The sequence below is a fragment of the Pseudochaenichthys georgianus genome, chromosome 6 (genome assembly GCF_902827115.2).
Source record: "Pseudochaenichthys georgianus chromosome 6, fPseGeo1.2, whole genome shotgun sequence".
NCBI classification, from domain to species: domain Eukaryota; kingdom Metazoa; phylum Chordata; class Actinopteri; order Perciformes; family Channichthyidae; genus Pseudochaenichthys; species Pseudochaenichthys georgianus.
Window position 1 is genome coordinate 10969563 of NC_047508.1, and position 72089 is coordinate 11041651.

At 42.0% G+C, this 72089-nt stretch overlaps 1 protein-coding gene across 1 annotated transcript; it reads left to right on the top strand.

Annotated features, from left to right (window-relative positions):
- Positions 1 to 15132: 15132 nt before the first annotated feature.
- syt19 (synaptotagmin XIX) lies at positions 15133 to 51395 on the top strand. Its single transcript, XM_034085901.1, is given in 11 exon segments — positions 15133 to 15194; positions 16335 to 16501; positions 16504 to 16533; positions 16629 to 16676; positions 16679 to 16701; positions 45706 to 45828; positions 47646 to 47831; positions 48601 to 48750; positions 48919 to 49038; positions 49482 to 49593; positions 49685 to 51395. Coding segments are annotated over 10 exon segments (1263 nt in total). The 5' UTR covers positions 15133 to 15194; positions 16335 to 16338; the 3' UTR covers positions 49993 to 51395.
- Positions 51396 to 72089: the final 20694 nt, after the last annotated feature.

The following is a 72089-nucleotide window of genomic DNA, read 5'->3' on the forward strand; positions in this document are numbered from 1 at the left end:
ATTTTCTTTTGGGGGTTTATTTTAATTTTATTTGGGGTGCACCCAAGTGTGAATCGCTTTAAAAACAATTGGAATTATTTAGAAGAATGTTGTTTATTCCTGTGCCAATATATATATTTTTTCCTTTATAAAATCTCAGTATTCACTTCATTCACTCTGGTGTTCGACTTCATTTATGCAGTTGAAAGGTTCATCCTTTAAGAACCTTGAATACTGGTCCAGTTTTCACACACCTGACAGACTGGTTACATTGAATAATTCTGTTGTGCGTTGTTCTCTTAATGTTGCACATTCTCATTTGACAGATGCTTCAAGTTAAACTGATTCATCAAGGTATATATGTTGTTTTACGTGTACTTGTATGTGTAGATTATGTACTTGAAGATAGCAGACAACAACCGGGCTGACAGCCACTTGTGTTTCTTCAATGAAGCTGTGAACGAGCACTTATTATTGATGGGACTCAGTCATTGCAAATATTGTCGTGCTTTAGTTCAAAGAGGCAATCTGAACATATACTTGGACCAATAAGTTAAAACAGGCCACAAAAGTGCTGTCGGATACAGCCATATAAATTGTTAATTCTATGTGAGCCCCTCACATATGACAATATATAAGCTACATGTCAGATTTTCCCATCCCTCAGCTGAGATTCATGTACTGTACAGAAATAGGAAAATATAATCTATTCACAAGCTGATGTGAACCATCCCTCATTCAAGTGTGGAAGATAACTCGAGTTTTAATAAAGTCAAAGAGAACTCTTAAGGGTTACAGTTAAGGTCTTGTCCAGATATCTCAAATACTTATGTCCAGAGAGAGCCATTTGTGATCACATTATGGATGTAGATTATAATGGAATTGTACTCGTTTTTTGGACCTTCAAATACATAGATTTTAACTATGCATAATTATTTGATTTAATTTCCAGAGTGAGAGGAGACCATGGTGGAAAAAATGTGGGATTAGCACAATTAATGTTCTCAGTTCGTGTTCCTGACAGTAACAGCTTCATTACAGGGAAAAGCGTACACAATCAACCTAATTTTAAGCTTATGAGCATATTTCTTCTTCTTAATATTCCCTTTAACAAACCTTCATAAGCACATGTTGAGACCATTCCTTCACAAAGAAGAAAATGACAATTTTCACAGAAATGTACCAGCCAAGCAAACATTTGAAAACTTTGAAAACTCACTTAATGTTATGTTTTTACTCTCCTGTCAAGTCAGTTGATTTTTTTTAAATAAATACAATCTTCAGTTAGAGACATTGCCATTGATTCAATGAAACTTTAAATTGTTCATAGTGAACAGTTTGGATTTTCTTTTAAATAAAACAAAAATGGTGTTTTCTTCTAACACAGAATTGAACGCCTCTGGTGTGATGTGTTCATGAGTGTTACGGGTGTCATTTACAACACCCTGCACTCTCTTGAGGAACAACACCTGCTTGACATCAGTAACGTCTGTGAGGATATATTTGTATGTATTCATGTTAGTAAACTATGAAGAAGCTTAAAAAGGGAAAATGATTTGTGTAGAAAACTGAGCTGGTTTTGGGCCTGCTAACATGTGGTTTTTGAGGACAAAGGAAGAGGGGGAAGGAGAGGAGTTAACATACAGTCATCTCAGATCCCTGTGATAATGAAGCTAAGCCACTGGGATTGTGGAATTTAAGATGTGAGGTGTTGATGATAATTTGGGCAGCCAATCACGGAGGTCTGGAAGGGAGGATCAGATAACTCCTCCCTTTGTTAGCAAGGTATTAAATACAGGAACCACGCTGTTTTTCGCTCTCTTTCTCTGGCTGGCTGGCTCACGTGAGTATCAGGTAAATGTGGGATCCCACAGATCTGTATTTATTTTGTACTGTATCTGATTGTATTGCATTGTATATTACCATTAAAGTGGATTATTGTTTAACGGTTAATTGTATGCTCTGGATTTCCTTCATGTAAGATATCAGCTTGTTTAGGGACGCGAGGAGATTTGAGAAAGCGGACGAGTTGTCCACTATATCTCCTAACACGTCCTGCACATCTTCTGCTGCCACTACGTTTGACAACAAAATCTGTGAGACTAGACATTCTATTAAATGTATTATATTAACATTGTTATATCATTTCCAAATCCTTGGCTTGCGTTGATGGTTTTATTAACATAGTTTGAACAAATTGCATGAATAAAAACCAAAATCATAGTTAATGTTCTGTCGATACAAAAGCTATCTTGACCCTTAGCTTTATCTTCCCAAAATATTTGTTTTGAAAACATTAATATATTGTGTTTGGGATGCTTCAATACCAGGGTCTGCTAAAGGTTTTAAAAGCAGTAATGGGGATATAGAGGATACAGACTATGGAAAAAGTAATGCGAGGGGTGAGATAAAATATCAGATATTTACACATCTACGGGATTAAGCCACAGTTTGATCTTGAACTGCCAAATGTAAAAAAAAGTCTATTAAATCACCTTCTCATCGCCATGCCTCACCCTAACATCATTGTGGGATTGGACGCTGTCTACCGCCCTGACTGCTACGCTGACCGGTGCACTCTCTGCTATTCTCACTTCTGGTGGAGTTGGAGTCGCAGACAGCTCCCTGGCTATTAATTGAACTAAAGCCCGTGCTGCTACCTCGACACGACGCGGTACACCCTGTCAAACAGTCAATTAATTTCTCTCACATTAACTTCACCGCAACATTTACTTGGTAGCAGAAGAACCTAATAAGAGTGGGGGATCGTTAGACCAACCAACTCGTTAGATTGTTAGACAGACAACGCTAGCTCATGTTAGCTTATGAAGCTACAACACAGTTAAGCTAACCAAAACAGTTCTATATAATTCTCGAATTAAACAACTAACAGACAACTAAGCAAAACCAATCCTTCATAATTTAGGAGTATTTCATAATTTAAACATAACATACACTTGGAGCGGGAGGCACGCGACCACCAGACGCCATTTTACAGATGACCTCTGACCTGTCAGCTCCGGACAGCGCAAAATGCGTAAATGAAGCGCTACGTCACAAACACAATAAATCATACCCTCGTGGGGGTGCGCTCATGTGATTGGCTTAGACTGGAGGAGACATCTGATTGGCTATAGATAAAATAAATTACAAGTACGAATCGGGTGACCGTCAGGGGAGTCTCAAAAAACCCACACACGAATGCACAGCGATCCATGCACAGAAAGCGGTTTGTGTTTGCAGGTTCAGAGGTTTTAAACGGAAAACAAATATGTGTGGATCAAAAATACATATGTAGAACTTTTTTCTGTGTTGGATTGTATTTACATGAATATGAAACGGAACACATTGGTGTGTGCATGGAAAAACACAAGTGTGGATCCTGAAATACAAGTGTGAATCCTTTTGCAGATCATGAAATACAAGTGTGAATCCTTCTGTGTGCATGTGTGTATTATGAGACTGTTCTGGGACCATATCTGTATGATCATCTACTGCTAATTTGAGAAACGTTAAACATTTGAACCAAGCAAAATACAACATTTGATTTTTCTAGCTTCTCACATTCAAATATTTGCAGCATTTTCATCATTGTAAATATAACAGTACCGCAATTCGTTTGGGTGGTTTGTTGGACCATAGAAGCAATTTGAAGACGGGAAATGTTACAGGTCATGTTAAAAAATGTGGTGTTAACTTTTTAAATGGCTGATGAATTAATCAAGAAAAAAATCGGCAGACTAATCTATCATGACAATAATCCTTAGTAGTACCCCAAATCCCAACCCAAAAAAACTGTTGATATCCAAATCTTAGTAAACACCATATTTGGTAATAATACATTTATTTTGGGGGGCACCTTTCATAACACCCAAGAACACCTTACAGGGCATAGGGGCAATATAGGGAACAATTAAAACAGTGGATTTAGTGAAGTATCAGCTGGGGTAAGACAAGACAAACAACAGGAAATGGACTATAGAAGGACACAAAAGGACACAGGGTACAGTTTATAAAGAAAATGCCAGTTTGAACAGGTGGGTTTTGAGTTGGGTTTTGAATGTTGTTATGGAATCAGACTGTCGGATGTGTAGTGGCAGGGAGTTCCAGAGTCTTGGAGCCGAGCAGCTGAAAGCTCGAGCACCCATGGTTTTGAGGCGAGAGCTTGGGACGGTGAGAAGTCCTACGGACGAAGAGCGGAGGGTGCGGGAGGGGGTGTACTCCTGAAGGAGGTCGGTGATGTAGATGGGGGCAAGGTTATGGAGAGCTTTATAAGTGAGTAGAAGGTTTTTGTAGTCAATACGGTAGCGTACAGGAAGCCAGTGTAGCTGAGTGAGAATGGGGGTGATGTGGTCGGATGAGTTGGTGTGGGTGATGATCCGGGAAGCAGAGTTCTGGATTATTTGCAGTCTATTGAGGAGTTTTATGGGAAGGCCAGTCAGAAGTACATTGCAGTATTCAATCCGGGATGTGACGAATGAGTGGACCAGGATTTCAATGCTGGGTTGGGACAGAGATGAGCGGAGTCTGGAGATGTTCCGAAGATGAAAGAAGGCGGTACGGGTGATGTTTTTTATGTGTGGTGCAAATGAGAGGGAGCCGTCCAGAATGACACTGAGGCTTTTCACTTGGGCAGCGAATGGTATGGGGAAGCCGTCGATGGTGATGTTTGGTGCTGGGGTGTTGGTGAGGGTGGATTTGGAGCCGATGAGCAGGGCCTCAGTTTTGCTACTGTTAAGCTTCAGGAGGTTCCTGCTCATCCAGCTCCTGATGGCAGGTGGTGAGGAAGGTTGGGGGCAGGGCAGTGGTGGGTTTGGAGGAAATGTAGACCTGTGTTGTCGGCGTAGCAGTGAAAATTAACCTCATGGTGACGGAGGATTTTGCCCAGGGTGAAGAGATATATGATGAATAGGAGTGGACACAGTTCTTACCCCTGGGGGACACCCAGTGAAATAGCACTTTCTTGTGACTTGTGATTACCGAGTTGTACAAACTGTTGTCTGTCAGTGAGGTATGATGAGAACCAGGAGAGTGCAACACCAGTGATCCCAATGCCGGCCAGGCGGTCCAGGAGTAGTGGGTGAGAGATGGTATCGAATGCAGCGCTGAGGTCAAGGAGGATGAGGATGGTGAGAAGTCCAGAGTCAGCTGCACGGAGGAGGTCGTTGGTGATTTTAACCAGGGCTGTTTCAGTACTGTGTTTTTGGCGGAAACCAGATTGGAAGGGATCATGGAGGTTGTTTGTGTCAAGATGGGACTGAAGCTGTGCGGCAACCACCCTCTCAAGGGTCTTGGAAATGAAGGGTAGGTTGGAGATGGGCCTGTAGTGGTTTAGATCGGCTGGGTCAGTACCGGGTTTTTTGAGGATGGGAGTGATTGCAGCCAGTTTGACGGATGTGGGTACAATTCCAGAGGTGAGGGAGGAGTTAATTATGTCAGTAATCATGGGTGATATGGTTGGTAGGCAAGCCTTGACCAGGGTGGTGGGAAGAGGATCAAGCTGACAGGTGGTGGTTTTAGCTTTAAGGATGAGCTCTGAGATGGTGTATTCCGATGCTGGGGTGAAGATGGAGAGGGAGCTGATGAGTGATGGACCAGTGGTAGCCATCCAGGGTGGATCAGTTGAGAAGGTGCATGTTGAGGCCAGCTCTAGGTGAATGGTGTTAATTTTGGAGTGAAACAATTGCAGAAAGTCAGTACATTGGTCAATGGAGATATCTGGAGGGAGGGTTTGAGGAGGCTGAAGTAGGTGACTGACTGTGGAGAAAATAACTCTGTTGTTACCAGTGCTGATGAGGTTGGAGTAATATGGCATTGGCATTGGAAAGAGCGTTCTGGTGATCCGAGTACATTTGCGTGTGAACTGAGAGTCCGGTGCTTTTGCACAGCCGCTCCAGTCGGCGGCCAGTTGTTTTGAGCTGACGTAGCTCAGAGGTGAATCAGGGGGCGGAGTGGGTAAATGAAACTTTGCGAGTTTTCAGGGGAGCCAGGGCAGTGAGGGAAGAGGAGAGACAGTTATTATAGTGATTCACCAGGTCAGCAGGGTGGGTGGATGTTGGAGGATTGGGGTAGGAATTAATCAGAGTGGTGAGATCTGTGGGGTTAATGTGTTTAATGTTTCTGAAGGTGATGGACCGTTGTTCTTTGGCTTTGGAAAGGGGGGCATGGATATCAAAAAAGACAGCTTTATGGTCAGAAATGGGGAATTCAATGACAGCAAGGTACAATAGCCTATGTGCATTTTTGTAGTCCAGCTCCAGTACTTCCTGGAGGAAGCTCACACTTTGGTTTACTGTTGGATGGCGTGAGTAGTCACGTCAGCCAACAGTATTTGACAGGAAACCATTGTATGAGCTTCCTCCAGGAAGGAGCTTGGGACTACAGTTATGCACATCTATCATTGTAGATTGACAGTAAATTACTGGCAACTCTTTTGCATTACTTTCACAGTACACATTGTACATTCACAGTAAATTACTGGCAACTCCTACATTGCTTTCACAATAGAAATGTAAAAGTACAGGCCCTTGTTGTAATGCATGTACAAGAAAATTATGTAATCTCCCAGTAACATACTGTAATATCACAGTAATTCCTTAGTCATTGAAGCTGTGAAGTTACAGTACAGTTTTACCTTTACAACAATGCATTGTAATATCATGGATGTGAAATTACAATACATTGCTGTGAAGACATTCACAGTAAATTGCTGTGAATCTTACTGTGAAAGTCATGCAAAAAGTTGCCACGTAATTATTGTGAATTCACGGTGAATATTTTTACAGTGTACCCCTACAGGACGTCCATGGTACTGATACGGTTGAAAAAAACATTTGCTTTATTCTACTGAATTAAAATGATGACTTTTAAGGCATGTAAGGTTTACCTCTGCTTTGGCATGACTAAAGAAAGTGATACCAGGCTGGCAAATGCATTTCTAAACTTGTAAACAAAAGAAAGCCATAAGCACTCTTGTGATTAAAGATTTTGCAATAATGGATTCATATTAGATTATTTAAAATGTACTTTATTGATTTTTAAAGTCCAACAAGGCATTGAGTTTAATACAAAATAAAAATATAATAAAATAAAGAATAAACTATAGAGTATCTCACAACAGCATAAGATAACATAAGTTATATGCTATAATAAACCAATATTTTACCTAACGAAAAATATATATAAACATAGGATACTATATACATTAGAAACGTGTGCAAAGTAAATCTAAAATTCTAATTTGAATGCAGTGAGTTCAAGTATAATATATGCTTAGGGTTATTGAAATGGGAAAAACAAAGTAAGGTAGATTTTAGGATTATTGTGAAACATACTTGTGGAAAAGTTATAGTATACATCAAAATGAAAAATGGTTTGATAAAAAAAATGAAGTGAATTATTACCAACATTTTCCCAACGTGTTTGTTGATCAAATTAAACCTAGTGTAACATATTAAAGTGCATTTGAACTAGTTTCTGGTTGTCTTCTCAGTGTGCTCTTAACATGGTGAGTCGCTGTATGGCTGCGGACCTGGAGCCTGAGGGGATCCTCTGCATGGCTCTACACCCTGGCTGGGTGCGCACTGACATGGGGGGGTCTCGGGTAAGAGTCAGTCTCTTTGAGATGTTCTTAAATTTATTTTTGTAATACTTTCAAGTTTGTTTTATTTCCATTAGTGAGATACAAAGTTTTAGAGAATGCATTTGACATTACATTACATTACATTGCATTTAGCTGACGCTTTTATCTAAAGCGACTTACAATAAGTGTGTTCGACCAACAAAATACAAACTTGAAGAAACCAGAATCATATAAGTACATCAGGTTTCATAGAGCAAAAACATTTCAAGTGCTACTCAACTGGCTTTAGGTAAGCCAGTCCTTTATTAGTATATAAGTGCTTTGTTAATAGTTCTATTGCTCGAAGTGGAGTCGAAAGAGATGAGTTTTCAGTCTGCGCCGGAAGGTGTGTAAGCTATCTGCTGTCCTGATGTCAATGGGGAGCTCATTCCACCATTTTGGAGCCAGGATAGCAAACCCACGTGTTTTTGCTGATGGGAACTTGGCTCCCCTTCGCAGCGAGGGTGCAGCGAGCCTTTTGGTTGATGCAGAGCGGAGTGCACGTGCTGGGGTGTACGGTTTAACCATGTCCTGGATGTAGAAAGGGCCAGATCCATTCGCAGCATGGTACGCAAGTACCATTGTCTTGAAGTGGATTCTAGCAGTTACCGGAAGCCAGTGGAGGGAGCGGAGGAGCGGAGTGGTGTGGGAGAATTTAGGAAGGTTGAAGACCAGACGAGTCGCTGCATTCTGGATGAGCTGCAGAGGTCGGATGGCACATGCAGGTAGACCAGCCAGGAGGGAGTTGCAGTAGTCTAGGCGTGAGATGACGAGAGCCTGGACCAGAACCTGCGTCGCTTTCTGGGTCAGCTGGGGACGTATCCTCCCGATGTTGTAAAGCGTGTATCTGCAGCAGCGGGTTGTAGCAGCTACATTTTGATGTATTAGCTGTTTTGTGGTCAAAATGGGCTTTTACCTTCAAAACTTGAGTCCACATTGTGCCTTTTTTGACAGAAGGGTGCTGGCAGGGTGCTTCGGAGAGTGTCCTCCCAGCGTTATATAAAAAATATATTTTAATTGAATCTATGACAACTATATCTCAACAACTAGCTTCACCCCCTTGGATTTTTTTGTTTTGCTTGTGCTACTGTATAGTTGTTTGACATTGTGTCTTCATCATTACAACCAAACGGAAGATGCTAGCTTTCAAAGTTTTTATGAATTAACTTTACCGCTCAGCCTGACAGCCGTAGAGTGAGGAGGACGATCCACTGACGTTGACAAAATCACAACACCCACAGATCTGCTCAAACAAATTGTTTTTTAATCTTTGTTATGATAGTTTTATCTGAAATAAATGGTCAAAAACAGCTTTTCCTCCCATTTCTACAGCGGCGTCACCTGTCCTTCTTTTAAAAAGTTGAAATATTTTCAACTCGAATCCTTCGAAGCGGATGCACAGAAACGAAATGTCTCCTTATTGGAAAAATTAAAAGAAAGATGCTGGTACTCAGAAAAAGGCGATAAATTGACACGCCCTTATGATTACGGTGTATTTACATAGGGATCATTGTATTGATATCTCTGGGAAGTTTGTCTTCATTACCTTTTTTTTTATCCATGTCCATCCAGGCTCCACTGAGTCCAGATGAGAGCATTTATTCTGTCTTGTCTGTGATCGGCGGACTGATTGAAAAGGATCATGGGTCATTTCTGAACTTTACTAGAGAGATGTTGCCTTGGTAACCCCTCCGATTATAAGCACTGATAACGGACCCTGATTGCTAATGATTTTGTTAAGGATCAACTATGCAAAGATGAAGGCAAGGCAAGGCAAGGCAAGTTTATTTATATAGCACCTTTCAGCACCAGGCAATTCAAGGTGCTTTACAAAAATGAAAGACATTCAGACAAAGGCATTTAAAAACAGTAAAAGATAATAAAAGAAACATTAAAAGAAAAACAAAAAATGAAAGACATTAGGAAAATGGCATTTAAAATCAGTCATTAAAAAGAAAAGCTAATAAAATAAACATTAAAAGATAAAAGTTACAGTGCAGTCTAAGATATGAATAGTTCAATTATTTCGGTTCTTGATTTTTTATTTATTCACAGAACCTCCCTTTGGAAATCCGAACATTTTCGTCCCGATTGTTAATTTAGACTGATTGTTTTCACCATGTTATGCTCACATGACATCCACAATCGGACCCTCAGGAGGGTGTACTAGCCCCCTACTCTGCTTTGCGTTCCATAACAAAGTCTTTAAGTGTTACCTGAACACCCCGTGTTACCAAAACACTATTTTTCACCCGTCGGTGATGTGATACTTGTTCCTCAGTACAAATCACCCAAAAACTGATCGTAAACCCTGGCTACGATGGATATCCCAAATATCCTACTTTCGAGCAGTCCCTCTCATAAATGTCATGGAGTTTCAGACGGTTTTCACCATGTTTTGCTCGCATGACATCCACAATTGGACCCTCAGGAGGGTGTACTAGCCCCTTACTCTCCTTTGCGTTCCATAACAAAGTCCCTCTCATAAATGTCATGGAGAAATTAATTACGTTTACATTTAAAACATTAAAAGAAAAAATACATGGATAAAAGTTACAGTGCAGTCTAAGATATGAATAGTTCAATTAAAAGCAGCGACAAAAGAAAAGTCTTCAGCCTGGATTTAAAAGTAGTCAGAGTTGCAGCGGACCTGCAGGTTTCTGGGAGTTTGTTCCAGATATTTGGAGCATAATAACTGAACGCTGCTTTACCATGTTTAGTTCTGACTCTGGGGACAGAAAGCTGACCAGTCCCTGAAGACCTGAGAGATCTGGATGGTTCATAATTTAGCAGGAGGTCAGAAATGTAATTTGGGCCTAAGCCATTAAGTGCTTTATAAACCAGCAGCAGTATTTTGAAATATATTCTTTGACATACAGGAAGCCAGTGTAAAGACTTCAGAACAGGAGTGATGTGATCCACTTTCTTAGTGTTAGTGAGGACTCGAGCAGCAGCGTTCTGAATCAGCTGCAGCTTCCTAATAGATTTTTTAGTGAGACCTGTGAAGACACCATTGCAGTAGTCGAGTCTACTGAAGATAAAAGCATGGACACGTTTTTCCAAATCCTGCTGTGACATTAGTCTTTTAATCCTAGATATATTCTTTAGGTGATAGTAGGCTGATTTAGTAACTGTTTTAATGTGACTGTTGAAACTCAGGTCAGAGTCCATGACTACACCTAGATTTCTGGCTTTATCTGTTGGTTTGAACATTGCAGACAGAAGCTCAGCGCTCACTTTTATATGTTCTGACTTTGCTCCAAAAACCATTACCCTCAGTTTTATCTTTGTTTATTGGAGACATTTCTGACACATCCAGTCATTGATTTGTTCAATGCACTTACTCAGTGTTTGAATTGGAGCATAGTCTCTTGGTGAAATTGTTACGTAGATTTGTGTGTCATCTGCATAGCTATGGTAACTTATTTAGTTGTTTTTCATTATCTGAGCCAGTGGTAGCATGTAGATGTTAAAGAGAAGAGGCCCCAAGATGGAGCCTTGAGGAACCCCACATGTCATATTTGTCAACTCAGATGTGTATGTACCTATAGAAATAAAGTTGTTTCTGTCCTTTAGGTAGGATTCAAACCAATTTAGAACTGTTTTCGAAAGTCCCACCCAGTTTTCCAGTCGGTCTAGTAATATGCTGTGGTCAACAGTGTCAAACGCAGCACTGAGATCTAATAATACTAACACTGAAGTTCTGCCACTGTCTGTGTTTAAGTGGATGTCATTAAAGACCTTTACAAGAGCAGTCTCAGTGCTGTCGTTTGGACGAAAGCCTGACTGGAACACATCGAAACAGTTATTTAAATGCAAGACATTTCTCAACTGTTGAAAACAACTTTTTCAATGATCTTACCTAGAAATGGGAGGTTTGATATGGGCCTGTAATTGTTCATTACTGAAGCATCTAGATTATTATTTTTTAAGAGCGGTTTAATGACTGCGGTTTTCAGGGCCTGTGTAAAAATACCTGAGTGAAGAGATTTGTTTACTATATGAAGTAGATCTGAGGCCATGCAAGGCAAAACATCTTTGAAAAATCCTGTTGGAATAATATCAAGGCAGCAGGAGGAGGATTTCAGAAGTTGTATAATGTCCTCTAGGTTTTTATCATTAATCTGATGGAATTGTGTCATGGTGCTTGAATTGTTATTAGGTGGACACAGAGACAACACATTTGCTGTTCCTGATGCAGAGGCACTGACTGCTTGTCTGATTTTCTGAATTTTGTCAGTGAAAAAGGAGGCAAAATCATTGCACGCCCTGGTGGATAGAAATTCAGAGGCTACTGACACTGGGGGGTTAGTTAGTCTGTCGACGGTAGCAAACAAGGCACGTGCGTTGTTTTTGTTTTTGGTAATGATGTCAGAGAAGAACGATTGTCGTGCGTTTTTCAATTCCAAATTATAAAGGCCAAGTCTCTCTTTATAGATTTCAAAGTGAACCTGGAGATTTGTTTTTCGTCACCTGCGTTCAGCTTTTCGACATTCTCTTTTTTCTGTTTTCACGGTCATGGCCTTTCTCCATGGAGATATTTTCTTGCCAGACACTTCCTTTACCTTAGTTGGAGCAATGGCATCTATAACATTTTGAATTTTTGAATTAAAATGATCTACTAGCTCATTTACTGAGATGTTAGCAGGGGCAAGTGTGGAAGAAAAATTCTGAGTAAACATTTCCCTAGTATTTTCAGTTAAATATCGCTTTGTGGTTATCTCTTTTTGAACATTTTTGTGAACAGAAATAGAGCTCTCAAAGAAAACACAGGAATGGTCAGAGAGTGGCAACATCAGTCACCACAACCTTAGAGATATTCAGACCCTTTGAGGACAATTAAGTCCAGAGTGTGCCCCTTATTGTGCGTGGGCTCCATCACATGCTGAGTCAGTCCATAGCTATCAAGAACACAAAACAGTTATTTGCCCCTCTGTCCTGGGGGTTGTCAACATGGATGTTAAAATCACCAACAATGACTAGACGGTCAAAGTCAATACACACTATACACAGCAGTTCAGTAAGTCATCAAAAAAAGCTTGCACAGTATGTGGGGTGGTCTATAGATATTTAGGAACAGAGCTCGAGAGGAGCATTTCAGCTGAAGGGCCACATATTCAAAAGAATCAAAGTTTCCATACGATGTCTTCCTGCATTGAAGGGAATCATTGAACAGAATAGCAACTCCACCCCCTTTCTTATGCATTCTTTCCTGACTCATAAAACTAAAGTTGGGAGGGGTTGATTCGATAAGAACAGCTGCACTGTTATTTTGTTCGATCCACGTTTCTGTTAAAAACATAAAATCGAGATTGTGCTCAGTGATAAAATCATTGATTAAAAATGTTTTTCCTGCCAAAGACCTGACATTTAATAAAGCTAGTTTAAGTTTGTTAAACACACTATCAGTCATGTTTTTTGTAACAAGCTGTGGCTGACATGGAATCAATACTAAATTAGATAAACTCACACAAACGTTTGAGCGCTTCCTGTTTCTAAAATGATTCACCGCTCTTAATCTATTACCTATCAACACAGATATCGACAAAGCTATAGGCAGGCAGGGCCCCGGCATGTCCTGGAAAGAGTTGAGAGTGCCATACGCCCTTGAGCCTGGACCCATCACATATCAGTAAGAGTTTGTTGCGTTTTGTACACACACATCCTTATCAGGAGACTACCAAATTGTAGGAGCAGACACAGTTGTGGTGGCTTAAAGCCCAGCTCTGCTCCGCGCCGTCCGTTAGATGAGCCTGGTCAGATTAATAAGAAAAGGAGTTCAAAACACCGGCATAAAAGTTATAACAATAATCTGATTTTAATGGTAAAGAAACACCAATACAATTTTACAGAGTACTCTGGACTCCCAGTTCTATTGCTGTGCGATACAGGTATCGGGACCAGCCAGTCAGAAACAGGGGGCCCCGTGCATGAATAAACAACAGTATATATGGACTTTTGTGGCGGAGAGTCACTGCTTATCTTCCACCGGACTTCACTCCTTTAATTTCCCAGGGAAGGTTTCACCACAAACTATTCTTTCCTAAACAATCAAACATTGTACACAGATATATTGGTGCTATATTGGCCTCAAAAAGAACCTTGAAAAGGACATGTGTGTTTGTTTGGTAAGAGGAAGTGTGTGTGTGTGTGTGTGTGTGTGTGTGTGTGTGTGTGTGTGTGTGTGTGTGTGTGTGTGTGTGTGTGTGTGTGTGTGTGTGTGGGTGTGTGTGTGTGTGTGTGTGTGTGTGTGTGTGTGTGTGTGTGTGTGTGTGTGTGTGTGTTGATATCTTGGTCAGGGAGTGTATGTGTGTCAGGGTATCCTGGGAGAAGGTGTGTGGTGATGTGTGTGTGGTGTGTGTGTGTGTGTGTGTGTGTGTGTGTGTGTGTGTGGTGTGTGTGTGTGGTGTGTGTGTGTGTGTGTGTGTGTGTGTGTGTGTGTGTGTTGATATCTTGGTCAGGGAGTGTGTGTGTGTCAGGGTGTCTGGGAAGTGTGTGTGTGTGTGTGTGTGTGTGTGTGTGTGTGTGTGTGTGTGTGTGTGTGGTGTGTGTGTGTGTGTGTGGTGTGTGGTGTGTGTGTTGTGGTGTGTGTGTGTGTGTGTGTGTGTGGTGTGTGTGGTGATATATTGTTAAGGGAGTGTATTGTGTGTGTGTGTGTGTGTGTGTGTGTGTGTGTGTGTGTGTGTGTGTGTGTGTGTGTGTGTGTGTGATGTGGTGTGTGATGTGGGTGTTGTGTGGTGTGTGTGTGTGTGTGTGTGTGTGTGTGTGTGTGTGTGTGGTGTGTGTGTGTGTGTGTTGTGTGTGTGTGTGTGTTGTGTGTGTGTGTGTGTGTGTGTCAGGGTGTCTGGGAAAGTGTATGTAAGAAGGTTTATATATATAGGATTACTTAAAAACAGTCAAATAATACATGTTCACTTCAATACAGTTCAAGATAATACCTGTTTACTTTAATACAGTTTAGAACAATATCTGTTTGCTTTAATATGTAAACATAACATTTCAGAAAACTGTAATGCAACAAATAAAACATCTCAACATAAGTAACTAAAAGGTTTCGTGGGGATATCTTTTGTGTACTTAAATGTTTTCCCTAATCACCTGACATAACTTGATTCAGTAGCACTTACATCCAGCAAACTTTTCCGTTTCATTAATACCTTTTTTGTAAAGGATATTCCTAAAACATGAGAAAAACGTACTGTTCTAATGAACATAAATGTTTTGATTTATGAAGTGATGTTAGGACTAAATCAACTAGTTCTTTTTTATCCAGTTAGAAACTTTGTAAGCAGGCCTGCCGAGGGATCTTAAAGAGGAAGACACCTTAAGGTCAGGCCTTGTTAAGCTCCCTGAAATGTTATTTAAATCTTATGAAAACCAGTTTGCCCAGAATGGTGTGCAGGAAGTCATGTGCTCGGTGTGGGTGGATAGTAAGAGTAGTGTGACACAAAAAGGAGGAACAGTTATACGATAAGGTGCTGCTTTGAATTCCTCTTGCTGACTTTGTTCTGTGAAACTAGAAGAGTGGAAAGCACAGTGAAATACCTTCATCGCGGAAGAGAAACATTGAGCTGATTATTCCTTCTAACCATAGGTAAATGCTTTGTGTCTTTTTTTATTTAATTGTATGTTGGTCTCAGGTGTCAGCAGCAACAGAAATGCTGCCTTTAGTCTTCTCCATTTATCTTTTTATTCATTTTTAAAACTCTGGTGGCAGCATTTTGCCAAACCTGAATTGTTTAAATGTGTTACGTCAACTTTCTTTGTTTAAATATAATTACTACTTCTAACTCTGTAGGTTTCCCCTGCAATGTCCGTCTTGTTTTGCATGCAGTTTGAGTTTGACAAATGCGATTTGACTAAACCACTTCTGATAGGAGATCATTTAATCTTTCTGACTACACCACAGGTGTACCGGCTTTCTTTACCTCAAGCGATAATCCAGCTGTTACAAATGCAGTAGTCAGCAGGCATTTTGAACCTGATAATCTACTTGTTTTGGATATAAAGGTGTATATATCCCTTATAAGGGATACCAACTGAGTCTCATTGCTATTGTAAAGAAACATTTATTTAACAGTTTAGGAAAGCATATCTTTTTGTGTTTTATAAAAGTGAATCTACTCACTGGCTTTCCTTAAAATTAAGGTTGAATAGTCTCATTGACAAAGGTGCCTCTGTATTCAATTGTTGTCACAACAGTCCAAACCCCCGAAGGTATTTAGCTTTTAAAACATGACAATCAGCAAGTAATCATAATTCGGAGAAACTTCAAAGATTTGGCCTTTTTAAAATTGTAATTTACTTATAATAACCAATTGTCTTACCACTTCAGCTGCACCTCCTTGACCTCCTTATCTTCACAAGTTGCATTTCCACGCTGCCAAACAGCATTGTGTGCAGAGAGAGAAGAAGCGCCATCACTCACCGTTTCTTTCTCTCTTACGTCTCTTTGATATAAAACCCACAAGTGCCAGCTGTTTGGTAAACTTGAGTGACATTGCATACGTTTTTACTTGGCTATTTAGGGTTTTTAGTCGAACAGATTTCCCGTACAGATCCTGCATGTCTTTGAATGACTGTCCTGGATCCTATGTAAAGTGGTCACTTTAATGCCAAAATGAAAGCTAGTGTTAATACTGTAGTTGCTATTCACGTGCAGTTACAACATTCTGACAGTAATTCCTTAATAGTTGATCTATAGTCTTCTCACGTCTTTCCTCCTGTGTTGCAGAGGTATGGAGTTGGATAGTTTTCTATATTTTGATGGACTGTCAGCTGCTGGGGTCCTGACAATGCCATTCCCAGACACGGTGAAGTACTGCATCCTGGGAATTTCAGTCACTCTTTTACTGCTGGCGCTGGGTATCTTGGCATGGCAGGTCTTCAGGTGCTGCTCACAGAATACACCACATACATGCGGCAAGATACCGGTGAGTAGATAGGATTACAATACAAAGCACCATTTCTAATGCTGTATACCAAGAAAGGAATACAAATTGCAATTGTGTGTCTGATTTTACTGTAGTGAACAATGATCAGCTGTACTCGGATAAAAAGTCGGGGACGCGAGAATCGACTCAGGAGCTCCAAGCACCAGGGTAAGAGGAAATGGATTTAGGTGTGGATAGAGTAGAATATAATCACACCTTTTCTTATGACCATATTGCTTATACTTAATATCTCACAAGTCTTCCTATGGCCTTTTGACCTACTTTAATGCTAGTAAATGTAATTGGGATTAAGGAAGCAACATCACACAAATATACATGTCACTGGCATTAGACTTTTTACTACTTTTAATCATTTTTTCATACTCTTTAATACTTTAAAAACGTATTATAAGTAATTGAGATGTGAGAAACATCACAATTTAAAACAAAAATTATATGATATGCATCAATTAAATAATTATTTATTTTCTATATTGTCACTGGCATTGGACATTAGGTCAATATTTCTTTTTAAAACAGTTTAATTTATAATACCTATTAAAGTTAATTAGGATTCAAGAAATATATCACATTAATAAAAGGGATTTCTTTATTTTTTATAATGCCACTCGTTTTTGATGCCACTCTAATTTTTCAATATGTTTTAATAGTTTTCTAATACAGACTATAGATCATTGCAATGTAAAAAACACATCACACAGATTTGTTTTAAACATTTCTAACATGTCAACTGCGTATTGTGCATGTTTGTATCTGTTTAGACAAAATGAGTGGGCATGTGTGTGCATTCAAGATACATAATACATGTCAGACTTCTTTCTAAATAACTGTAGAAACAAGTTTCAATGTTCTCTGCAGAGTCTTGGGTTGAACTATGCATTTTGAGTGGTTTAAGTCAGGGGTGTCAAACTCAAATACACAGTGGGCCAACGTTTTAAAATCGGTATAGTTGAGGGCCGGACTGGTTCAATTTTTATTGCAAAATGTATTGAATTGAACTTATTGCACATATTAAACCTGGAACTAACAAAGCTTAAATGATTGCTTATAAAAACAACATTAAACATTAAATAATCAGTTGCATTCATTTCTTATGGCTCTATCTGCAGTCATTTCTTATGATTACATTTTTCCACAGGCCAACAACTGCTTCAAAAAAACTATTTCCCTCAAAGAAAAAACCAAACATGCCCTGTTGTCGTGAGAGAAAAAGTGCAGAAGGAAACATCCATTGAAACTCAGTGTGCTGCTCTGTGATGCTAGTTCAAGCCAGATACTTGGCATCTCATCTTGGGTGCAAGTTCATCAATGTTTGGGGTCAGGCTCTGAGCGGAGGAAACCCTCAGGATTGAGTGAAGGTGTGCGCAGTGGCGTTTTTACATGTACAAAAGTGGTGGGGCACAAACAACTTAGATGTCTATAAGCTTCTGCAGAGAGGTTCATGGCTGGCACTGGTACTGACTCTTCAGGTTTACAAATATTATATTTTGATCTAAATCAAAATATATTATTTTCAAAAGCTTTTTTTTCTGATGCTTCAATTAATTTTAAACAGACAGTTCAACAGAAGGATACCCAACAAAATGTAATTTTATCATTTAAAGAATTGTTCTCTCTTAGTAAGATCCCATTTCAATAAATTGCGGTCTTACCTTGACTTGAAGATGAAGGCCATTTGCCTATCCTTCTGGACAAAAATCTCTTTTACTTTTTGTAAAAGTCCTCCTTATCTAGGGTTGCCAACTTCCAGAAATGGAAAAACGGGACATATGCATGTTTGCGCGACCGAAGATTTTCATGTTTCTGGCGGATTTAGTTACTTTTTTTGTTACTTTATTTCGGTTTTAGGGTTAGAGTTAAGTTAGGGTTATGTTATTTTAATTATTTTGGGGGAGCCAGCCCCTAGGGTTCGAAAATGTTTTTGGGGGTCAAACCCCCCCAAAATGCATAGAAAACTATGCATACCTATAACACAATACAAACACAGTGGTCTTACACCTGCATTAGGCTACTACATCACATTGTACATCAGCATGTTCAAATCGGATAGGTGGGCACTAGGGACATCTGGGCACCTCGATGTACAATTGGCTATTTTGTCCAAAATGTTAAAAAAATTGTATTAAGTAATGCAAAGTATACATGATGTGAACATGCACGGTACATCATTATTAGACTTAATGTTATCCTTCAACCAACCATTTCCCCAGCATTTTCCCATCAATCAGCTGACTGACTCTCTCTCTCTCTCTCACACTCACACACACACACACACACACACACACACACACACACACACACACACACACACACACACACACACACACACACACACACACACACACACACACACACACACACACACAACACACACACACACACACACACACACACACACACACAACACACACACCACACAACACACACGAGCATTATGCCTGCCCTGTCAACTGAGCGGTCCTACACGGTACGTCCACACAGCAGCTTTTCAAAAATCTTGGAGCTGGGCGTGTCTGAAAGCTTGGGATTTTTGCGAGCAACGCGACAAACAACATGAATCTCCCGCCCCCGACATACAAAGCAAAAAAAACCCGGGGATTTTATGCGAGCAATATATATATATATATAAACTCCCCAAACAGGCGAAAACCTACCAGTTTCACCCCCTGTCTCTGCCACTTCCCTCCATGCCTGGTTCCTCCGGTTTGTATCCCGTTAATAGTTCTGGTCGTAAAGAACCGGGTGATTTGCTACCGTAATTTCTCGTTTAGAATATGAGGAAATGAACTGCGGTCTGGTTCTCCCTGCTTACACGTGGTTTGATTGGCTAGCGCTTCAACTGTCAGATTTGCATAAACGTGATTTGATTGGCTGACGCTTCCAGTTCAGCTTCAAAAGTTGAACATTGCTCAAGTTTTGAATCCTGGAAATCTTCGCTTCGCTCCCCCACAATGCAGTTCGGCGAAAAGCGAGGCAAAGTGACGTCACCCCCATTCAAAGTCAATGGGCAGAGAAGCGGTGGAAGATTCGTCTAAAGCTGCTGTGTGCACTTACGGTACGTCCACACAGCAGCTTTTCAAAAATCTTGAAAATCTTGGGAGCTGGGCGTGTCTGGCAGCTTGGGGATTTTTTTGCGAGCAATGCGACCAACAACCAATCACATAAATCTCCCACGTCATCCCCATTCAAAGTCAATGGGCAGAGAAGCGTTGGAAGCGGTGGAAGTTTCTTCTGAAGCTGCTGTGTGGACGTACCGTTACGCATACAGCACACAAACACACAGGCATGCCGCCAGACACACTGCATTGCGCGCAAACAGAAAAATATGTTTTATTTTTCCCTTTACACAGGAGTCCAGGAAAAACAAAGTCCTGTACGGGACACGCCCCTTTTCGCTCAAATACGGGGCGTTCCGGGACGGTTGGCAACCCTATCCTTATCTTCTTGTAGTTTCAAAAGTCTATCATAAATCTAATCGATTTATGATTCGAAAATTATAAAAGTAGGGTAGACATGTGGATATTATCCGGCTGAACAAAACGTGCATTTATCTAACAGGTACGTTTCCCACAGATTAATTTTGAGCTATTTTCTAAAATCCCATGGAGAAATCTCATTGCTTTTTTGTGGAGGGAAGCCATGCGCAGCTTACTTCCAGGTTTTAGGATGCGTCTCGTCTCCTCTTCACACACCACACTTTTCGTGGCACACATACTTACTAGTGATCAGAGCCCTGGGCTCTGCTATTGATGTTACGTATTGCGCCGAGGCTTCGGAAGCTTTTTGTGAAGCATGTATCGAGGCATGTCATAAGTATAAATAGATACAAGCATAAATAAATGTAGGAATAAAAACATGAACAAATAAATACAGGAATAAATATGTTGCAGTTTTTTCAGTTTTTTTCACCCTCTTTGCAATGTTTACCAGCCTCCTTAGGCTTTTCAATCACAATCATTAAACTGGAATAAATACAATATTGTTAACATGAACATATGATTTTATGTTCGTTGTTTAGAGTATTCTAAGGCTTTACTCAATGGGAACTCGGTATGAGATAGAGCACACTGTTGAGATGTCCAATCTGCCTGTTTTACACACTTTGACCAACAGGGGGGGTTTGTGTTCAAATGAAGCCCATGATGAAGCCTCATGAGATGAACCCTTTTGCGAACCAATGGGCTAGTTGCACAAGATGGCGTCTATCAACTTCCGGCGGCTGGTGTGCGGTTTGTAAACTTCCGGTCTACAGTAGAGCGGTAGAGGGAAGAGCGATAGATAGCGTATAGATAGGCACTATTTTACACTCGATGTCTCCAAGAGGTTAACATCAGTGATGTACATCGGCTGGTACAAGCGGCAGGCTCAGCCCCGAGGAGCAAAAGAGAAAAGGGCTTCAAGATGTAGCTCACTGATTCTTGAGAGTCGGGACAAAACACTTTCTGAAAAACATTTTTTGAAAATGTACACTATATTGATTAGAGTTATATATTCATGTAGATTAAGATCTGTGCTATTTAACCATGTAAAGGTGCAGGCTGGAGGTTAAAACACATTTTTAATAAATGCACATGTTTACCTTAAAAACTTGATTTGTGTCAACTACGTCAGACACACTAAAGTATATAATTATATAATTATAATAGCCCAACAAGAATCTTAAGTTCTGATGTATGTTGTAATCGTGTTTAGTTACTCTTATATGCAATAAAATATAATATATAAACTAACGGCTTAATTTCACACTGTTAGGAATACACAGATTAAAAAAAAATTGCATTTTCAAACTTTATCTTTTATTTTGCCACTAAAGAAAAAAAATCCTTAAGGGAATAAGACACAAGAGGGTGTAGATCTGATGATCCTTTATTACTTAAACAACAAAAACTGAAGAAAGAATTCGTTTTTTCACAGAAAAATTACAAAAACATAAATCTGAGGTTGCTGATGAAGATCTGACGGTGTTGACAGGAAACTGACGGAGTTGACAAAATTGTATTTGCATTTCTGATTAATGAACAAATGCTTTTTTAAACAGATGGAAGTGACAATAGATTCATAAATAACAACTCCTTGTCTTATACTGAACATATTTTTCATTTAACTGAAATAAACAAACTGTAAATACAGCGTTTCAAACTATAACAAATTTCACCGTTTCCAACTATTACAAAAAATAAGTGAAGAAATGTAATTAAGCTAACAATCAGCCATAGGTGATGGTGCAAAACATGGCATACTTCAAAACTAGGAAAAATAAGAGAGCAGGAACACACGTGTTGAGGAGGTGCTTACATTGAAAAACACACTATGCTTTAAAGCATGAATGCAGTCACACAAGGGACTTATGCCTTGAGCAGCAGGCGTCGGACATGCTCACGCTCTATGAAGTCCATCACATCAGGGGCAATACTGTGGATCTCTCTTGTTCTTGATTGGACTGGTGATGCATTTCCCATTAGTTTCACTATGATGTCTTGAACTGGGCAGAAACAGACATCCTTCTTGCCACACTTGGGCTTAACCTTTGCTGTTGGACCATGGGGATGCAGAAATTCCACTTTCACATCTTGATGCTCAGTATCCACAGCAATGGTCTTGGCAAGCCACCAGTGGTCATCATATACTACTGCTAACCAGTCTCCATTATTAAGGCTGCTAACAGTCGTTACTGTCACAGTACCCTCAGGACCTTTCAATGGCTCCTCATCCAACTCTTCCATCTCCCCTCCCATCTCATTTTCCATCTCCTCCCACAACATGTTTTCTTTCTTGCCCTACGGGTATCACTCTGCTGTTCATCTGGGCCCTGAAAATAGAAGGTAGCTGGGCAGAAGCACTGGCAATCCAACATCTTGCTGCAAAAGCAGGATAGTTGTCTGTAGTGGATCCTGTTCTCATGGGCGATTACCTGGTGTATTTGTCTTGTTGAGGGAACCGGTCTGAGAGGATCTATGAGAAGTGTATCATATCTTTCCATGTCTTCTTCTACAATGTAGTGCAGCTGAACACCCTTCAGACTGTCTGAGACCTTCTCAAAGAATGTGTGTCCATCTGTCACATCATTTCCTCTCAGTACCAGGTTGTCAGCTGTTCTTTTTACTGTTCCGCCAATTCCGTCTGGTGCGCCTTTACCGTGGGATGTGGGGAAGAAGTTCCACGTTGCTTTTTCAAACCCTAGTGTAGGTGGAATAGCAGACAAAAGAAAAAGTTCTTCTTGTTCTTATACTGTTTACTTGGTCCATCAGACCAGAAGTGCACAGTGGTGACCTGTGGATATTTAGTCTTGATATCTTTTAAGACAGGTTCCATGTGTGTCCAGATTGCCGCAGCATCTTGTCTCTTCGACTCGGACAGTGTGCAAAATGCTGCCTTTTCCCCCTTTGTGTAATACATTTGAGTATGGAGTGTTTTCTGTGGCAGATGTTGTCCAAAATGGCAGGCCTGAACTTCAGATTTATATTTGCATCTCCAGGATTCTGAGAAGTCAACATGGACGATTGCTGTACTCTCATCACAGGACTCAATTGTGTTGATGTATGCTTTTGACTGGTTTCGCACTGAACATGTGTTGTGGTTTGATTTCTGAGTTTTTGCCCATAGAGTTTTATGAGCTCTGAAAGGCTGCCACTGTGTTGGACAAGCTTAGTGTTGATGTGGATTCCATTGCCTGTGTCTTCTTGAACTCTCTCCCACTGCCTCCACTGAACATGGATTTGGTCTTGCTCTTGGGTTGTAACTGTCCCTTTGTTTAGACATCGTGAGCAGGTGCGAAAAAGGCAGGCCTCCCTTGCTGGAGAGCAACAAACTAATTGAAAACTGTCATCTAGTTTGTTTGACTTCACAACACCAGACATTCTAAGGACCTCAAGCATTAAGCATGCATTCTCATGTATTTGACACAGACAGGTCTTCCGATCAGATGCTTTTGGTGCTGTGACATAGAAGGGCTTCAGAGCACAGAATGAAGAATAGCTCAGCTTTACAGTGGGGTTCCTGATAAGAAAATCAGTATGGAGGTTGATCATGGAGTCTGTCAGGATCATTCTCTGCTGCTTGATCTTGTTCCTGGTGATTGTGTCAGTCGTATCAGTTGTCACACGTGCAGAGTTCAGGAAGAAATCCTGAACAGTCTGTGTGATACCTTGTAGGAATGTTGGCTTTTTTGTTGGCTGTTCCTTTCCTCTCATTAGCTTGTTAAGTTAGCCCAACTGCTGGATTTGGTAAAGAAGACGGTACTTTTTTAGGATCTTTGCCTGATGACACAATTAGTGCTGGTTTCTGGCGCTCGTGGCCCAGGAGGTGTGTTGTTTTTCTTCAGCTCTCTTCTGATGATGTTGTGGAAGAGAAGAGCTTTTTTGATCTTTGAATTCCTTATGTTGCTTCCTGATAGCATCTTCTTTGTTTCTGTCCCTGGAGAGTCCAGTGGTGTTTTAACTGTAGCCTTTTTTGTGCGCAATATTGTTTTTCTTAGTTTGTTTCGTTGCTTTGTTACATTCTTAAGCTTCTCTTTCAACATTTTTATTTCTCTTGAATGCCTTTTTCGTGTTTTACTTCTTTCCTTTCTTTCCCTTTCCTGTCTGCGAGACTCTCTGGCATTGTATTCTAGAATATCTTGATCTTGCGGACTATCTGGGGGGGTGTCTGCCTCCTGCACTGCACCTTCGCAGGACCTTTTCTGTCTGGACCTTTTCTGTACCTCTCTCCAATACTTTCTCAGATTCCTATGTGCCCTGTCTCCCATCTTGTCTATCTGTATTACTTTTTTGTCTTGAACTCTCCTCTTCCACCTCTGTCTGTCCTCTACTTGCATGGCATATTTCTTCTCTGGGTCACTGTTTAATTTTTCTCTTCTCTTTCGTTGGTACTCTCTATTTCTTCTCCTTCGCTCTTCAACTGACAATTTCTCTCTAGCCATGTGTTCCCTTAATACAAAATACATGAAAAATGTATTTGAATATTATTATGGAATCAGATGTCCATTTACTTAACATGACTGATTTATTGATTGATTTATTGATTGATGTAAAATCTTAAAGGTGCAGTGTGTGTTCCTACAACCAGATGTTGAAAACATACACTGGCTTGTGCAGACAAAATCAATGTCCAGTGGAAGTAGTGGGAGATAAGACACAGCCATGACAACATTCTATTCCTTTACTATGTTCGAAAATAGTATAATATTGGCACATTAAGCGGTTATTGGTGGATTTGTCAACTCCGTCAGCTTACATGTTAACTCCGTCAGACATGAAACCTGACGGAGTTGACTGACGGAGTTGACGAAATGGCATGTTTTTTCCCTCTGAAGAAAAAAACACTGCAGCTAGCTAGCTAGTTTTTTGGCTATTGCTAGCTGTCTCCATAATCTCAATAAAATACTTTCATTGAATCCAATATGGTTTATTAAAAGGTATCATAACAGAGAGATGGTGTTGTGACATGCTCCAGCTGTGACCATAGGAACATTTACATTGTTTCATACTAAAATATCAAAAAAATGTCAAACATACCAGACAATGTGTGGTATTGATGTATTCACCACAGCCAGGGGAATTAAAAGGGACTCTCAGGGATATAGCTGACCATGCTATTGCCTGATTTAATGAGTTATGACAACATCTGACGGAGTTGACGGAAACAGAGGACACAACTTTGATAGGCAGATTTCGATGGAAAATATTTTTAGATGTTCATGGCATGCATTGTTTTATACATTCATAACCCTTATGTTTGATTTGATATAAATGTTTTCACAATTGTAGCGGTTTTTAAAGATTTTGGGGGCTGGTGAATATTGTGACCTCTTGCTGAGGACAAGAGAAATAACATGGGCCGTCTAACCACTGGTCATACATTTAAACAAATATCCCTCAAAAAAGTAATTATCGATGCTAAAACAGAACATCAGTATACACAATTCCTTTAGATCTAACTTTGTGAGTATGTCAATCATTATTCATTTATTTATTTTTGATATAAATAAGACTTGTCTATGTGGGACATGTTTTGTCCCGACTCTCAAGAATCAGTGAGCTACATATCCAGCTACGTCGACAATTATGAAGGTAAGTGACAAACAAAGCTGTAGTTACTGGCTAACTTTGACAAATTGACAGTCTTGATACAGTGTTTAATGATGTACTATTACGTTTTTTTGGATAACATGAATGATATCCAATTCCCCACAGCTTCAAACAAAGATCTACCTCCAGGGAGAGTGAGCATCAGGGCTAGCTGTTACAGGTCCATGAGAAAGCATGAAAAGCCTCACCATCTCAGAGGAAAATAAAAAGTGTCAATCAGTTCAAAGCCTCAATCAGGTTCATGTTCTGGGGTTTTGATGTGGCAAAACCTGTGATTAGGATTCAAATAAGCCCAGCTAGCTGACGTGTTGCAACAGTTTACATAGTGACAATACATTTTCTCACATCAACTGGTAGCTAGCTATGTGTGTGTAGCATGAAGGGGCTACAGATTTATTTTCGTTTTGTAACCCTCTCGTCGTGTAAAATGATAAATACATTAGCTAAACCCAAACTTAGCTTTCATCAAAGATTCTTAATGAGAGGTTGAAAACCGTCTCTGCTTTCATGGAAACCCCAGAAACTGGTTGTGACGTCTGCTGTTCTTTACTGAATGGTTAGTATAATCCATGTAGGGTCCCAATTATTTGTATTGGCCAGTGTTCGGTAAGTGCTGGTTTTGTACCCTACATCTATGTTAAGCTGTTCAACGTTCTACTAACACTATTTTATGTAGTTATAATATAAGATAATACATTGAGAGAGCTGAGACAGGCTATACAAGCGTATCCGTTTGAATGTCCTTAAATTACAGTATTCCAAACAGCAGAACTTCTGTGTATGTGATGTGACTGACAACCTGACATGGTTTAGCCTTTTCCCACACCTATTACTTGCCTGATCAGCCTGCTCTCAGCTTTCTCATTTGTCTGTGTTGTATTGAAGCAGTGTCCTAAATGTAAAATGACTGACATTTTGTTTTAGGAACTGTTCACCTGTGGATATTGCAGTGGCAAAGTGTTCCTGTGTAGCTGGAACAGCACTCTGCAACCACAATGTTGCACTGCTGTTCCAGACCGCACACTACTCCACACTCAACCTGGGAGTAAGGCCTGGCTCATTTTGTGGCATCTGCAGGCAGTGGCAAGTACTTCCGGCATATGCCACAGATGCCACTACTCCATGGCATCTGTGGCAAGTACTTCCGGCATATGCCACAGATGCCACTACTCCGTAGCATCTGTGGCAAGTACTTCCAGCATATGCCACAGATGCCACAACTTGCCGAGGCATCTGCCGCTGCTCAACGGGAGTTGCCACAAGATGCCTAGAGAAGGTTTGCGGTAGCTGCCACTCGCCTTCCGTGGTAAACGCTGCTATTTAAACCCGTATTTATCGTGTAAAATGTCGCTGTTTAGGCATGACTTTATCGAACTGATCTGTACACAGGACTGATGTGCGATCTCTATTTTTCAAAAAGATTATACATTATCATTTCTATTCAATTTTACTTGGAGCATGGTTTGCTAAAATAAACAAACGTGCTATATCTATGATGAAATATTGGCGAGTGAGGGTTGCAACGCCCTTGGCAATTGTCGCTTATTGAGGGGATTTTCCACTGCTTGCTACGATAAACCAGGTGTATGATGACTAGTAAAGACAAATAATTAACAAATAAATATCTGTATTGACACAGCAACGTGTACACTGGTGTTATTAGACTTGGCTACAGACTTAGGGCAGCTGTAACTGATTGCAGTTGCCACTGCTAGTGAGATGCTAAGGCTTACTTTATAAATTAGGCAAAGGACAGTTATATTTGCCCCATGCCTTCAGCAGCAGCAGGCCATTCACTTTGATTGTATCCCGTTATGAAATGTCATCATTTCGACAATAAATAAATTCTACATAAACGTTATCTTGCACGTTTTATCGAACCATCTCCGTTTCTAACTTTCAATATATTTTAAAAGAGATCTCTCTCATCTGCGTGCGGGGGCGGGGCCTCACAGACACGCTGCATCTCTCTCGCTCAAAGACATGCTGCAGCGCTGTGCAGTGTGCACACAGTTCTGCTGGTAATGAATATTACATTTTGTGAGGAAACTTTTCCACCAATAATTCCAATAAGTATTCCAAAATGTATTCACTTCAGGTTTACGAAAGTAACTGTAATCAGATTAGTTGTTTTTCAAATGTAACGCGAGCTGGATACAGTTAGGCTACTTGATTTTTGTATTCTGATTACGTAACACCGACGTCATTACATTACATTTAGCTGACGCTTTTATCCAAAGCGACTTACAATAAGTGCGTTCGACCAACAAAATACAAACTTGAAGAAAACAGAATCATATAAGTACATCAGGTTTCATAGAGCAAAAACATTTCAAGTGCTACTCAACTGGCTTTAGGTAAGCCAGTCCTTTATTAGTATATAAGTGCTTTGTTAATAGTTCTATTGCTCGAAGTGGAGTCGAAAGAGATGAGTTTTCAGTCTGCGCCGGAAGGTGTGTAAGCTATGTGCTGTCCTGATGTCAATGGGGAGCTCATTCCACCATTTTGGAGCAAGGATAGCAAACCCACGTGTTTTTGCTGATGGGAACTTGGGTCCCCTTCGCAGCGAGGGTGCAGCGAGCCGTTTGGTTGATGCAGAGAGGAGTGCACGTGCTGGGGTGTACGGTTTAACCATGTCCTGGATGTAGGAAGGGCCAGATCCATTCCCAGCATGGTACGCAAGTACCATTGTCTTGAAGTGGATTGTAGCAGTTACTGGAAGCCAGTGGAGGAAGCCCGGATGGAAAAGCAGTTCAGTCTTGTCAAGGTTGAGCTTGAGGTGATGAGCAGACATCCACTGAGAGATGTCAGCTAGACAAGCAGAGATGCGTGTGACGACCTGGGTCTCTGAGTGGGGAAAGGACAGGATTAATTGGGTGTCGTCAGCGTAGCAGTGGTATGAAAAACCATGCGGGCTAATGACAGATCCGAGCGAGTTTGTGTACAAGGAGAAGAGGAGGGGACCAAGAACAGAGCCCTGAGGGATCCCTGTAGTTAATTGACAAGGGTCGGAATCCGACCCTCTCCAAGTAACCCTGTAGGTGCGGCCTTTGAGGTATGAGGTGATGAGGGAAAGTGCAGAGCCTGAAACTCCAAGTTCTTGGAGAGTGCGAAGGAGGATCTGATTATTCACTGTGTCGAATGCAGCAGACAAAAGGATGATGACAGAGGAGAGGGAGGCTGCTTTAGCAGTGTGCAGTTCCTCAGTGACAGCAAGGAGGGCAGTTTCTGATGAGCATTTTGTGTCCTGCGGTTCTATGTTTGATTCTGTTTCTAACTCTGCTTCTGTGAACACCCCAATCCGTGACTCTGAACAATGTGGTCTGGAAAACCCTTTTAGTTTTACTCCTTTTACTGTCAATGTTGTTCATGAAGCATTATCTAAGCTAGATCCTAAGAAACCGGCTGGCCCGGACAACGTAGAGCCTTTCTTTTTAAAGATAGCTGCAGATTTTATTGCTCTTCCTCTCACTACTCTTTTTAACCTCTCCCTCAGCTCAAACACAATTCCAAAAGTATGGAAGTCAGCTTATGTCTTGCCTTTGCTAAAAGGAGGGGAGGCAACTATTTTAAATAACTATAGGCCAATCTCTGAATTGTCAGTGCTGGCGAAGGTGCTCGAACGCCTTGTGAGTGAACAGGTAAAGGAGTTTTTATGTAAAAATGATATCCTGTCTAAGTCTTCAGACTCTGGCCTGCTCACCACCCCCCGCACCAAACTGAGAACCTTCGGGGACAGAGCCTTCAGTGTGGCAGCCCCCACCCTCTGGAACGCTCTCCCTGCGGAGATTCGCAACATCCCCACACTGGACGCCTTCAAAAGGGCCCTCAAGTCCCATCTGTTCATCAAGGCTTTCGGCCCTTAAATCTATCTGTTGTTTTGTCTGTCTGACCTTTGTTTTGTTTTGTTTTGTTTGTGCTTGCCCTATTCCTGTAAAGCGACCTTGGGTCCCTTGAAAGGCGCTATAGAAATCTCAGTTATTATTATTATTATTATTATTAAACATCAGTCAGGCTTCAGAAAGCAACATAGCACCATCACTGCGACAATGAAAGTGGTGAATGGCATTACGAGTATTTTAGATAATAAGCAGAGTTGTGCAGCTCTATTTATTGACCTTTCCAAAGAGTTTGATACCGTTGATCATCGCATCTTAAAGCAGAGGCTACTCAGTATTGGCATGTCCAGCCATGCAGTGGGGTGGTTTGTGAACTACCTCTCTGAAAGGTCCCAATGTGTTCACTTTGATGGGCTGTCTTCTGAGTGGTTAAACATTGCTAATGATGTTCCTCAAGGTTCTGTTTTAGGTCCACTTTTAGTCTCCATATATATCAACAGTTTAGGTGAAAATGTGGATGAAGCTACTTTACATTTCTATGCGGATGATACCGTGATGTACTGTGCAGGTCCCTCCATTAAGGAGGCTGGTGTTAAATTACAGGCTGTTTTTAACATTATTCAGACTCAGCTCGCTGAGCTTAAGCTCCTTTTAAATGTTGATAAAACCAAGGTAATGCTATTTTCAAAAGCTAAAAAGACACCAGAGCCTGTTTTGGATATTGTTACTATGCAAGGACAAGTACTTGAAGTGGTTACCCGTTATAAATACCTTGGTATCTGGCTTGATGATTGTCTTACTTTTAAACTTCATGTCAATAACCTGCTTAAAAAGCTGAGGGTTAGACTAGGTTTCTTTTTCAGAAACAAGTCCTGTTTCTCGCTTGAGGCCAGGAAAAGGCTAGTCAATGTGACATTTTTACCTGTGCTGGACTATGGTGATTTGTTGTATTTGAATGCACCTGCCTATTGCCTGAACAAGTTAGATGCTGCCTATCACAGCGCACTGAGATTTGTCACAAATTGTAAAGCACTTACTCATCACTGTACCCTGTATGCCAAGGCAGGTCTGCCATCACTTACTGTAAAGAGGCTCAGTCATTGGTACACGTTTCTTTATAAAGCTTTGTTGGGTAAACTCCCGTATTATATCTGCTCTCTGATAACACAGAGAGTTGCAAGCAGCTATTGTCTGAGATCACATGATGTAGTCTTGTTAGATGTGCCAAGAGCAAGGACTGTCTTAGGTAAGACAGCTTTTATGTGCGCAGCTCCACTTGCTTGGAACAATCTTCAGCAAGAATTGAAACTGAGCAATTCATTCCTCTGCATGTTTTTAAAGCTAGGCTAAATGAAATGCGTGTTGATACAATGGGCACTTGTAAATGTCTATAACTATGTATCCTGTAAATATAATGTATAATGTCCTTTATTGTTTTATGTTTTCATGCTGCAGGTCTCCCTTGAAAAAGAGATCTATGATCTCAATGGGACCAATCTGGTTAAATAAAGGTTTGAAATGAAATGAGGAGAGGGTTTACTCTTGCCTCCTTGAGACTGTTTGGAAAGTGACCAGAAGTTAGAGAAGTGTTGATGAAATGGGTGAGAAACGGTAGAATATCAGGAGCGATAGTCTGAAGGAGGTTTGAGGGATAGGGTCCAGAGGACAGGTGGTAGGGCGGGCAGAGGTAATGAGGGTAAGAACCTCACTTGGAGAGAGAGGGGAAAAGGAGGTCAGTGTGTGGGTGAAAGGAGGGTCTGGTGACCCTAGGTCAGTGAGTAAAGGTGAGTCAGAAAAAGGTGAGTCAGAAAAAGAAGAGCGAATATCAACAACCTGTTTTTCAAAGTGGTTAACAAAGTCGCTTGACAGGAGGGGGAAGGGGCTTTGGGAGGGTCCAAGAAGGTGGAGAAGATGGAAAATAGTTTTTGGGGATTGGAATAGGAAGATTGGATCTTATCTTGAAAGAAAGTGCTTTTTGCCTGAGAGATCGAAGCAGAGAAAGAGGAGAGGAGAGCCTGATAGGTTAGGAGGTCGTCATGGTGTTTGGATTTCCACCGTTTCCGCTCTGCTGCCCGAAGGACGGTTCTATTAGCACGCAGTGCGTCATTTAGCCAGGGAGCAGGAGGGGACTGACGAGCCTGCCGAGATGTGAGAGGACAGAGAGAGTCCAGAGAGGATGAGAGAGTAGAGAGGAGAGTTTCTGCAGCAGAGTTTGGAGGTAGGAGTTGGAACGAGTCAGAGGAAGGGAGGGCTGAGAGCACCGATGAGGCAAAGGTAGAGTGGGAGAGGGAACAAAGGTTACGGCGGACAGGTGCAGGATGAGAAGAGATTAGTTTGTTATGTTTGGAAAGGGGTAGAGAGAATGAAATGAAGAAGTGATCAGATGTGTGGAGCGGGTTTACAGAGAGGTTAGAAGTAGTGCAGTTCCTTGAGAATATGAGATCAAGGACATTGCCAGCTTTATGAGTTGGTGAGGATGGAGACAGTGAGAAAGCAAAGGCGGTTAACAGAGATGTTAGTTCGTCTATCTTCCCTGTCTGGAGGTTGAAGTCTCCGAGAAGTACAGCGGGAGGGCCAGTTTCAGGGATGTGTGAGAGGAGATTATCTAATTCCTCCAAGAAGTCCCCCAAGGCGCCTGGTGGACGGTAGAGAACAACAATGGTTAATAGTATAGGATGGGTTACTGTGACGGCATCGAATTCAAAGGTGGAAGGAGTGAAGTTAGGTAGCTTGAAGAGGGAAAAGCTCCATTTGGGAGAGAGCAGGAGACCAGTGCCACCTCCTCTGCCAGTGGGTCTGGGTGTATGGGAGAAGGAATATGCTGTGGAGAGAGCTGCTGGGGTGGATGTGTTGGATGGAGTAATCCACGTCTCAGTGAGAGCAAGGAAATCCAGAGACTGCAGGGAAGCGTAGCCAGAGATGAAGTCAGCTTTAGGAACAGCTGACTGGCAGTTCCACAGGCCGCCTGAAGCTAGATGTTGGATGTCAGTGGAGCACGTGGGATAGACGAGAGCAGGCCGGTTATAGCGATTAGGAGATACACGGGCCAGTGATAATTGCGAGAAGACACATAAACAGGAATGGAGAAAATACACATGATTATAGCATGAGGGGCTAAACAACCAAATAAAACACCAGCGATACTTATCTCAATCAAAGTAGGATGTGCCTCCTCTTTGCCACCCTCGTGACTCCAGCAGGACTCTATTGTCTTTGTCAGTCTTCGTCTGTCTGACGCTGACGCTCCAGGAAAGTGCTACCTAAAATGGACACCTGATTGCTGAGTTCTCACAGCTGTGGGGCCACGTCCCTTTAATTAGTTAACTCTCTGCAGCTGGTGGCCCTCAAAAGGAAATCTAGACTGGCTCCCTCCTGAGTTGTTATTGTGTCTTTTCAGTGGCCCAATGGTTCTATTTCGTCCCTACTGACCGCCAGAGGCGGTGCTTTAGCACTGGATACGTCCATCGCGCGCATGCGCAGCTCGAGTACCAATAACAACAAAGTCACCTGTGACACACGTGACACCGGCTATATCAGCCGGTATTGTCAGAGGATCTGTTCCTTTCATCTTCTCGCTGCGCGAGGATACCGTGGCTACGTTTTTGTAGCCTACAGCGTTCAGGTTTGAACGTTTGATCTGAGGGATTTCTCTGCAAACAGCTGGCCGCGGGGAGCTTCGCGACTGACAGTCGGAGCTACGGGTCGTTAGACGCGTCCTCCAGGAGCTGTGGCCGGCTGTGCAGAGCCTCGACAGACAGGTTTGTGTCAGCTTGTTGCTGGTGATGGCTGTGTTTCCACACCCTCTCCCAGCCAAGTTGTCCTGATTACCATCTTATTGTTTGTGGCTTAGACTTTCTGGTGACGACAGTGTTCCCGCTTCCTCTCCCATAAAGTTGCCCTTATGCTCTTTTGAAAGTTCTGCTTGTGGCGTTGTGCCCGAGCTATCATTAGCATTTGAGTCCCAGCTTTGGCTGCGTCCCTCATTCAATTTAGTATGGAAGCCCAGAGGGTCATACTTTAAACCCGTTTTTCGTTTAGATGCAGAAAGTAAGGTAAGTACTTTCTATTTCTTAGAAGCTATTATCTGGTCTTAACATTTGTGTTCTGACTTGGTCGCTTGATTGTTAGCAGCAGCCGCTTGGCTAACACCTTGCTGTTGAGCTTAACTATTAACTCAGGGCAGTGCTCCCGCTCCCTGTAGCATAGGGTTTGATTGCAGTTGTCACAGTTTGCTTTCTCACTCACCTATTTTCTGCATTAACTTTCCTTAGTCACCTGGTAGTCACACCCTGTCTCTCTCTCACTCTGTTGCACCCATCAGCTCCATTAGTATTTAGGCCCACTTCACTTTCACCTCAGTGCCAGATCGTACTTTGCAGCATGCCAGTCTTTCCCGCATTACCCTTCAGATTGCTCTCCCGGTTTCGACCCTGCCTGTCCCTGACCAGCCTGCCTCGCCTGCTCCCTGACCCGTGCTGTACCTGCGATTCCCGTCCTGCTTTCTCCTGGAACCCTCGCCTGTCCCCGACCAGCCGTTTACCTACTATCTGCCGTTTTGTCTCATACCAGCCTATTGCCATCAATAAAGCTGATTACCGACTATCCCTGGTTTCCCGTGTTCTGCACTTTGGTCCTCAGCTCGTTTGTGACAGCAGTAGCGCTAGATCGTTGTATTACTGCTCCTAGTACTAGACTCCTAGCACTAGGATGATATGTAGAGAACATCTTCACGGCGGGTGCTGTGTGCTCGGCATGTGCGGTTACTACTGTAACCAGGCACGGTTCTATGCGGGCTGTTCTCTTTCTTAGAATCTAATTATCTGGTCTTAACATTGTGTTCTGACTTGGTTGCTTGATTGTTAGCAGCAGCCGCTTGGCTAACACCTTGCATGTACGGTTAAGCTTCATTATTTAACTCAGCCGGTGAGGGCAGTGCTCTCGCTGCTGCTCCCGGTAAACGCATGGTATGGTTGCAGTAGCGCTATATCGTTGTATTTACTGCTCCTATTACTAGACTCCTAGCACTAGGACGATATGCAGAGAACAATCTTCACTGTGTGTGCCGTGTGCTCTGCATGTATGGCCATTAAGGAGGATTTCATCCTCCCAATATTATATTGTCTAGTGGGCAGCCGTTGGCTGACACTTTTAGGCACCGGCCACAGTTACTATTGTAACTAAGGTTCTAGCCGTAAGTACTGGCCATAATTACTACTGTAACTACGGTTCCAAGCTGTGTAAGTACTGGCCATAGTTAATACTGTAACTACGGGGTTAAGCCGTAAGTACTGGCCATAGTTACTACTGTAACTACGGTTCCAAGCCGTGCACGTACTGGCCATAGGCAATACCGTAACTACGGCTCTATGCTGTGTAAGTACTGGCCATAGTTACTACTGTAACTACGGTTCTAAAACATGTAAGTACTGGCCATAGTTACTACTGTAACTACGGTTCCAAGCCGTGCAAGTACCGGCCAGAGTTACTACTGTAACTACGGCTCTATGCTGTGTAATTACTGGCCATAGTTACTACTGTAACTACGGTTCCAAGCCGTGCAAGTACTGGCCAGAGTTACGACTGTAACTACGGTTCTAAGCCGTGTAAGTACTGGCCATAGTTACTACTGTAACTACGGTTAGATGCCGTGTGAGCCCTGGCCATGGTTACTGCTGTAACTACGGCTCTGTGCTATTCTATTCTTTAGAAGCTAGTTATCTGGTCTTAAACATGTGTGTTATTTGACTTGATCTCGCTTGATCGTTAGCAGCAGCCGCTCGGCTAACGTCTTGCGTATACTGTTAAGCTTCTTTATTTTACCCAGCTAGGTGAAGGCAGTGCTCTCGCTCCCGCTCCCTCTACCGGTAATGCGGATGTAGCTACATCCCTTTTTCTGTTCGGCGAGTAGTAGCACCGCTCTACTCTTCCCGTTCAGCAGGTAGCTGGTGAAGGCTGTGTTCCCGCACCCGCTCCCGGTTACACTGCATCTGGCGTTCGACTCTAACTTAACCAGTGAAGGCAGTTCTCGCCCCCACTCCTGGTAGACGCCAAACGGCCTCGTTTTTCCGTTAAGCAGGTAGCCGGTGAAGGCTATGTTCCCGCACCCGCTCCCGGTTACACTGCATCTGGCATTCGTCTCTAACTCAACCAGTGAAGGCAGTTCTCGCCCCCGCTCTGGGTAGACGCCAAACTGCCTTGTTTTTCTGTTAAGCAGGTAGCTGGTGAAGGCTGTGTTCCCGCACCCGCTCCCGGTTACGCTGCATCTGGCATTCGTCTCTAACTCGACCAGTGAAGGCAGTGTTCTCGCCCCCGCTCCTGGTAGACGCGGAACTGCCTTGTTTCTCCGTTAAGCAGGTAGCCGGTGAAGGCTGTGTTCCCGCACCCGCTCCCGGTTACGCTGCATCTGGCATTCGTCTTTAATTTAACCAGTGAAGGCAGTGTTCTCGCCCCCGCTCCTGGTAGACGCTAAACTGCCTTGTTTATTCCGTTAAGCAGGTAGCTGGTGAAGGCTGTGTTCCCGCACCCGCTCCCGGTTACGCTGCATCTGGCATTCGTCTTAATTTAACCAGTGAAGGCAGTGTTCTCGCCCCCGCTCCTGGTAGACGCTAAACTGCCTGGTTTCCGTTAAGCAGGTAGCTGGTGAAGGCTGTGTTCCCGCACCCGCTCCCGGTTACGCTGCATCTGGCATTCGTCTTAATTGAACCAGTGAAGGCAGTGTTCTCGCCCCCGCTCCTGGTAGACGCTAAACTGCCTTGTTTATTCCATTAAGCAGGTAGCTGGTGAAGGCTGTGTTCCCGCACCCGCTCCCGGTTACGCTGCATCTGGCATTCGTCTTAATTTAACCAGTGAAGGCAGTGTTCTCGCCCCCGCTCCTGGTAGACGCTAAACTGCCTGGTTTCCGTTAAGCAGGTAGCTGGTGAAGGCTGTGTTCCCGCACCCGCTCCCGGTTACGCTGCATCTGACACTCGCCTCTAGCTCAGCCAGTGAAGGCAGTGTTCTCGCCCCCGCTCTTGGTAAACTGCCTTATTTACTAATCCAGCTAGGTGAAGGCAGTGATCTCGCTCCCGCTCCCTCTGCCGGTAACGTTGGTGTAATTACATCCCTATTTCTGTTGGGCGAGTAGCGGCGCGGCTCTACTCTTTCTGTTAAGCAGGTAGCTGGTGAAGGCTGTGTTCCCGCACCCGCTCCCGGTTATGCTGCATCTGGCATTCGTCTCTAACTCAACCAGTGAAGGTAGTGTTCTCGCCCCCGCTCCTGGTAGACGCGGAACTGCCCTGTTTTTCCGTTAAGCAGGTAGCGGGTGAAGGCTGTGTTCCCGCACCCGCTCCCGGTTATGCTGCATCTGGCATTCGTCTCTAACTCAGCCGGCAGTATTCTCGCCCCCGCTCCTGGTAGACGCTGAACTGCCGTGTTTATTAATCCAGCCAGGTGAAGGCAGTGCTCTCGCTCCCGCTCCCTCTGCAGGTAACATGGGTGTAATTACATCCCTCTTTCTGTTCGGCGAGTAGCAGCAACGCTCTACTCTTTCCATTAAGCAGGTAGCTGGTGAAGGCTGGGTTCCCGCACCCGCTCCCGGCTACGCTGCATCTGGCTACCTACAGAATGGTTCATTCATGTAGCGCCTGTATGGCTTCTCTTGAGCCCGAGGACGGCCACGACCGCTGCCCCTCCTGCCTCGGCCGCTTCTGGCGGTCAGTGGGGACGAAATTCGTGCATCTGAGGGAGGTTCTCACGGTAAACGCCTGCATGAGCTGTAGCTGCATGCCTCGGGTGCTCAGAGTGGCTCGAATCACTGAGGTGGAACGTCTGGCAGCAGCCAACAGACACCTCTCCTTGTCACGTCCTCCTCCAGATCAATTTGGCCGTTCCCGGCGACTTGAGGGAGCGATGGCTATGTGTGCTCCCCCCAATAGAAGGACTAGAAACAGGCTGTCCTCTAAAGTGGATCGGCTAGCTGCCGATAGAGGCATGATGAAGTCGCCTCTTCAGCCTGGTCCGGTTCGGCCCGGTGTAGGCCCCCCCCCCCCTCCTTCGGTTGGGGGGTGAGCTGTTTAGATCAGCTGCCCTGGAGGCACTGGAGCGTGCCGCCCAAGCTAGGCAGACCAGGCAGCAGCACTCGGGTCCTCGCAGACCTGTGCCCACTCCCAGCAGGCCCAGGGGCCGCTCTAGCAGCCGCACTCAGCCGCTGGATTACAGGGGTGGTCTGCAGAGGTCTTAGCGGCCCACTCAACCGCCTCCCAATGACTTTCGTGCCCCATGTCGCCCGCCTTCCAGGCGGCCTCGTGCCCCAGAGCCTTACCGGAACCCCCCAAGAGGCTCCAGGGTCCGGGGGGCTGGGCTCTGAAATCCCGGGGGTGGTCGGCGGCTGCTTTCCCAGCAGCAGCTCAGTTTCTGGGCAGTCTGTACTTCCGTCCCTTGGGTGGTTTTCACCTTAACCCAGGGGTACGGACCTCAGCTCCGGCCCCTAGCCTTCGGCTGGGTCTAATTGACAGTCGTCAGCGATCCGGCAGGGGCCCTACCTCTAGGCCAAGAGTTGTCCGTCCTTTTATCCAAGGACGCAATCAACCCAGTAAGACCCTCTGCTTAGCCAGGGGGTTCTACTCGGCATACTTTCTCGTGAGCAAGAAAGTCGGCGGATTTCGCCCGATCTTGGACCTCAGAGGAATCAACAGATTCCTGAAGGTGCTGCCATTCTATATGCTGACTACTGCATACGCACAGGTGGAGTGGTTCCCAACCGAGGGATGCCTACTTCCACGTGGGCCGGGCAAGAGGGTGCCTCACTAAGAAAGTGGACCACATCACTCCTGTTCTGAAGTCTTTACACTGGCTTCCTGTGTGTCAAAGAATAGATTTCAAAATATTGCTGCTGGTTTATAAAGCACTGAATGGTTTAGGCCCAAAATACATTACTGACCTCCTGCTAAACTATGAACCATCCAGATCTCTCAGGTCTTCAGGGACTGGTCAGCTTTCTGTCCCCAGAGTCAGAACTAAACATGGTAAAGCAGCGTTCAGTTATTATGCTCCAAATATCTGGAACAAACTCCCAGAGAACTGCAGGTCCGCTGCAACTCTTACTACTTTTAAATCCAGGCTGAAGACTTTTCTTTTTGTCGCTGCTTTTAATTGAACTTTTCATATCTTAAACTGCACTGTAACTTTTATCCATGTACTTTTTCTTGTAATGTTTAATTGAACTATTCATATTTTAGACTGCACTGTAACTTTTATCCATGTATTTTTCCTTAATGTTTATTTTATTAGCTTTTCTTTTTTAATGCTTAATGTCTTTCATTTTTTTTTGTAAAGCACTTTGAATTACCCTGCGTTGAAAAGTGCTATATAAATAAACTTGCCTTGCCTTGCCTTGCCTTATATTCAGTTCCTCCGGCCCTTGGGCAGACTGGCAGCTGCCTCGGCCGCTGGGCCCTTAGGCCCGCTGTCGTTGCGCCCCATGCAGATGTGGCTGAACAGCCTTCACTTGGACGCCAAGTGGCACAGGCACAGTGAAGTCAGGGTGTCGCAGCATTGCTCCACTCTCTGTCACGCTGGAGGGGCAGGGCCTATCTCCTGGTAGGCGTGCCCATGGGCGCCATCCCATCCCGCCAGGAGACCATCACCATAGGTGCATGTCTCTCAGGGTGGGGTGCAGTGCGGCAGGGCAGGACCCTTCAGGGTCAGTGGTCTGCCCAGCAGAGTGCGCGCCGGGTCAACGTGCTAGAGCTTCGGGCCGTGCAGCTTGCACTCACGCACTTTCTACCCCAACTGGGGGGCAAGAATGTGTGTGTTCATTGGGGACAGCATGTACATTGTTGCTTAGACAACAGTCCCTTCTAGATAGTGGACGTTCTCACTCCACTCTGAATTTATGTGGCTGCGATTCTGCCCGACATGTTCAGGTCGACGGCGCCACGGCGGGGTGCCACAGGTCGGTGTCCCTCTTTATGAGAGGGGCTTTACGGCAGCGTCCCCCTTGCACCCCGAGGGCTCCGGCTTGGGACCTGCCCTTGCTGCCGGATGCCCTATCATCTCCTCCCTTCGAGCCCCTGGCCCAGGTGGGGCTTAGGTGGCTGCCCACGAAGGCAGCATTTCTGCTTGCCATAGCCTCAGGGAAGTGAGTCGGGGAGTTGCATGTCCTCTCCATAAACAATACATGCCCGAGGTGAGACTCTCAGGCGTTGCCCTTTGGGCAAATGTGGCATTCCCGCCGGGGTCCTTCCACAAACTCACTTCAATCAGCCTGCCCAGCTGGCACGCTTTGACATTCAGGAGTACGGCACATCGAAGTTGCTGTGCCCTGGGGGTGCCCAAAGGGCGTATATCAAGGCTACTGCCTGTATACGGCAGGAGGAGCAACTCTTGAGTTTGCCCTGGCGGCACTAAAGGAGGTTAGGCCCTCTAACCAGTGGCTGCCCCACTGGGTTGTCGATACCATCTCACAGGCTTACGGGGCCAGTGGCCGCCCCCTGCCATCAGGCTGAGATGCCACTCTACAAGGAGCATCTCAACATATTGGGCTGCCCTGAGAGGGGTGCCCCTGGAGACCATCTGCGCCGCGGCGTCGTGGGCGTCTTCTGGCACATTCTCCAGTTGTCATCAGGTCAATGTCGCCACTCCCCATTCTTTGGGCGTGGTCCTTTTGCCGAGCTCCGCTGCTTCCAGTGGTGAGCAAGGGCTTGGATTCTTCATGACATTGTTGGTATAGGTCATCCAGTGCTAAAGCACCGCCTCTGGCGGTCAGTAGGGACGAAATAGAACGATAGTTACGGCTGTAACTACGGTTCTATGAGTCCCGGATGACCGCCAGAGTTCCCTGTCACTCAGAATTCTTGTGTGCTCGCGAGAAGATTCGGGGAACAGATCCTCTGACAATACCGGCTGATATAGCCGGTGTCACGTGGGTCACAGGTGACTTTGTTGTTATTGGTACTCGAGCTGCGCATGCGCGCGATGGACGTATCCAGTGCTAAAGCACCGCCTCTGGCGGTCATCCGGGACTCATAGAACCGTAGTTACAGCCGTAACTATCGTTTTAAACCCCAAGTTATAAAGTTATGAGTTTAAACCTTAAAACAGTTACACCTACTCAATAAAGCTCTTAGTATTCTACAAATGTTTAAATCAAAGTTAACCCTAGCAGTGAGTTAGTTAAGTTTTAAGGTTTCAGTCAAATTACTTGTCCCAAGTTTCTGCCTGACAGATACTGTAGCGGTTTTGAGATTTAAAATCACAATTTCAGTCAGATCAACTACAGAGCATTTATACAGAGTACACACACTGAAACAGAGAAGTCTAAAAACAGAATGTTACTCACACAATTCTAGAAGTCACCAGTTGTTATCCTGTCAAAATCGAGTTGCACAAGTATTCCGTTACAACCCAACCCTGTGTACAGATCATCAGTCCTGTGTACAGATCAGTTCGATAAAGTCATGCCTAAACAGCGACATTTTACACGATAAATACGGGTTTAAATAGCACACACATCTTGTGGCAACTCCCGTTCAGCAGCGGCAGATGCCTCGGCAAATTGTGGCCTCTGTGGCAGATGCCGGAAGTACTTGCCACTGCCTGCAGATGCCACGAAATGAGCTTGCTGTCTCTCCAACCTGGCTGCTGTACCCCCTGTCCTCAGCTGCACTGAAACAGAGCAGCAATGGCACAAGCCAAGAACCATGGTAAGTACAGTATGTGTTCACAACCAATCCACGGTTTAATGAGTATTTCCTTTGTGCCAAGAGCTGAGTATGTAGCATCAACGACCTTTTCAATTAATTTGACAATTCTTTTGTGTAATTAATAGTGTGTGAAACCAGGTAGAGTGAGTGACATGGTGTTCATTTCCACTAAGCCAAAGCAGTTTACAGTTGCTGACGGTGTAAGGTAATATATATTGTCCTAAGTAATTGTATGTAGCCTGCTACAACTTTGTGATTGTTGTCTGAGTGTAAAATTGTTCTTAAAGTCCTAATTATCATATAAACATGTTCAAAGGAGTACACGTTACAAGGCCATGCGGGGGGAGCTGCCAGACCCAGATATCCTCAAAGTCAGCGAGGCATACAAGGACTACTCAGACATCGCACCACGGAAAAAAAAAACGAATGGCTCACGACTCAACTCAACGACTAACACTCTTTCAGAGGATATGTTGTAAATGCACACATTATATATATTTTTTACTTTCTGGATATTGTACATCTGTTAATCTGTTATATAAACTAGCATTACTTAAATATGCAGAGACTAATTGAAATGTTTAAATATGTATTTTCCCCCCCCGATATAACATCAACCAATGTTTTGTAAAAGTTTATTAAATTAATCTGTAAAATGTTATCATATTGTGGATTTATTAAATTATGTATTTTCCTTTGTTATTTATGTGTGCGTTTGTTTTGAGGATATAAATCATTAGTACCTAAACATAGTATGGTATAACTGCTTTTTGTAATGAAATACACAATTGGTTTGGGAGCAAGAAATCTTTTAATCGTTGTTGCCCAGGCTTGCCGAAATGAATGGAAACTTATCTCCCGATTATAACATTGTGTAACTTGCTGCTGTTAAATACCGTCAAACTATGTGCAATATGTGCTTTATGTGCAATATATACTTTATATACATATGCCATCTTTAATAACTAATATATACCGGGCTGCTAAATCCTAAGAACTGCTACAGGATTTGATTTGTAGATTTGATTTGTTTTTGATCTGTATTTTTGAAAATTATGTAACTTTATCTTTTTTTAGCATATTGTTTATTATATTATAACTTAGTACTTTTTAACTCATGTAAGATATTCAACACTAAGCTGTCTGTGGCTCTTTCCGGCTTCAACGCTGCAAATGTCCCCTCTGTGGGACTAATAAAGGTATTCTGATTCTGATAACGGAACGAATTTGTACAAAGGGGCACACAGCAATGTAGTGCCGACTTTCTTACACGCTGGAAGGCCAATCGCTTTTCTTTACCCCGAAATCCACTCATTCTTGGGCTGCAATCGAATAGTCCATTTAGCTTAGGAACCTTCATAACGGAGTGAAATTACCCGGAAGTCCCTCAGTGGCAGCCATGATAAGTGCCGTTCCAATTCTCTAAATGAAAGGAAAGGAGGTTTCAAACTTCCTTTATAACCTCCTTTAGCTTAGGAACCACTGGACCTCCCTTATCGAAAGGAGAGGAGAAAATGCTGCCCCACAATGCATTGCAGCCGCAGCATTTGCCATCACTCAACAGTCTTTGTATTATTATTAATTTGTATTAATGTGGACCGGAGGGAGAGGGTGATGAGCATAAGTTTCACTTTCCTTTTTTATTTCAATTCCAACTTTGGTCCTGAAGAATATGTTTCTCTGTTGTCCACGTTCATAAAGCATAACACAACAGCATCAGAGCACGGTGCAGAGTCTCTAGATGAGTTCACAGTAGTCCCTCGTTCTTATTAAACATCCATGTTGTAGTCCGCTGTATAGAAAACTGTAGTTTCCATAGTTCCCCCACAGCAGCAGACGCACACAATGACGTCCGGTGGCGCATCATAAACACGTCGGATAGTGAAAGTACAATCGATTCTCTAAAGTACCGCAGTCTCTTCTCCTAAGGCTGCAGTCGAATAGTCCAAAGATCAGCTCCTAAATTCTCCTATTCCTTGACATCTGAGTGAAACGTCACGGGGTTAAGGGATAGTGGATAGGAGAATTCAAAAGGACTTAGGAGAAGAGACTGCGGTGCTTTAGAGAATCCGAATGCACTTTCACTATCCGATGTGTTTATGATGCGCCAGCGGACGTCCTGAATGTGCGTCTGCTGCTGTGGGGAAACCATGGAAACTACAGTTTTCTATACAGCGGACTACAACATGGATGTTTAATAAGAACGAGGGACTACTGTAAACTCATCTAGAGACTCTGCACCGTGCTCTGATGCTGCTGCTTTGCTTTATGAACGTGGACAACAGAGAAACATATTCTTCAGGACCAAAGTTGGAATTGAAATAAAAAAGGAAAGTGAAACTTATGCTCGTCGTCCTCTCCCTCCGGTCCACATGAATAGCCTACTAATGATCCCAAAGATTGTATGAACTATGAAAAGATCTTAAAATAAATACAGATGTATTTATTATAAACGTTAGTCCTTAACATCTATCACTGTGTATATCACCATTCAAACATCTTTTAAAAGTTGAACAAACTCCACACAGCTCAGTAAAGACTGTGAGATGTTGACTTTATTTGATCATTTCAGTAAAAACTAACATTCATATTTCTCTTTTGATTATAATACTGATGAACGTTCAAAACAAAGCACTTTGGCAACTTACCACCTATGTTTTAAAATGCTTAATAAGCACCGTAACTTTCATGATATCATTTCTCGGTCATAATCGGTTGTTTCCGTGAACGGCCGACTGTTGAGTGACGGCAAATGCTGCGGCTGCAAGGCATTGTGGGGCAGCATGTTCGCTTAGGGAGGTCCAGTGGTTCCTAAGCTAAAGGAGGTTATAAAAGAAGTTTGAAACCTCCTTTCCTATTCTCATCATTCTAGAGAATTCGAACGGCACTTATCATGGCTGCCACTGACGGACTTCCGGGTCATTTCACTCCTTTAGGAAGGTTCCTAAGCTAAATGGACTATTCGACTTCAGCCTTCATTCTTTTGAATTCTCCTATCCACTATCCCTTAACCCCGTGACGTTTCACTCAGAGGTCAAGGAATAGGAGATAGGGTTAGAATTTAGGAGCTGATTTTTAAACTATCCGAACGCAACCTTGCTCTCGGTGTGACATAACAAACTGTCAAGCTGTCAAAACTCTACTCAAACCGGAAGTACTCAGCCGCACACCCAGCCGCCGGAAGTTGATAGACGCCATCTTGTGCACAGAGCCTATAGGCACAAACTGCAGACACTAATTAGAACACAGACTAAAACAGCAATGTACAGACGAATCAGATGATTAAACATGATCTTAAAATAGATTTTTAAATTATTTTTTGCATGATATTTGTTATCATTATTTTTAATACTTTCTGCTGACACTAGGTGGGGCTGTGCCCCTAATGACCAGTCGCCACTGGGTGTGCGTGCAATATACCGGCGGGCCAGATAGAATAGTAACTAGAAATTATCCTGCGGTCCAAAATTAAATCCACCAAGGGCCTGATTTGGCCAGGGCCTTGAGTTTGACACATGTGGTTTAAGTGAACATAGCCTACTTCTAAATAAACATTTAAGAGTCTTGTTAATAATTAAAAAAAAAACATCCTTTGAACAGAAATCAAATATAGCCTTTGATCACTTGCTTCTATTCCATTTTGAAAAGAAGTGATGTGCTACGTTTGTCACTAAAAAGCCCGTGATGTGTTTTTCACAGTAGATTAGGACTCAAATAGACTAAAAGCATAGTTTTTTAAATACAGGCCCCAGTGGCTGGGTCTCAGGATATATAAATCATGCCTGTATCAGAATGCCCACACTTCAAAGCAGCTTCTGTACAGTACAATATTAGCCATGACCAGATTTTTTAAACAAGTAATAGATGTCGAAGGTTGGCCTTAACTGGGCTAGATGGATCAGAGCAGCTGTTGGCGACCTTTTTACATACTGTAGCTGCTGCCTTTCAGTCGATACTCAGGAAACACAGTGTAAAAACTGTTAAAGCTACTGACAAAAAAATAATTTAACATAAAAACAAGAAGATCAGGCAAAACAACGAAAACTCACAGAAATACTGCAAATTCTAGATATTTTCAACGAAAGGTTTTAGGAATAAGTAAAACATGACTTCAAACAATATGTACCAATGCATTTTGAAATAATACTGGTACATATACAAATGGTCAGTCAGCTCTTGCCTAGCCCGAAGGACATCTTTTGTGTAGATTCTATCCCGACATGTATGTGCAGATGAGATTTCTCTGTATATCCACTACATTTATTGAAACAGTAGTCTACTGTTTCCTTTCTGTCATCTGACTGCTGTTTGCAAAGAAAATGTGTAGGTTTTACTTTGTTTTGACAAGATGAAGATTGGATTTTATTGATGTTGATGCTCAAAATAGGTCTCATTGTCAGTGTACATAAAGATTACATTTTACTTGTTTGAACAAAGACGATGTTGGTACTTGTCAAGTCAAATAAACGCTGAAGGCGCTGTGGTGAATAACAAACACCACAGATATAAATGTGTGTGTGTTTACATGACTTTGTGTCGCCCCAGGTAGAGAATGTCAACACAGAGGTCCGCAGGCTGAGTCGCTGTCTGTCTCAGGCCTCATTACCTTCCTCAGGATCCGTGCAGGCAGACGGAGAGATGGAAGAGCAGGCCAACAATACAAAGGTAGCACTACTCTATAATCCTGTTGTCATGTGACAATCAATCTACAATTTTCCAAATCCTGTTTAATCTCTTCATCTAATGTCTTCTTACCTTCGAAAACGTTCAACGCTCTCTCACAATTTGATTTTACTCGAGGTCTCATACATTCAATGTATGTGCATCCTTTGTTTTTTTTACTTTTATTTATTTACTTGGTTTGTCAATACATTTACTTCGCTTAATGTACAAACTCATTTCTTTACAGGCAGTACAATTTAACCAAAACAAAGAAACATGCCTTATCGTATGACTTTTTTACTTGAATGACACCACAAAACAATAATACATACAAAAAGTGCTATATGCATGACAGCTTGTTTTGCATTCTACAGTAAATGTGCATAAAGATTTGTTAGTTTTATCTTCTTCTCATTGTACCGCAACTTAGCCTTATGTAGTTTTTAAATCTGTATGTATAACATCCATCTTCATCAGACTATCATGTCTCATAAATAGAGATGGAAAAGCAGGGATTTTGAACAAAATTGTATTAAGTCAAGTCAAGTTCATTTATATAACACATTTAAAACAACCTCGGTTGTGCTTTCCAGATTAAAAACAAGACAATCAGAAATTAATTAAAGAATAAAGACATAATTGTACACAGATAAAAATAGATCAAAAGAAACAAAATACAATAAAAGTAACAATAAATGGGTTTTCAGCAGTGTTATGCTAACAATGGTAGAGCTAATATGCTAATACTGTTAGCAGGTTTAACATATTACCCAGGTTAACCATCTCAGTTTAGCATGCTTTACAAACGGAACAAAGTAAACCTGTTGCTGATGAAAATGTCATTAGTTTTGTATTATTATTTGGTCGAATAGTTTGAATCTTAAGGGTAAGTCATTCTTGAATATTAGTAAAGAATTCCACTGCAAGATATCAAAAGATATCAACCTCATATTGGCGCTAGAGGAAGAACCCATAAGTAGATACATATACAACCCAGTCTCATGGCATTTCGTGTTCACCAACACGATTTTTAATCTATTGATTCGTGTTCACCAACACGATTTTCCCCTTTTTTTCGTGTTGCACAGCACGATTTTAAAAGCAATGTATTTCTACTGGTAACGTGTTTCGTGCATGCAGGCTGCAGCACGTCTTTTTCTCTGGTCGGGTCGTGGAAGACCGGAAGCTGTGTGGTTCATAAAAACATGTTCTTACTCAATATCAAGCCTGAGGCTCTGAGCCCCATTTATTTTCCTCACAGACGACAACAAAAGTCCGAAATTATACGATTTAAAGTAAAAGCAATAATTGTGGCTTGATATTGAGTAAGAACATGTTTTTATGAACCACACAGCTTCCGGTCTCCCACGACCCGACCGGAGAAAAAGACGTGCTGCAGGCAGTAGAAATACATTCCTTTTAAAATCGTGCTGTGCAACACGAAAAAAAAAGGGGCAAATCGTGTTGGTGAACACGAATCAATAGATTACAAATCGTGTTGGTGAACACGAAATGCCGTGAGACTGGGTTGACATATAAAGTCTATTTACTTTGTTAGTATTAACCTTGAGATGTTCCATATTTTGTTTAACAACAACAATCCAATATAAACACAATTTAACAAACAATTAACAAATAAATTATAAATATTGATCAGAGGAAGATTTATTTTTCACACATACACAAGAAAGAAACATCAAGTGTGTTGATCAAAGTGTGGACCAACTGGCAGACAAACATTTGTATTTCAAAAATATCTTTTTTAAACATTAACAGCATCATTTAGTTAATGGTGTCTTTTCTAACAAACCCTCTTGTACTAGGTCGAAGGAACGCTGCGCTTTTCCATCTATTATGACCAACTGCAGTCCAAGCTGGTGGTCACCGTCTTGCAGGTGCAGGGGCTTCTGGAGCAAAGCCCGACGCGAATCCTCCAGCCATTTGTTAAACTAAGACTCATGTGGTCAAACTCAGAAGAAGTGGACGTTGAAGAATGTACAGACGAAGAGGTAACTTTTGTCTTCCTTATCACATACAATATGTCACTGGTGCAGTGATGATGTCATTTTGTAGGCCCGGAAGCTAGCATCTTAATGGCTCCCTTGACAAAAATGAATGGGATTGTTTCAATGGATTCCAGATTGTAGCAGAAAATAAGCTTTGTGTCAAACAACTGTTTATGCTATTTACACATTTTGTTCAGCAGGATCATCTCCACTTTTAGGATTTTTTAAGCGTAAATGCAATCGCCAGAATTGAAAAGCTAGTTAATTAAATAAAGCGAGTTAGGCTACATCAAGGTCACATGACTTCATGTCACCATTCACTAAGCTCAAGGCGATTAATGTTTGGCGTGTGACGATGAGTAGTCTCATTTAGCCACTTGTTAGCTACCACTGTTTTTATGACAAATAAAAGCTTTGAATATTCACAAGTGGGGTATTTACTGAAACATTTTATGTGGTGAAATAAAAGGTTAAAATCTCTTAATTTTGAATTGATTCCAGCCTTTATTTTAAGTATCTAACATCAAACACAGTAATAAAAAAAGGACTTCCAGGCGAGGGAACCGGAAGTGTTAGAATTTTAACTAATTTCTGTGTTTTAGGACTCATTCCTTGTTACCTCGTTAATTAATTGTAGAAATTATAGATCTTGATTTTGGGAAACATATAGCTTTTGTTTTCTACTTTTATGCTCATTAGGCCCACTTTGTAAAAATATACACTGTCCTTCATATTCTCATAGAGTAATAGATTACTTCTGTGACCTTCTTAGGGTGAAGGGACTGCACCCGTCTTGTGGAAAGTGCTGCAGGAATGCCGGACTCGCATTGTGAAAGGCAGCTGTAACCCTTTATTTGGAGACCAGTTCAGCTGTCCTCTGCTAGAAGAAAAGCAGCTTCATCACATCAACCTCAGGATGGAGGTCCTGAAATACATAGACACACCACTTTCCTCTAAGTTTCTCTCAAATTATAGGGAATTAGTATTTAGTCAGTTGAAGAAAAAACATCTAAGCAGAATATATGTCTTCTTTTTTTTTATGTGTGATCGTGTAAAATGACTGACTGTCCTGTGTCCTTGTGCATCTCAGGTGAGGGACTTTGATAAATTCTCCAGACACTCAGTGTTAGGGGAGGTGAGGGTTCCTTTAGGGCAGCTCAACATCTCCTACCCTCTGGAGCTACAAGAAGATCTAATGATACCACAGAAGGTACAGAAGGACACCATGTGTACAAAGACACACATAGCAATCTAATAAGAACTTTTTTTCCCCTAATCTTTCGGTCAAGGTGAATTATTTTGAAATTCAAAAGTCTTGAACATTCAGAACAAGATATTAAATATTAAACAGTTAAAGGGACATCAATTACACAAGGTGAGACTCTGAAGTATGCTCCTGGCATTTGCAGGGTTAAAGAGGGATAAAGTCCTCCTTATACCTATACTTACAGAATGATTTTCAGTTTAGTTTTTCCTGTTTCTTTTCCTGTTAATGTAACTCACTTGAATATCTAGCACTTCATTTTATTTTTTTTAAATCTGTGTTAAATAATTTATTTTAATGTTTTCTCTATTATTTAATATTTCAATGCAGTTATTTGTTATAATGGTTTTTTTTGCTGATTTGTGTTTATCCTCCCACCTTCTGAATAGGATCTTGTAGGAAAGGTTCTTCTGTCGTTAAGGATTCTACCCACTTCTCGAAGGCTGGAGGTTGGACTGCTAAAGGTCAGAACAGCCCACTCTGAGATATCCTCTGGTGCAGGTAAATAGCTAACACATATAAGAAAAATAAAGCTATGAAAATGCAGCAGTATAACATACAGTCACGGATTTTCCTTTTCTGTTTTTTGTAGCCCTGTATGCTAGGATCAGTGTGCAGTGCAACCAGAGCAAGTTGCGGTACCAGAAAACTTCTGCAGTGGCTCGCTGCCTGGTGACTGTCTTCAATGAGGTCGTCATGTTCTCCCTACCAGAGTGTCCTCTGGAGCAGTGTAAAATATTGGTGTCTGTGTATGAAATGCGCACGGCCAAGAGATCCCCAAAACATCTGATTGGACAGTTGACGGTCGGGAATGAGAAGAGTTCACAAGACAAACACTGGAGCGTAATGATGTGCTCAGTACGACAGCCAATAGCAAAGTGGCACGGCCTTCTGATCTGACATACCGATAGATTCTCTCCTGTTCTTCCTGGATGGCTGTCGAGACATACTACCTGTATTTAACTGCCAAACGGGGTGCTTGTGTATTCACTTTATAAAGACTTCCGATTTGTTAGTTCTATCGGTTTAGCACTTACAGCTTCGTCAACAACAAATTACATTTGGGGGACATTTACATATGATTGGATGCTTTGACAGTACCACCTCCATCCTCTGCTAGTGGCTGGCAGGATTATGTATATGAAAAGGGTCTGAAATCTCAACTTTTTTAATAACTCCGTAGTGTCTCTTGGTATGGATAGCTCGGCTATGAGTAACTACAAAAAGTACCAGAACACATAGGATGAATTCTGAAGGTCTACATGCAATTTTGTTATAAATGAAGATGTCAAAAATCTTCCTGGTGTCGCCAAAATAAAATGAGGTAGGCTTCAGGTAGTACAACAGCAACAGGTGCAGCCCCAGGTGAGACACAAAACTCCATGGATGATGCCCCTGGGATAATGAGTTAGTAACATGCATAAACATAAAATTACAAAGAAAGGAATGTTTATCAAGATTTTACCATGGGTAAGTAGCCTCACTGGAAAAAAGGCTAAACAAACCAGATTCATATTAACAATAAAAATGTATTTATTTGTAATAAATAATAATTAATTAATCAAATGTGAATCAATTAAACAAAAATAAATTGCCATTTCCAAACAGAGCCCCCCACATTTTAAAAATGTAAATGTAAATAAACAAATAGAAACAAATTAACTTTACATGTTCAATGTGTAACCAGGAAATGGTTGATGGATAATTGCTCATTGGTACAAAAAGGAAGAATGTTGATCAATATAGCTGTTATTAGACAAATCTCTTTACTTTTTGTATTTAGCAGTAGAGGAAGCTGTTGGTTTTAATTGTTGGCTATAGCCATGATACAGACAGCAGAAAAAAATATTCTAAAGAGTGCTGCAGGCAAACGGAAAAAGAGTGTGTCATGGTGGGAGGACAACTGTAGTACAGCTAGGGAGACATAGGGAACATAAACAGCTAGAAGCTTATCAAAACTGGACACATTGATCCACATAAAAGAAAAACAGGCAACAGTATGGGCAATTATCAGGTTAGAAAAATCCTACTGGAGACATTTGTAATACTGTTTGCCCATTGCACTAACCTCACAGTTGGGTAAGACCATGGAATGTATGGCAAAAGAGAGATTATCACATTTTCTAGATTTAAAACATTTTCTTTTCACTTTTCAAAGTGGATTTCAGGGAAAATAGATAGATTGTAATCTTATGTTTAGAATCAGAAGTCAGGAAAGCTACAACACAGAACAATAAATGGTGTGTGTTGAGTTCCTTGATGTGTAAAAAGCTCACTGCATGTTATGGAAAGAGGAACTGCTTATTAAACATAATTAATTGTGTAAATAGCAGAGGTGGGACCAAGTCATTGTTTTGCAAGTCACAAGTAAGTCTCAAGTCTTTGCACTCAAGTCACAAGTAAGTCTCAAGTCTTTGTGCTCAAGTCCGAGTCAATTCTCAAGTCAGGTTGGGCAAGTCAAGTCCAAGTCATACACTTTGAAAAACCGAGTCTTAAACAAGTCATTATGTGCTTTTCACCAAATGTAATAACATCCATCAACAGAATAATGTTTAATAATCAAACGTGTTTTTTTCTATTTTAGAATGAATGAGGAGGGATGCAGGTTTCAAAATGGAACAAAAGGCGAGCTTTATTCACAAAAAGCTGAACAAGAATCCACGAATAGGTACAAAGGCACAAGGTAGCATCCAAACAAAAAAGGGACTGTGACAACAGGAAGGGAGACATGAACGACAAAATAATGAACCAACACTGAACACAGGAAGAGACAAGACTAAATACAGGGAGGGGTAATCACGATACGAGAAACAGCCGGGCAGGGGAGGAGAAACACAAGGGCGACAGGTGAACACAATCAGACACACCAGGGAAACTAACGACAGGGAGGACAGAACAGCAAAATAACCTCAAACCCTGACAGATAAGTAAGGTAAGACGACCGTGACGGTTTGAGTTTAATTTACAAGATCCCAGATGTTGAGGTAACCAGAATGTTTATTTCCGCTGTGAACATCTTGTTATAAGGGACCCACAATCTATCTTTATGCCAGGGATAATGTGCAGCGAGGCGGTCTCTATGGGGAAAAGAACACCTGAATCTAGATCCCTCTGCAGGTGGTACTTTAACTATGATTTGATGCCAATACTTTTGTACTTTTAACTTGTAACATTTTGAATGCAGGACTGTTTATTGTAACCGAGTATTCCTACACTCTGGTACTTTTACTCAAGTACAAGATCTGAATTTCTCCCATCTCTGGCAATAAATCCTGAGTGGTTACCAAAAAAAAAGGTTATTTTCATTTTACAAATCCTGCACTCAGCTTTGCTTTCTCCAATATCATTGAAAAGCAGCAAATGCTGCTTATTTTTTCGGTTTCGCTAATTTCTTGACTTTTTCCGATGCGCTTGCATTTAAATCCGGCTCCCCATCTCCCCGGCTGAAGTCGAATAGTCCATTTAGCTTAGGAACCTTCCTAACGGAGTGAAATGACCCGGAAGTACCTCAGTGGCAGCCATGATAAGTGTCGTTCGAATTATCTAGATGATAGGAAAGGAGGTTTCAAACTTCCTTTATAACCTCCTAGCTTAGGAACCACTGGACCTCCCTTTATGAAAGGAGAGGAGAAAATGCTGCCCCACAATGCCTTGCGGCCACGGCATTTAAGGCGTTCACGGAAACAACCGATCATGACAGACAAACGAAGATCATGTAGTTACCGCTGCTCTCTTAAGCTTTTACATTCTTAAGCCATAACTTGGCAACATGCTTATATTAAATGACGATGTGAAATTATCCAGGTAAAGTTAACATCGTACTAAAACCTGTATGCTCAGTTTGCAACTTTGCATTAGGCTATTTAATTATTAGTTTCCAGCGTTTTACCATGCAAGCCTAATATGATGTATTTATTTCAGTCACAGATGCTGAAACCCTTGCCCTAATTAGTGCAAGTGTTAAGATGGAGCACATGTTCAAGGGGAAACTAAATGCTGCCAAATCAGGCTGGGAGTAAGTACATCTATATTTGTCTGATAAAAATGTTTTAAAAAATGTGCATGGTGAATTAAGATAATTTGTAACTAAAGGGCCAGGTGACTGGTCCACAGACAGCAAAGAAATGGTTTGTAGATATTATGCTACAGACTTAAACTGGCGACCCCAGCCTCCTATATTAAAATGTGAATTTGCTTAGTTGTTTACACTTGTTAACATTTAAGGCGTAAGCAATTACACATTTAGAATTAGTACAATTTTTCGTTTGGTGTGCATTTAAATACTAACAAAGCACTCGTATACTAACAAAGCACTCGTATACTAACAAAGCACTCGTATACTAACAAAGCACTCATATACTAACAAAGCACTCATATACTGACAAAGGATTGTCTTATCTAAAGCCAGTTGATTAGCTCTTGAAATGTTTTGGGTCTTTGAAACCTGATGTACTTATATGAATTTGTTTTCTTCAAGTGTGTATCTTCTTGGTCGAATGCACTTATTGTAAGTCGCTTTGGATAAAAGCGTCAGCTACATGCAATGTAATGTGATTTTGCCCTCACTGCCCTTTAACTAACAGTCTGTTATCTGTGTTGTCAATAGGAGTTAAAGAATCCCCCAACTGGGACAGGAACAGATGGGGGAGAGGTCTCAGCAGCTACCTGGCCATGGTTTGAGGCTAGGCAATTGGGGGAAGGCCATCAATTCAGCCTCCCACCCTAGTTGCCTCATGCCCGTTGTCAAGCCATGGCCAGACTGCTGCTGAGGCCTCCACCTCTGCTGAAGAAGGGCCTTCCCAAGTTCCCCTCAGCAGTGAGGAGGAGCCCGTGCCCTCCACCAGATCCCAACCACCTACTAAAAGGCCAAGGCGAAGAAGCAGCGTTTTGGCCTTCCTCAAAAAGCAGGCAGAGAAGGACGAGGCCCGTGATGCAGCACTCTATGAGCAGAATGAGTGACTTGTTAATTTAATTTCAGAGCTTGTGAAAAAAAAATAAGAAATGTTTATGTTGCTGAAAACACTAAAGTGGAGTTCTTCAGTTGATGATTTGGATAACACTCACAAACAGTGCTTCAATAAACAAGCACTTTACATAAAAGGGAAAATTGCCCAAAAGCACCACATGTCATAGCAGCTTTTTCAAATACAATACAACAGTTACTTTCAACAATATTTGTGCTATAAATGCAAAAATAATGACTTTGTAATGACAAACACTACATGCAAAATGACAGACACACTCCAGTGAAATATATCAGCCAAAAACTTGCCTCAGGGGGCTTTCTAATGTGTACAGTGTACGACACCCTCTGTCCTTAGACCCTTGCAGCCAATGAAGAACAACTCCCAACAAAAAAAACTTTTAACTGGGGGAAAACATGGAAGAAATCTCAGGGAGAGCAACAGAGCAGGGATCCCTCTCCCAGGACGGACAGACGTGCAATAGGTGTCCTATGTACAAATAAACATGACAAAAATACAACATAACTGGGTGAACATCAATGAAAAAGATGAAGTTTAGTTGCTTCCAACTGGAACATGCTGCAGCAGGAGTAGCAACAATGGCAACCTGCACCACAAGAGACACAATAACGTGCATTAGTAACATGTATTCATGGGGAATGATTGCATATTCAGGGTATATGCAGGAATCCTGAAGTCAAATTTAATACCTTTTAAAACCCTTTCCATACATTTTAAGACCTCATCGCAACTTCGAGTTCTAACCGGTTACATTAGCGACACACTTTACCTCACATTTACTATATTGATTGTAAGATAGCTCAACTAAACAGAGTGCAGACAGAGTACTGAAGCCTCCTCTCCACATGAACTTCAACCTCTCTGTGAAGGTCAGGTTTAATGCAGCATGCTGCTTCTGTACTCTGTGCTCTTTCATTCCAGTGAAACTCCTCAGAAACCAGTAGAAACCAGTATTTGACCAATAAACAAAACAATTGACAAAACTTTGAACTATGAAATATATTAAACTTTGGTGAGCTTCAGCGGGGTAATGCCATATAGGAGCTCCCTCACAAATACCCAGGGGTTAAATTGGGCTGGGGCTGTCCGGGGCTAAGCCCGGCACATAGGACGATTCTCTGACGTCATCACCCTCACACATTTGTCATATGTTTACAAAAAATGATATATATGTTAAGACTTTTCTCGTTCTTAATATAGACTATATTTAGGGTCGATATGTGTTTGACCTTACTTTAAAATAGCAGTTCTCTGTGACCGGATATAGTTTGGCTTAGAACCCGGTATGGACTCAGATTTGGGTCAATATTCTAGCGCGTAAAACAAGCTACGCACGAGCGGAAAATGTGCTTTTACACGCGTATAAAATGACTCGCGCGCGCAGATGAAATATGAAGATATAATCATGGTCATTTAGGTGTGGAGGACGCTGATGTGGGGCTGACACGTGTGCTGCCAGTCTGTCCCTATAGTGCTGACTAGCATGTTCATCCCTCTGCACAGGTCCCTGTGGAGGTAACGGCACTGGATCCTCTCCCTCAGTTGGCTCCAGGATGTCTCCAGCAGTGAGGCAGATATTGTGGAGCACTGCACACACTGCTATCACCTTGGGGGAAAAGCTGTGATCCACTTCCAGGGCCTTGAAGAAGATCCCTCTCCCTTCATCATCCCAAAAGCCCTCTCCACAACCGATCGGGCTCTGGCATGGTGTCGGTTGAAGCGCGCCTCCACTCTACCCCTCAACGGTTCCCGGTACGGTGTGACGAGGTTAAGAGGTTCCCTCAGGCACGGTTAACCTCCATCCCCCACAATGTAATGGCCAGCTGGTGGGTAACAGCCCCTCACAAACATTTGCCATAACTGTCACAGATTCCCTGAAGCTGGACAGAGAAGAACAGTTTGCGGTTCATGTAATCCTGGGCATGGGGGCTATTGGGAGCCTTGATGCGGATGTGACATCCATCTATAGCTCCCACACAGTGGCTGAAGGCTGGGCTGTTGGCAAGGCGATGAAAGCCATTGCCAACTTCAGCACACTGTGCCTGTGTGGGGAAATGGATGACCTTCTCCAACAGACATAATATTCCCTCACACATCCTGTGGACAATATCGAAAACTGTGGTCTTGGGCACATCAAAGACCCTGGAGAAAACCAAATAGGACAACCCATGTGTCAGCCAGTAGACCACCAGGACGACCTCCACATGCTGAACCCAGCCATGGGTCTTCTCCCTCCTGAGAAGGGTCATCAGGGCCTCGATGGATTCCCTCGACAGGCGGTAGTCAAATCTAAGATCTTTGGACTGATCCATATAGATTTGTACCACAGGGACATGGTGGTCTGGGTTGGCGTAGATGTTGATCCTGCCCTGTAGAAGACAAAACAGGTGTAAATAGTAAAAGGTTGATATACATAATTATTGTGGCTTTCCTTCTTCTTCTTTTTTAAACAATGATGCATATTTGTTGTGTAAGGCAAGCGCATAGGAGGAGATAGCCTTCAAGTTTGCTATAAATAACCAATACTGGAATATTGGCTAAACCATAAGACAATTTTCTGTCAGAAAGCCTCAAAGCTAACTTCACCCAGGTACACAGAAACACATGAACTAAAAAATGCATTTCCTGCAGAAAATGCGTGCGAATGCTGTAAACTGTGAACACCTATGGCTGAATTTAGCTGAAAATGCAGAAAAAGCTGAATATGTTATTAGCTGAATAGTAGCTGCTTTAAGCTACAAAAATGCAGAAGAAGCTTAATATTTAAAAGAAAAGGTTTAAAAAAAGGTATAAACAACATGTATAGCAGGATCCGGACCGAACTGCAAATCAATCCGGACCGAACCCTGTGTCCCATTATTTATAAAAAAAAAGGAAAAATCTGATTCTGAAGTAGATTAAAGTGGACCTATTATGCTATATTGGAAAAAATATATTGTAGGGCCATACCTATACAAATATAGGTATGTGAAGTTTTTTGCTTAAAATACCAAACAGTTCACCCATTTTAGCCATGCCTCATACTGCTCATACCCCTCTTGTGCAGCCCTGTTAGAGAAACGCGGATTTTGGGTCCTTAGCTTGAAAAAAAAAAAAAGAGGAGGCGGAGCTAATGCCTGATCAGAATTCTACCGGAGATAAAGTTAAATTCTGTTGTGATAAAACGCCATCCTGTTCTTATCCACATCAAAGATTATTTCTGAAACAGTATGGATCTCAAATGCTTTTTCTCTTGCGGGTTTATCACAAGGTGAGTTCCTTTTTTGATTTCCTGCTTTTTAAACACATGTGCTCTCCAGTACAGGTTAGCTCTGAGTGTTAGCGAGGCTTGCTAATGTAAACAAAGATGAGATTATGCCCAAAACACGTTCAAAACACGTCAGGCATTGTTTCTGATAGCAATTTTCTGTGGGTCCGCTGCCGATTTGGCGTCAAATCGGCAGCAAATCTGTATCCGCTCGTTGTACCCCTGTTTTTAAAAGATTTGGGTACGGAGGAAAAGAGAGAGGGTTTTATTTTCTGACGCTGCGTGAGTTCCCCGACGCACCGGGGACACATATTTATGTATAAAAGACATCACAAAGTGCATTTTGCATGATAGGTCCCCTTTAATGTATATTGTCAAATTGAGACGATGTCCCGCATATTTCATTTTGATTGGCTAAAACACTTTTCTTTAAAATCAGATTCATCCAATGGCTGTTGAGAAAGCAGGGAAGGCTATCATCAGGGGGCTGTGTTTGCTGTCAATCAAACTGTAACACACGGCGGGTGCTGGTCAAGTGTTAACCAATGAGAGTAACTCACTCACACACACCCCTCCACCCCGCCAAACAACAACAACGAACGCAGGCGACGCAGCAGGTTATGGAAAATGGAGGAAACTGAACTACAGCTAAGAAGAAAAGAAGATGCACATACAACAAAGACTGAGAAGACACTTACCCGTGGGTGAAGCCAGTGCAGGGCGACTCTCAGAGAGTTTTTTGCAATCTTTGCAAGAGTAATTTTTAAATTTCACATGGCAGTGAATACGACGTCAAAAGACCCAGAGAATGCGATTCTCACAAGAAACGTGTCGCTCAAAAAGAGACATCCCACTCTATGGAGACATTCCTACTACAACCAAAAAATGATGGTCACTCAGAAAAGGTAACAGCAGCAGAAATAACCAGTGTTTACCATACAGTGCAACACTCCCATTCATACCGGTCAAATGACTGGTAACAAGCTAGCGCCGACCATTTTTCCCGACTCTGAGATAGTAAAGAAAATGTCATGTGGTCGTACAAAAGCAGCGTCCATAATAACAGATGTGCTTGCCCCTGCCTCTGTGAAGAGTTGTTTGACAGAGTCAAAGACACCAGTGGTTCTAGGTGACAAAATAGCCCACACACTGTGTGTGGGGGCCCACCTTCTGTTGCTGTGATGGACAAAACTGAAAGCTATTTTATGTTATGTATTATTATGTTTCTGTTCCCTCCTGGCCAGTGTTGGTTTTATGTTATCTATTAATTTATGTTGTGCCTACTTGTACAGGTAATACACTAGTTGAATTAAAAAGATGCATTTCTAAACACTTGAAGTGAATAATGCCTGCTGCCTTGGTTAGCCTTAGTTTAATTTTCTTTATTAAAAAACTGCATTTTGACTTCACTTTCTGCTCTGTTGTTATATATTTGTTACGTTTTTTTTTCCGGGGGTTGGGGGGTGCTGTTGAGAGGGTGTCCCACATTGTCCCACATTGTCGTACACAACCTTACTCCTTGTCCCACATTTGGTTTGTTGGGATCTGGTCACCCTACCCACAACCTTTTCCAGACTGTAGAAAAAAATCGTACGTTTTAGCAAATATGGCTCAGTAGCGCCCCCTATTGTGCGGTAGTCAAATATAGTTTCTTCGAACTACCCGAAACTTGGCACAGAGATTCCTCATGGAAATGCGGACATATTTCAAAATGGCTTCCATTATCCCCGCCCCCCATGAAGTCGGCCATTTTGAAATATGTCCATTTTAAGCGCATTTTTGCATACTTCTCCTAGGAAAATGATCGGAAAATTCCAAACCAGGACAAGAACAGCCCATATCCAATGTGATGCTAAATTGCGAATGAATAGTCGACTGCTCAAATGGGGAGCTCGTAAGCTAACGGAAAATGTACCAATTTTGACGATTTAAATGCCACAAAATCGCTAAAATGACTTTCGGACGCAAAACTTGGAACACACGTCACAACACACGTCTTTTCCAGACTGTACACAAAAAACGTACATTTTTGTACACCAGCTCAGTAGCGCCCCCTATTGTGCGATAGTCACATATAGTTTCTCCAGACTACCCCAATCTTGCCACAGATATTACTGATGGAATTGCGGACATATTTCAAAATAGCTTCCATTAGCCCCGCCCCCCAGAAAGTTGGCCATTTTGAAAAATCGATGTTATTCATGCATTTTAAGCGCTTTTTCGCAAACACCTCCTCGGGAAAAGATCGTAAAAATTCCAGTCCAGGACAAGTTAAGCCCATATCCAATATGACAAAATAGTTGCTAGCTCAATCGGGGCGAACGTAGGCTAACAGAGAATGTACCATTTCTGACGATTTACATGTCTCAAATGACTCCAAACTACTCACATATTTTTCCAGATATTCACGAAACGCTGTATACACATTGCTATCATGATGGCACACACATTTACCAGCAACAGCTCTGCTTATTAATTTCCCACATGAACCATAAACACCCAATACATATAAAAGTCCTAAACAATGTATGGTGAAATGTTTTCCATCTTTGTTTTTCTATCTACGACTACAAACAGTATTTCCACTACAAGCAGAACAGTAACAAATCTTTCTATGCAATACAATAGAACAGTATGTGTTCACAGCCAATCCACGATTTAATGAGTATTTCCTTTGTGCCAAGAGCTCAATTTTTTTCAATTAAATTGACAATTATTTTGTGTAATTAATAGTGTGTGAAACCAGGCAGAGTGAGTGACATGGTGTTCATTTCCACTATGCCAAAGCAGTTTACAGTTGCTGACGGTGTAAGGTAATATATATTGTCCTAAGTAATTGTATGTAGCCTGCTACAACTTTGTGATTGTTGTCTGAGTGTAAAATTGTTCTTAAAGTCCTAATTATCATATAAACATGTTCAAAGGAGTACACATTACAAGGCCGTGCGGGGGGATATGCCAGACCCAGATGTCCTCAAAGTCAGCGAGGTATACAAGGACCTCTCAGCAGACATCGCACCACGAAAAAAAAAAACGAATGGCTCACTACTCAACTCAACGACTAACACTCTTTCAGAAGATATGTTGGAAATGCACACATTATATATATTTTTTAGGGCCGGGACTTTAACGCGTTAATTACGATTAATTAATTACACAAACATTAACGCGTTAATCGCACTTTAATCGCACTTATTTTTGCACAGCGGATCGTTTCTCACTGGATGAGTTTCAGGCGTACCGATTATACTGGAGCACCAACTAACGTTCATGACTTCAGCATGGGACTTCAAACAACAACAAACCACGGTGATCAATAGTCAAACATGAACGAACAAGCTGATGAGACCGCTTTGGTCGGCCCCGTGGATAGGACATTTTGTTTTAAAAAACGGACGGATGGAAGCGTCGATAAGAGCACGGTTGTGTGCAAATTATGCAAAAAAGAATTTGCATATCACCGCAGCACATCAAGCCTAAAGTATCACCTAAATGCAAAGCATGTAGCAGCTAGCGTGGACGTTAGCCCGACTCCGACTGCAAGGAACCACACCCTGACCCAACCCACACTCAACCAGATGACTGGTTTCAGGGCCAGGATAAGTAAGTCCACGTCTGAGAAAATAACCAACTCCCTGGCTCACTGGATTGTCACTGGGCTCGACATTAAGGCCCTGACACACCAACCCGATTTTGGGAGTCAGAGGCCGTCAGAGGCTGTCGGGCATTCGCGGCGCCGTAGTCAGGTTGGTGTGTCCCGCACCGTCGACCGTGACACGCCTTATTTGGACTGCCAGACCCGATGCATGGCCGATTCAACATGTCGAATCGGCCATGCATCGGGTCTGGCAGTCGGACCAAATAATCACTCTGATTGGCTGTTCAGCTAGCAAATCAGTGCATGAGAAGCGAAGCGGAAGTGAGGGACGTAAACAAACGATTTAAGAAGGCACACACAGACTGCTATTCATTTTCATCTCATCATGGCGATCTGGAATGATGCAAACGAAGACCTGCTCATCACCTTGATCCAGGAGAGGCCAGCTCTGTATGATATTACGGAGAAAAGATACTCTTCTTCTTCTCTGTCTTCCGGTTGTTGCCTCTTTTGAATGACGAATACACACTACCGCCGCCTGCTGGTAAGGAGAGTTATTGCCACTCATGCACTGAAGTCGGTGCGGTGTGTTCCCGTGCGACACATGGCCAAAACGCAGGAGAACACGGCCAGGCAACAGCCGACTTCAGCGTCGGCTAGTCCTCTGGTGACTGCTTGGTGTGTCAGGGCCTTTAAGGACTGCCCGATGGCCCGGGCCATCTAGTATTTAGCTCGGGCAATGAAGCCTCACCTGCTGGTTGCCCGATCGGGCAATCTATTATGCCAGTATCATGCAGCTCGCGGATCTAGTAATGAGTGACCCGACAGTAAAACTAAACATATCTACAGTATAACTAGTTTAGGTAGTTTGAGAGGTAATTAAAATAGCTACGTGTGATATTCTAACCTGAAGTGTGTGTTACTTTTGTTCCGCTCACCGCTGCATGCGATCATGCAGAGCTGCGTGTCGAGTCTCGACTCGTCAGCAGCAGCTGATCTCTCTCTCCCGTCAGATTAGACTTCACTCGCGTTTATGTCCATATCGATCAGATCCAGCTAGTTCTAGCTAATGATAGGACTACCTGCTTATTAAAAGACAACTACACAATAAGTGTCGCTATGCAACTGGATGAGGCCACAAAGTATAGCGCAGCATTATGCATTTGTTTACATGCCCACCGGAACCCCGAGGCATTACCAACAGATCAACGCACAATCAACCCATACAGGACATCTCTTTCTCCACATTAAGTGTTAGACATTAGAGTTGACTATTCTTGTCTGTCACATACTCTTCTTGTCTGTCACATAAGTGGCGCAACTGAAGCGGTATTGCTCTAAAGGGAAATTATTTTGACCGAAGATATTTAGATTTGCCGGCTAACGGGAACTCTGACGTGTGCTTCGCAGATGCGCTCGGCTCCTCTCGACTGCTGCTCGGGTCTGCTCGGTCAGCTTCCGGATGAGGAGGCATTCGTTCGACCAACTTACAGTAGTTAACATTACAAACATTTTTAACAGGGGCCATAATAGTGTAAATAATGTTTGTTTTGGCAGTTATAACTGAATGTAATGTTTTCTACTTTTTTCCATCTGGGAAGGCATTTGCCTTCATCAGATAGAAAGTGTTTTGACCAACAACTTAAGTATTTCTTAAAGCTATGCAGGGCATGCAAGCGAGCAAACACAAACAAGAACAAACAAACAAGTGAAATGAAGAATACAATTGAAATTGTACAATATAATATTGTGGTGGTTCATTTTATAATTCAGTCTAGAGAATGCACCAGACAGCATCTAAGACCTGCAAAAATTAAAAAATGTCTAGGGGGAGGCCCCCCAAACCCTTCGTGCCATTTCGTCCGCATGCATTTTTCAGGGCAATCTCTATTGGGCTCAGGGCCATCTGTAAATTAGCTTAGATGGCCCTGTGCTTAAAAATGCGATTAATTTCGATTAATTAATTACAAAGCCTCTAATTAATTAGATACATTTTTTTAATCGAGTCCCGGCTCTAATATTTTTATATATATATATATCTACTTTCTGTATATTGTACATCTGTTCATCTGTTATATAAACTAACATTACTTAAATACAACCTGATCTCACCAGAATGCGTGACTCCACCACGACTCCTTTACACCACAATGCGTGGTGGAGTCACGAACTTTGTTACATTTACGTGTCGGCACCACGCAAACAACCCCAATGTAAAGTGAATGAGGCTCCTTTGTCGTGGTGCACACACGCATTTCTACAACGTCCCGCAGTGAGCTTTTATTCTATAAAACGTGTTTAAAATCTACTTTATAGCTTGAGGCTTCTTTTATTTTATTTGTATTCATAATTATTTGTATTTTTCGTCAGAATGTAAAAATTACATTAGTTACGAATTTGTGTTCTCAAAAAACACTGCATTGTGTGTAATGCAACTGTGATTTTTGTTAAATTAGTTAGTTTTTAAGGAAGGCCAGAGCTTCAGCTGTGTCAAATAGATTGTTCCCTTTAGTTAACGTTATTTAAAAGATAAAGATCATGTCCCCTGTATTCACACTGCGGTACTTTTCCCACAAAGGTTCATGCGAACTTAGTTCATGATCGCGTTCACACCAAAAAGAGCCGGTACTAAAAGTAGTTCATGCGAACCTTTTAATCCCCTCGAAAGTCCCTGCTAGAGAGCAGGGACTTTCGAGCGGCTCTTTTTTGAGAAAAGAGCTATATTTCTGATTGGCTGGGCAGATTGCAAACCACGCCCCGTAAAACTCCCAAAAAGTTTTGTGAAGCCGCCATTTTATTATCCTCGCATTAGCATTATTAGCATTAGCCCAGCGCAGAAACGCAGAGAGACTAACTTATGGCAACACAAAATAAAACATGGGAGCGATGGAGATGAGGAGGTGTCGGCGTTCTGGCGATTTACTCGGAAGGCTTCAGTAGAAGCTGCTGGGACTCCCAGCAGCTTCTACTGAAGCCAGTCCCCAACTCCGGGGACTTCCGGCCGGGGACTTTGGGCGGCAGTATACGCCGTGAAGTGGTTTGCGGCCTGCCAGTAAACCCAAAGCAGAAGAAGAAGAAGTGACGTCAGCGGCTTCATTTGCCTAATCCACCCCCAGGGACTTTTTCTGGTGTGAACGCGATCTGTACTTAGTTCATGCGAACTAAGTTCGCATGAACCTTTGTGGGAAAAGTACCGCAGTGTGAACGCGGCTAATGTAAAGTGAATGAGGCTCCTTTGTCGTGGTGCACACAAGCATTTCTACAACGTCCCGCAGTGAGCTTTTATTCTATACAACGTTTTTTAAATCTACTTTATAGCTTGTAGTAACTCACGGGAGGCTTCTTTTATTTTATTTGTATTCATAATTATTTTTATTTTTCGTCAGAATGTAAAAATTACATTAGTTACGAATTTGTGTTTTCAAAAAACACTGCATTGTGTGTAATGCAACTGTGATTTTTATTAAAGGGGACCTATCATGCAAAATGCACCTTTGTACGTCTTTTATACATGAATATGTGTCCTCGGTGTTCCAGGGAACTCACCAAGTGTCAGAAAACACAACCCTCTCTATTTTCCTCCTTCGCCAAATCTCTAAATAAGGGGCTGCAACGGATCTGAAAAAAACGGATCCACATTCCAATACTTTTCTACGTCACAAAGAAGTGCTCCGCTTATTGGTCAACTCTCCACCTATCAGGGGAATGAGCCACGGCCACGTGCATTGCCAAACCTCTCATTCGCATATAGGCTATCGGCAGGCTAAATAATCAACACCCAAGTCACATCTGTGTTTTTGCCTGCTCTTGCCAGGATGTCTAAGCCAGTTAAACGTTGTGCAGTTGTTGGCTGCAAGACTCGGGACAGGGGACTGCATGCAATGCCATCAGTGGAAAACGAAATGAATCTGTGGCTAGACTTCATTTACAAGGGACATGTGCCAGAAGACCACGGAAGATTTCTGTTTGTGTGTTCCAAACATTTTACCACGGACATGTTTATTAACTTCTCTCAAGTCCAACACGGATATGCCTCCAAATATATATGCCTAATGCTAAACCCGGGATCAATACCAACCATCCGGGACCAGGCCAGTGAGGACACATCCAATTTTGAAGCTGTAAGTTTTTATTTAGCGGTGTTTTTCCTGATAAAGCTATCTCTAGCTTGTAGCATGTAGCATGTAGCTTCGTCGTATCAATGTCGCCTCAAACCCAAATAGTAATCGGTTAGGTGTTTATATATTTTTGTAGCATTTTATTTTGTACGCTCCGCAGTCTTTGCTTTGTCATTTGAATTATCAGGCATTTGCTAACATGTTCAGACATACTGCCGTAATGGCGATCTGTTTGAAGGCTGTAAAGCCACGCCCGAGGTGATAACACAAGTATTTATTAGTATTTTGTATCCTCTACAATCATATTGAGTAAGTTATAATAACAAACGTAATCTTCTGTAGGCAAGTGCCGTTTTTTCCAGCGTTATATGTAAACGCTTTTGTGATTGTAGTCTGTAAGAACGATCAGATATCATCGATCTGTAAGCTAAGCTACGCTAATGAGACATGCCGTGTTTTGCAGCGTTATATGTAAAAGCTTTTGTGTGTTTACTTGTTTGCGCACATGCATATAAATGGGGGTGTGTTAGGATACAACACTGTATGTATGCGAGGGGGGACACACACCACGAGTAAAACTGAGCTAAAGCCCCGTCGGTTTGTTGTTGTTGACAAGGCCTTACCTCTAGCAACAGGCTAATTAGTGGCTAGCACTCATTACAGTCAGTCTACTGAGCTCAGCCCCTCTCCAACACATCACCTGCATTGAGTCAGAAACACAGCATGCACGTTACGGTTCAAAACTAACTCAGATTGGAAAAGGCTAAGCAAAGAGCTTTGCTAAATAGAGAGCTTTGCTAAGAAGTTTCAATTTTTTAGATGCATATACTAATCTAAACCACATTTTTTGTTGTGCTTTTTTTACTATTGCACAGCCCTACGTGGCCAACTTGATGGACCTCATCTTCGACCAAGTCTTTGTGGACCCTGCACCATTATGAGCGACGTGACAGGGAGGAGGTCATCGCCGGGTATGCTACACGGTTCAATTTGGCTGCTGTCTGAACCCAACATCGACATTTCACGGATCAGGAAACTCCCTGCGTATCCTGAGGACAACGCAGGCCGGAATCACCACTCTGATCCTGCGTCCAAGGAAGCCCCAGCACCAGCTCACAAAGCTTCTGTAAAAATATTTAGTGTCATTTATACAAAATACAAGTAGGCTACATTTAGTTTTTTTGTATGGGTTTTTTTAACCGTTGATTTTGACAATAAAGTTCCAAGTTGATATCAAAATGTGTCGTGATTATTCATGTTTGGATGGGTAAAGAATATTCTGATTTCAAAAGCATAAGGTTGTGTGTGTGTGGACCTTTTTGTCGTACACATGGGTGTGTTATGCCATTGCTGTGTAGTATATAATAGTACAATGACAGAATGAAAGATTGCATAAAGCCATATACACCAGTATTTATTTCCATGAACAATATTAGCATTCGTTTTACAATTTCAGTCAAAACAAACAAACCACTCACTGCTCTATTTGTCTCAACTGTAGTCCACCATGTTCAGCTCTGTAAATATGCAACGCATAAATAGGGACAACAGCTTGTCAGCTAACCATTCAGAAACGTCCTGCTGCAACCGAGATTTTTGCACCTCCACCAAAACCTCCGCTGCTTCAGGGTCAGTTTCTGGATCAAATTGATAGTATGCTTGAACACATGCATTGCTCTGAGATGACATGTTTATTCGACACTCGTAATCACAGCAAGCATGGTAACGTGACTCTCGCCGGCTCATGCCTGCTCTTCTGCAGGGGGGCGTGGTCAGCTGCTGTTCAGAATTTTCAAAGACGGGCTTGGAATAAAGCGAAAATGAGCGAAACGAGGCATGTCTAAAAAATGATCTGTTTGGTATTTTGAAAAATAAAATGTATAAATATACCTTATATAGGTATGGTCATACACTATATCATTTAAATATAGCATGATAGGTCTCCTTTAAATTAGTTAGTTTTTAAGGAAGGTCAGAGCTTCAGCTCTGTCAAATAGATTGTTCCCTTTAGTTAACGTTATTTAAAAGATAAAGATCATGTACCCTGTATTGTATTACGAGCGTCCATTCCCATTGGATAACGGAGAATTTTACACCCGGAAGTAAGTAGCCTATTCTCCTTACTGTCGATTGATTTTACAGTGATATCTGCACTACTCATCGACTAAAAAACACCAAATTGTTCTTGTTAATTACACAACATTGATTGGTTTGAATTGTGTACAATGCTTTTGTATTTTCCCCCTTCGATTCGGAGAAAAAAAGATTTTTTCGGAGTTTTAGGATGGCCGAAGACACTACACTACCCAGAATCCTCAGCTATCGTTTGGGACTACACCATGTGCTTAGCTTGACAAACCCCGTGATCAGTCCTCAACCTCTGTGATTGGATGCGCTACGTTTACACACAGCGTCAAAAAGGACTTTGAAATGGAATGAAACCCATCGACGGCAAACTATTCAAAACAGGAATCGAACGTGTCCTACCCCCCCTCCTCCCCGCTTAGGTCACAGGCTCCTCCAACAGTGCTACGCAATAAAACAGATACACAGAAAAAATAGTGAAATAGTGCAATAAGAGTCTATATACAAGTGATTGGAATATGATATATTAGATAAATAATTTCTAAGTAGCAGCCAGATGAATGTTATTTCTAAGTTCAGGTGTTTAATAGTCTTCTGGCCTGTGGGATGAAGCTGTCTCTGTGTCTGGTGGTTTTAGTCCGGATGCTGCGGTACCGCCTGCCAGACTGCAGCAGACAGAACAGTTTGTGGCTGGGGTGATGGGGTCTTTTATAATCCTGAGGGCTTTCTTTAAGGTTAACCTGGTATTTTTACTCCACAACATTTATTTTAGTTACTTTACAGATTTGGATTAATGATGTGAAATATAAACAACCCTTAAATCAGACTTTAGTTACACCTGAATGAAATTCAGTGAAGGTGATTGTCAAGTGCCAACAATCAGGCGAAATATTTGATAGTTGGTGCTTGAGAAGACTAAATATTTATCTGCAGATCCGTTTAAAGCATATTCATTACTCGTTATTCTCTAATAGTTCATTAAAGACTGTATATAATTACTATTTTGTACATCCCTTTCAAGATTTCAAGATTTTCTAAGGTTTATTGACATATCATATACACAACAGTGTAGTTATGCAATGAATGAAAAACTTGGGTCACAGGTTCCTCAACAGTGCATTACAAGACATCTATCAATGTGTGTATACTTCCACCATTACACTGTCGTATTCTGCACATTTCTTTAAATAAAGCCTTATTAGTTTGTCTGTTTTGCACATCCTCCTATCAGGCACTAAACTGTTTTATTCTAGATATCATTTGAGTATCTTCTTGATATTTTCTATTCTATATTTATATAATTGACCTTCTACTTTCCCACTATTTTGTATGTACTCTTAATATTTAAATGTTTTCATAAAATATAACACATTCAAAAGTGCTTTACAAAAATGAAAGACATTAAGAAAAAGGCATTTTAAACAGTCATTAAAAAGCAACACAATCTACCTGCATTGCAATTACTCTAAACGTGTAATAACGTGCTTTAACCAGTAGGTGGTTTGGGTTAAAAGCAAAGGTTAAAGGCTGTCAAGTTTACAGTGTTAACAAAATAAAATATACTGCTGTTTCCGACGAATATTATTTTGTTATTGTTTTGATATTTGTAACACAAAAGCGATGGAAAAAACCCATAGCAAAAAAAAAAAATGGTCTTAACATGACCCAGCGGTCTAGAAGTTAATAAAAAACAATAATATCAAAACAAAATATTACTACTAACTTTATTGTGAAATTAAAAAAAATTCTAAGCCCGATCTCTGTAGATAAATAAATAACTACGACAGATGTGTAATATTTAATGCAGCCAAACCATTTATTACAATGCATTCATGTGATGACTTTCAAAGAGTAAAGCAAGCACTGCTGAATAAAGTATGATTTTCTTTTTTACGAAACGTTTTTTTTTTCATATGGAATGCAGTTGGAGGTCAACCAATCAAAGAGCTTGAGGACTGATCATGGGGTTTGTCAAGCTAAGCACATAGTGTAGTTCCAAACGATAGCTGAGGATTCTGGGTAGTGTAATGTCTTCTGCCGTCCAAAAACTCCGAAAAATATTTGTTTCTCCGAATCGAAGGGGGAAAATACAAAAGCATTGTACACAATTCAAACCAATCAATGTTGTGTAATTAACAAGGATAATCTGGTGTGTTTTTAGTCGATGAGTAGTTCAGATATCACTGTAAAATCAATCGACAGTAAGGAGAATAGGCTACTTACTTCTGGGTGTAAAATTCTCCGTTATCCAATGGGAATGGACGCTCGTAATACAATACAGGGGACATGATCTTTATCTTTTAAATCATGTTAACTAAAGGGAACAATCTATTTGACACAGCTGAAGCTCTGGCCTTCCTTAAAAACTAACTAATTTAATAAAAATCACAGTTGCATTACACACAATGCAGTGTTTTTTGAGAACACAAATTCGTAACTAATGTAATTTTTACATTCTGACGAAAAATACAAATAATTATGAATACAAATAAAATAAAAGAAGCCTCCCGTGAGTTACTACAAGCTATAAAGTGATTTTAAACACGTTTTATAGAATAAAAGCTCACTGCGGGACGTTGTAGAAATGCGTGTGTGCACCACGACAAAGGAGCCTCATTCACTTTAGATTGGGGTTGTTTGCGTGGTGCCGACACGTAAATGTAACAAAGTTCGTGACTCCACCACGCATTGTGGTGTAAAGGAGTCGTGGTGGAGTCACGCATTCTGGTGAGATCAGGTTGCTTAAATATGCAGACTAATTGACGAAATGTTTAAATATGTATTTTCCCCCCGATATAACATCAACCTATGTTTTGTAAAAGTTTATTAAATTAATCTGTAAAATGTTATCATATTGTGGATTTATTAAATTATGTATTTTCCTTTGTTATTTGTGTGTGTGTTTGTTTTGAGGATATAAATCATTAGTACCTAAACATAGTATGGTATAACTGCTTTTTGTAATGAAATACACAATTGGTTTGGGAGCAAGAAATCTTTTAATCGTTGTTGCCCAGGCTTGCCGTACTGAATGGAAACTTATCTCCCGATTATAACATTGTGTAACTTGCTGCTGTTAAATACCGTCAAACTATGTGCAATAGGCCTATGTGCTTTATGTGCAATATATACTTTATATACATATGCCATCTTTAATAACTGTAATATATATATACCGGGCTGCTAAATCCTAAGAACTGCTACAGGATTTGATTTGTAGATTTGATTTGTGTTTTATCTGTTTTTTTGAAAATTATGTAACTTTTTATCTTTTTTTTAGCATATTGTTTATTATATAAATCCATCCATCCATCTTCTCCCGCTTATCCGTGGTCGGGTCGCGGGGGTAGCAGTTCCAGCAGAGAGCCCCAAACTTTCTTTTCCCTGGCGACATCAACAAGCTCTGACTGGGGGATCCCAAGGCGCTCCCAGGCCAGCGAAGAGATATAATCCCTCCACCTGGTCCTAGGTCTACCCCTTGGTCTCTTCCCAGCTGGACGTGCCTGGAACACCTCTCTAGGGAGGCGCCCAGGTGGCATCCTAACTAGGTGCCCGAACCACCTCAACTGGCTTCTTTCGACGCGAAGGAGGAGCGGCTCAACTCCGAGTCCCTCCCTGATGACCGAACTTCTCACCTTATCCCTAAGGGAGACACCAGCCACCCGGCGGAGGAAACCCATCTCGGCCGCTTGTATCCGCGATCTCGTTCTTTCGGCCCGGTAGACAGAGAGCTTTGCCTTCTGGCTCAGCTCCCTTTTCGTCACAACGGTGCGGTAAAGCGACTGCAGTACCGCTCCCGCTGCTCCGATTCTCCGGCCCATCTCACGCTCCATTGTTCCCTCACTCGAGAACAAGACCCCGAGATACTTGAACTCCTTCACTTGGGGTAAGGACTCATTCCCTACTTGGAGTGGACAGTCCATCGGTTTCCTGCTGAGAACCATGGCCTCAGATTTGGAGGTGCTGATCCTCATCCCAGCCGCTTCACACTCGGTTGCGAACCGATCCAGTGAGTGCTGAAGGTCGCAGACCGATGAAGCCATCAGAACCACATCATCTGCAAAAAGCAGTGGTGCAATCCTTAGTCCACTGAACTGCAAACCCCCTCCCCCACGACTACGCCTCGAAATCCGATCCATGTATATTACAAACAGGATTGGTGACAAAGCGCAGCCCTGGCAGAGGCCAACCCTCACCGGAAATGGGTCCGACTTACTGCCGAGGACCCGGACACAGCTCTCGCTTTGGGAGTACAGAGATTGGATGGCCCTGAGTAGAATAATATAATATAATATAATAAAGGTATTCTGATTCTGATAACGGGACGAATTTGTACAAAGGGGCACACAGCAATGTAGTGCCGACTTTCTTACACGCTGGAAGCAGAGCCATATAATAGAAGAGTTACGACATCTCCGTTCACTCCAATGGACCACTTTTTTACAGCAATGGCGGATCGTGGAGCCTCTCAATCGTTCCCCGGAAGTTAGCGCCAAGGCTAGCAGAGCTGTAGAGTTGCAGCATAATAGACCGTTCGTGACGGACTTTTAAAGGTAAGAAGAAGTTTAAAGATTTATATTGCGGATATTATCAGTACATCTGATTCAAATTAACATGTGTATTAAAGGATGTCAGTGGATTATGTTATCAGATAACAGATCAAGCTATATACCGAAGCAAGTTAGCAACACACGTTGAACAGCCTTTCAATTATAAATTCCGTTCTCTTAATGTCATTTCGTCCAACGTTGTTGAATTAGAGAAGAGGGGCTTCTAAACTGGATTGTATGTGGGGGTGGAGGGAGTTAAATATTAGATAAATATAACTTTGGTGCGTGTAAGAGTGAGTGTTTTTAGCAGAGCCATATTGTGTCCTTGTGATTATGTTGAGTATTACCTGTCTGTATAATGTTGCAGCTCAGCTGATTTTGGATTGATGGCAAAGGGAGAGGGACTTAAGTGAG